At 37.5% G+C, this 58498-nt stretch overlaps 2 protein-coding genes across 3 annotated transcripts; both read right to left on the bottom strand.

The window, feature by feature from the left end:
* Nucleotides 1–31103: 31103 nt before the first annotated feature.
* LOC111912104 (uncharacterized) lies at nucleotides 31104–34062 on the bottom strand. Of its 2 annotated transcripts, XM_042897821.2 has the most exons (3): nucleotides 33663–34062; nucleotides 33194–33406; nucleotides 31104–31492 (listed from the first exon to the last, which is right to left on the bottom strand). In XM_042897821.2, exons 1-3 carry the CDS (start codon nucleotides 33975–33977, stop codon nucleotides 31457–31459), a joined length of 564 nt encoding a protein of 187 aa, XP_042753755.1. In that variant the 5' UTR covers nucleotides 33978–34062; the 3' UTR covers nucleotides 31104–31456. The 2 variants fall into 2 exon arrangements, with proteins under 2 accessions (XP_042753755.1, XP_023763613.1); XM_023907845.3 differs by lacking the exon at nucleotides 31104–31492 and having other exon boundaries at nucleotides 33071–33406; nucleotides 33663–34061.
* A 3363-nt stretch (nucleotides 34063–37425) lies between these two features.
* LOC111912103 (RING-H2 finger protein ATL74) lies at nucleotides 37426–38354 on the bottom strand. The gene has a single exon (XM_023907844.3). The coding sequence runs from the start codon at nucleotides 38300–38302 to the stop codon at nucleotides 37769–37771; it is 534 nt and encodes a 177-aa protein (XP_023763612.1). The 5' UTR covers nucleotides 38303–38354; the 3' UTR covers nucleotides 37426–37768.
* Nucleotides 38355–58498: the final 20144 nt, after the last annotated feature.

Here is a 58498-nt window from a genome sequence, read left to right as displayed (position 1 = left end):
ATTGATTGTGTAAATCATTCATTCTTATATATGTGGGCTTATGATCAAAGATTCCTTATGTTAGGTTTAACCCATGTGGTGACCCATGGATACTCCATGGAGGTTAAAACTCATGGAGCATAAGGAATGGGTAAAGTCATGAGTTACATGGTGTAACCCTAATAGCCACACTATATAAAGACCCCATTGGTTGGTGAAATTGGCACTAGTATATACACTAGAGGGCAAGCTAATTTCTAGAGTTCATGTGTTTTCTTTTCATGGTTATTCCAAATGTTCATGGTGTTGTGTGAACCATTTGAGGTGTCACACTTGGGGCACCAGGCTCTCGAGTTACATGGAGTCAAGTTACATCAACAAGGTATGTATTTCTATCTAGTTTATTACCCAAATATCAATGTTTTTGTATGCTAGTTAGGGTAATACCTTGGATATTCATATTTGCATGTTTAATAGAGAAAACATAGATCCATGATATTTAGGGCTGCATGTACACCATAGGAGTGTTAGAATGCTCAAAAACCCAACAGTGTTTTAACCTCCATGGAGTATCCATGGTTCAGCACTTGGGTTAAACCCAACATAAGGAATCTTGGATCATAAGCCCACATATATAAGAATGAATGATTTACACAATCAATCCTCATATATTTAATTAATCTCCTTTTGATCACTAAATTAAGTCCAAATTAATTCTTGATCAATACTAATTAAATAACATGATTTCATATCAATATATTAGAACTTATAATATATTAATATGTCACAAATGTCCTCTTCTCACAAACGGTTTATCCAAATGTTCCGATGTCAAGCAACCCAAATGGACCATGCCGAGTCGGGTCAAGTACATACCAATTATAGTTATGGACTTAGACACTAATCCAACAAACATTTGGGTAGACCTTTTGTGAGAAGAGGATATTTGTGACATATTAATATATTATAAGTTCTAATATATTAATACGAAATCATATTATTAAACTAGTATTGATCAAGATTTAATTTGGAATTAATTTAGTGATCAAAAGAGACTAATTAATTATATGGGGATTTATTGTGTAAATCATTCATTCTTATATATGTGGACTTATGATCCATGATTCCTTATGTTGGGTTTAACCCATATGGTGACCCATGGATACTCCGTGGAGGTTAAAACCTATGGAGCATAAGGAATAGGTAAAGTTATGAGTTACATGGTGTAACGCTAATAGCCACACTATATAAAGACCCTATTGGTTGGTGAAATTGGCACTAGTGTACACACAAGAGGGCAAGCCGATTTCTAGAGTCCATGTATCTCTTCTCATGGTTATTCCAAATGTTGGTCATGTTGTGTGAACCATTTGAGGTGTTACACTTGGGGAACTAGGCTCTTGAGCTCCATGGAATCAAGCTACATTAAAAAGGTATGTATTATATCTATTTTTGTTATGCAAGTACACAAGATTGTATGCTAGTTAGGATAAAACCTTGGAAAGTTGATATTTGCATGTATAATAGAGAAAACATAGATCCAAGATATTTAGGGTTGCATGTACACCTTAGGAGTGTTAGAATGCTCAAAACCCTTCAATGGTATCAGAGCCTAGGCTTGTTTTCAATTATACTTGATGCAAATTGCTGAAAAAAAACTGAAAAAAATCGATTTTCGGGCTGTCTGGGCACTGGACTCGTCGAGTCCACTAATGGACTCGCCGGGTCCATGAAGAAACTCATCCTACTCATCGAGTAGGTTCATACACTCGATGAGTAGGACCCCATGACAACATATTTTCGACTTTTAAGGCTGTAATTGGACTAGAATCATTACCCTAAGCTGTTTTTGAACCTATAAACCTATTTTTGATGTGGTAATGATCATTCTAATCCAATTTCAAAGATAATTGTCAATAGATTCACGTTTTGTATTAGTTTAATGGTTAGGCTAATTACATGAAAAAGTGTTCGATTTGAATTATCTTGTTCTTATGAGTTGATTTAGATTAATTGAAAAGTTATGTGATAATATGTTTTCAATCCAAATTAATCTAAAAGTTGCTCATAATATTTGTTTTTGTTACTTGTCCTCAAGTTATATGAAAAGTCACATTTATGATTATTGAACCCCATAAGATTTCCATAAGTTATAAAAAATGGAGAGCTTCATTTTAAAATGTTTTAAAGTCTTCCAACTTGTCCTCAAGTTATGAAACTTGAAGAGTTTTTTTCATTAAAACTACTTTAAACACATAAGTTGTGGAATTGAATTTTTTTGAATAGTTCAAAACTTGCCCTCAATTTTTGGAATTTGTAAAGTTTCCCCTCATGAATACTATAATTCCAAGTTAAGCCCTTAGAATTTTAAAAGTTAAAATTCAACCCTTATACTTTATACTATTATAAGTTAATTAAATATATATATATATATATATATATATATATATATATATATATATATATATATATGTATGTATATATATGTATGTATGTATATATATATATATATATATATATATATATATATATATATATATATATATATATATATATGTTGTAACAACGTAAATGTCAAACCAAAAATTTCATTTTTTTCACAACCATTTTCACATAAAATGTTTCATAAAGTATCCAGTAATAGTTATCAAAACATATCGTATCCCAAGATAACAAAAAAAATCAAATCCTCTCTCTAGTGTGTACGAGTCACGCTGGCGCCTTTCCACGGCCCACGCTAGTACCTAAAACACATAACACAACAACGGTAAGCATATTGCCTATTGAGTTCCCCAAAATACCCTACTCACATACGTCTTTCCAGGCCATACTCAACACGACCTTCCGGTCCATGTGTCTCAGGGGACTTCCGTCCCAGTCCCAGTAGACCTTCCGGTCTATGACTCCCTGACCTTCCGGTCCATGTCATAATGCCTTTCGGCCCATATCATACATAGCATACATATCACATACATCACGCATACAGAACATGCAATGCATAGGATACAAAACATGCAACTCATAGCATACAAGACCTTCCGGTCACACATAGGTACCTTTCCAGGTATAGTATAGTGAGAAGACTCACCTCAGATATCTCAGTAAGTCTCTGTCTCGGTAGAAATGTGATCTAGCCTCTGCCTAATCACATAAAGCAAATACTCCCATAAATACAACTGAACTCAACCCTAAAGGTCAACAAGGTTAACGGTCAAACTTTGACCCGACTCGGCGAGTGCACTAGGGCGACTCGGCGAGTCTACACGTGTCCACTGACTCTCTCTTAGACCCTCTCTTGGCACGTCGAGTACTCCCCTGACTCGACGAGTTCCACCTGGCAAGAATCGCGGGGCCATCCCGACTCAACTCGCCGAGTCCCAAGAACAACTCGGCGAGTTCCAACTCGAACTCAGACCCCTGACTCACCGAGTCATTCCCCCAACTCGACAAGTCCACTCACTGAGTGATTAACGGGAAACCTTCAAACTACTCGCCGAGTCTGTTCTTCGGACTCAGCGAGTTCATGCCATGCACAAACTCAAAATGACTTCTGAGGTTAGATCTGTTCCATACAATCATAGATCTAGCCTCGCCAAGCATGATATCACGTAAAGTTCGGACCTTGACACACATATAACATAGAAATGGTCCAAAATGGTGATTTAGCCACAAAAATGATATTCTAAGCTCATGACTTCCAAAATGGCTCATAAAGCTCCAAGGGTTAAGGTCTCTGGACCTCTTTGAGTCCAGATCCAAAGCACAACTCAAAAAGGGGACTAAGTACTCTACATACTCTTCTTCTAAAGGGTTTAAAAACCCTAACTCTATGAATCAACACCCAAAATTGGAGAAGGTCCGAAGGAATACCTTAATATGAAGCTTTTGATCTCTGAAGACACTAGATTTGCACTTCCTTCAGCCTTCTTTTGCCTTGGTTACCTTCTCCTTCAAATTCCACCAATAAAAGATCAACAATAGCCTTTCTTCACCTCACAAACGATCTAAGACTCTCTCTCTCTGGGGTGTGGTAGCCGCAATGGACGGCCATAAGGGCCTTTATATAGGTCTCAAACCCTGGAAATTAGGGTTTCATTAAATAGCATGGACTCGCCGAGTCAATTCATGAACTCGCCGAGTCCAGCTACGAACCCGCATCCGAAACCGCGACCATACTCGGCGAGTCTAGACGCCAACTCGCCGAGTTCCCCCACAAAACCCAAAAATAAAAGGACAAAATCTCATACCTGGAAATTCGGGTGTTACATATGTATAAGAGCAAGTCAGTCTTACCGTTAGTAGGCCTCATTCACGAAGCCGGTCTATAAGGGGGTATAAGGTTAATGCCTATAAAATGGCAGTTTAATAGGTGTCCACTCTCACCCACCGCTTCCTTGACAGGTGGAGGGTCGTTAGCCGAACGGGTTTGACAGGACTATAATTCTCCCTTCATTAAAAGTATTAATGATAAATACTAAGTAACTAAACACTTATAAATCCCCAATCTTAGTTACTTAGGAAAATGTGAACTTGGTGCTAACCTATGAAATTCACACTTTGTACCTTACCAAGTCGTTGGTGGAGCGTGTGTGGGTAACCGACACACTAACTTGGACTAGTAAGGATGGAAAGGGGTGAATTAATGTTTATCATAGATCGGTGGAGCATGTGTGGGTAACTGGCACATCGATTAGGTGATAAATATTAAGGGTACCAAGTCAATTTGCATGGTTATTCACACCTTGTTTGTGATCCTCGACATCCCAGTCACAAACTTGAAAGGGCACAATCAAGATTGAATCATGCCATTGAAAAGTTCAATGAATCTCAAAACATCTAGGAGTTTCAAATCAAATTAAAACCTAATAAATTATTTCGTTTTTTGATGGTGGAAATTGGTGAATTGTCATTTGCCTACCTTCAAATATTATATAGCTTGGATTACGACATCCCTCTTCCAAGCTATAAAATATTATGTTGGGTCCTAGCCTTAATATTCATATTGGGTGTTATATTAAGGACTTTAAATCAACTAACTTGAATATCTCCCATATTAGATGTCTGGTTTACACATCTATGATCATCCCAAATCCCTTGGAACAAGCTTTCCTAATGAAGATGATATCTCGTAAATCATTCTTCACTCCCTCTACATCCTCTAATTATTCTCTGTAACCCACAAGTTCTTGAAAAGTTTAAGGTCACTCAAGCCCTATTGGCAAGAAAAGTCTATGTGTGCTCACATCTTGGAGATAAAGTCACATACTGAAAATCCGGGAGAGTTAGGTGTCAAAGTCTTGAGAAAGTTGGGTGTTCAATCACTTTCTAAGTCACATAGGGAGTTCGTTTGGGACTACTATGAAACAGACTATGACATGACCCTTAATGATCTTATCTACTTGCTTGGTCTTGCTGAATCAGCAATGATTTGAGGACTAGTAAAGCAAATTTGATTAGAAGATCAATTTCCCAAACCTTTAATGTTCATTGACAATGGTAACATTGAATATCCAAAAAAGCTTTCTCTTTCCAATGGAAAGGGATTAGCCATAGTCAACTCGGTTAACTAAACGGTAAAGAGAAAGGCTAAGTCTGAGATAGTCACATGTACCATCACCAAAGAGTCCATATGTTTCTATTGCCAAAAGGAAGGGGCATTGGTTGCAAAGCTGCCCTAACTACCTAAAAGATCTGAGAGAAGGTCTAGTCAAAATTTTGACTCTTCTTCAGGTAAGTCCACTATCTAACTCTTTTGAGTTCCTATTTGAAGATTCTTAATGCATTTTGATGTATGGCAGGATCAAGCAAAGGGAAGGGAACTTAAATAAAGAGTATATTGAATCTGATCGCGGAGATGGATTTCAATCACATGGTTCGAAGATGGGATTCTTGAGCTACTACTTAGAGAGTTATGATAGATTGCTAGGAAATATGTAATAGCATAGTTTCCATTTAAAGTTGCATTGTAAGGAAAGTTTTTCCACATTTGATAATAAATAAAAAAAAAAATTATTCTATATGTCCTTGCAATGGCAATTATGGAAAATTGATGTTTGTATATTTCTAGAAATAATGGAAATATGAATTTGATTCTTTCATTTGTGGTAGTGTCTAAATTTACCAAATAAGGAAATATTCTCATCACCCAAGTTTCAATTGGACCAAAACTTGGAATCATGCATGTTGTATAGTATGATGAGTGATAATTTTCATCTTTGGAAAATTAAGACTGATTCCTTGTTCACATGTATATGTGAGTCAAGTGAAGGACTAAAGGGATCGAGTACACATTCTTATGCACTGGTCAAGTCCACCACAAAAGATCAATAAGACTATTGATCATGATTTACTAAAGCTTAGTAAATCTGGTTATACTTACGTTGGAAAAGTTTTGATGTATGGTAGAATGAATGAGAAGAATCGAATTAGGAAAAAAGATAAAAGTTTCTCACATCTGAAAAGATGGGAAAGTACTTTATTATCATGTTTAATGATCATCTTAATGTTTATGAGACCGTATCCCAATTAATCCTCTAGGGACACCTTAGTGCATTCTTATGGCTAAGAAGAGGAGTCGTGAATTGTTGAAATGGTTAAATCAAGAAGATGATCCATACTTCATTCCAAAACAAGTCTTAGAGTCATACTCGAAGATTGTAACTTGAGTGACACATCTTAAAGAAGGTTTATTAACACTAGTCAAATGTAAGAATTGTAACAACGTAAATTTTCAAAACAAATTTTCATTTAAACATCGCATACTTTTCATAACATATTGTATAAAAATCTCATTTATTCAAATTACAAAACACAACTTCACTAATAATCCAGGATCCTCATAACTCTTTCTCTGGTGTGTACAATCAAGTCGGTGCCATCCCGCGATCCTGAGAAACCTGAAACACATAACACATAACACGGTAAGCACAAAGCTTAGTGAGTTCCCTAAATTACCAAGTACAACAATTCACCACTCGAGGCGATACTCTGTAAGACCCTCCGGTCAATATGTGTCAGCGGGATCCTCCAGTCCCGTAGCTCGTTGGACCTTCCGGTCCGGTCTAGCTCGTTGGACCCTCCGGTCCGGTCTGGTTGTGAGCCTTCCAGCCTCACAGATCATTGGACCCTCCGTTCCAATCTATAAACTCCGCATAGCATAAATCACAAAGACATAATCTATAGCATACCACATACAACAGGATAACATAATACTCAATGTAAGCACATAAGACCTTCTGGTCACAAATAACTACCACTCAAGGTAAAGTATAGTGAGAAGACTCACCTGACAAGCACCAAGTAAAGACCTCGCTCCTGAATCTCGAACTAGCCTCTACCTAACACAAGGAATGAATATCTCTAAGTGATACTCTAATCACAACTTTAATGACCAAAGGCTATTCTTTCTCTCATTAACTCTTTTGAAGTGGATAAAAGACCATTTTACCCCTCCATGGTCTCTATTACTCATCCTGACCAAAACCCCAAAGTCAACAAAAGTCAAACTCGAGTCAACAGTCCATGTTTGACCTGACTCGCCGAGTGCACCCCTACGACTCGTTGAGTCCACTTATTTTCCTCAGAAGTCTCGTGACAGACCAGCTCAACTCGTCGAGTTGACCCCTAACTTGTCGAGCTATTGCATGATTCAGCTCTTCGGGACAAACACTAACCAACTCGTCGAGTCTGCTCATTGACTCGGCGAGTTCATTCATACAAAATGTTCATTCAGATGATTTCAGTCAGATCTATCACTCCAAACACTAGATCTATCATACCAAGGCTCAAAAATCATGTAAAGCTTCGATCATTACGTTCATACATGAGGTTATTGCTCCAAAATGCTAATACATGCCTTTCATGAATGATTAAGCCCAAAAACCCTCTTAAAGATGAATAAAGCTGGGACATATATACTCTAAGGACCTCACAAGGTCCAGATCTGAGGTCTAGACTTCTTGATAACACATGCTACTCAAGAACCCAACCAAAATGAGAAAAAGCCCTAAATCTCCATAGATATGAGATCCAACTAAATAGATGAGAAAGGTGTGGGCTTTTTACCTTCCAGAGAAGCTCTTAGAGAAAAAATGCTAGATCCCACAGCCTCATCCCACTCCTTGCTTGAAGCTCACTCCTCTTATTCCAAAAATATGCAACAAAACACTTGATACAAGCTCAAGGACTCTCTCTTAGCTTCCATGGCCGCCTAGGGTTTCACACAGGAGAGTTGAACAGAAGATGAGCCGCAAATGAGGCTATAAATGCCTTTAAATAGGTTGCATTCCCGAAAGTTTAGGGTTTCCTTCGCCAGCGCTGACTCGGCGAGTCGGAACACAGACTCGTCGAGCTAGCTCATTAATCCTCGTCACCCAACGCGACCCTACTCGACGAGTTGAGGCATCAACTCGTCAAGTCGCCCATGAAACTCATTATAACTATAGAAATGATATACCCAGGAACCAGGATGTTACAATTCTCCCCCACTTAATTTGATTTCGCCCTCGAAATCGCTCTTCATCCACACATAGCGCGAACCTATAACTTGGAAAGCACCACTGAAGAAGGCTTCATACCCCACCGATATCTCTTCAATGGACACGTGAAACCAAACAGGAACTCCCAAATCCGGAATAAAACCAACCCCTCTGATTCTCTCCAGACATAAGCCAACAATCGGCTACCGATCACCCATACCAACATAGTAACGTTCTGAATCGCGCCCCGAGAAACGGAAAGGTTCACATCCTACCACGGCTCATCCAATGAATCTGCTATCAGAACCCATCCGAACAATGAATTCTCAACACTCTGCCCTCAGACACAAGAGAATAATCATGCTCGCTCAGAAGTGTCCTCAGACATCTAAATATCATAAGTCTCAGCTCCATTTCTCATATCCCTTTTTAACACTGTGCACCAGGTCTGATATCGACCCAACAGATGAACCTCCAAGGTTATCCATTGCATTATCCCAACCGTCTTAATGGTTTGCTTCACACAATAACTACATCGGCTCATTGTGACACACAAGTCACGAAGTTCTCCTTACCCCAAGCGAATGTTACACTCCCAACTAACGACCAACTCAACCCCGACCTTTATCGTCTACTGCTTATAGTTCCATGCATCTCGTGGTACCTCCCGTACCCGAGTACTGACCTACACCGGTCTACGACATCAGATGATAAAAAAACTTCCTCCATCATGGAATCCATCTCGGAATCCAGAATCTCATCTCGCTTACCGAACGCACTAGCGGAGACCAACTCGAACTCGAGAGTTTGGTCCGACCCAGAGTTGGAACCACTCGTCCCCATAAAGCACTCAACTCATGACCCATGATTCGCGACCCGTGCATATACCACTTCTCCAATTCCCTTGGGTTGGGACAACCACAACTCCAATCCAAGTATAACAATTCTCGACAAACATGGAGACCCCAGTCTCGCCCCTGGTTTGACCACTAGGCCCCCAAAAACTCAATTACTAGTGCTTCCCAAGCCTAAAACTCATATGCGTCTTACTCTGACCAGAGAGTACTCGTCACAACACCCTTTTCGCTGGCTATTGCGCACTACGGTTCCCCGCGGCATCACAACAACCTCTCACTGACTAGTGAGTACTACGGCTCCCCACAACATCACAACAACCTCTTGCTGACTAGTGAGTACTACGGCTCCCCGCAACATCACAACAATCTCTCACTAACTAGTGAGTACTACGGCTCCCCACAACATCACAACAACCTCTCACTGACTACTGAGTACTACGGCTCCCCGCAGCATCACAACAACCTCTCACTGAGTAGTTAGTACTACGGCTCCCCGCAGCATCACAACAACCTATCATTGAGTAGTGAGTACTATGGCTCCCCGCAGCATCACAACAACCTCTCACTGACTAGTGAGTACTACGGCTCCCCGCAGTATCACAACAACCTCCCACTGACTAGTGAGTACTATGACTCCCCGCAGTATCACAACACCTTCTCGCTGACTAGTGAGTACTACGGCTCCCCGCAGTATCACAACACCTTCTCCCAAGATAAGCCCAACATAGCTAGGTGTGCACATACCCATCCAAAAGTAAGTGTCACTACTCCTGACAACAATTGACATGACAAACTCCTTTTCTCATTGCAATCCTCTTCCTTAAATAATCTCGTTTAATCACCATTTATCCGAAGTTCTCCCATAGGAACCATAAATACTTGCTACACCATTTGCCAACTCTCAACTCAGAACTCAGAATAATCTAGAAATAAGGACATCATACCCAGATACCTTGGTGCACCAACATCGAATCTCCCGATGTTTTGCCCAATTTACTGATCTCATACTCGAGACCCCATGCTTGGATACCACATTGCTCTTTCAAAATATCTCAACCGATCTTTCTATCGCACCCCTTGAAACCTCCGAGTATTCCATCTCCCAATTTGAAACATCGAGGCATCATTAATGGCTCAGAACATGCTGTCAACAACCTGAAACTCCCCCTCTATTGGTCACTACTCATATGGAATTACTCACATCGACCCTGAGATTGGTTGACGAATCAATTGTTTCCTTCCCAAGGGTATAGATTACAATCTATACCTTCACTTGCAAATCTCAGATAATGCATCTGTAATCTAACGAACCGGTCGCACTCGAACTCAACATATGATAACCCCGAAAAGCACAGGCCACGAGAATCTTCCAATTCACTCAACCTTCATCCAACATATACCACATGCATTATCTCGCTCTGCACTTAGCCTCGATCACCGATAATCCCTGGACTCATGAATCCGCACTGCAGGTCTCTATATCCAAATCTTTAACCGTTCTCGAACAAATCTTTGATCCCCTCAAAAAAAATACTTGGTTCTCCCCCACTCAGGGTTCGAACCTTCACCAATTGGCGCACCAACAATCTTTCCCATAAACTGTTTCCACTAGTAGCATCACGCTGGAAGGTCCTACGCAATGCTCTATAATCTCCCCGACAGAGATCAAACAACTCCCAATACCCCAAATCTCATATGAATTCCTCAGAACTTCTCATCATGACTGCCTCTAGTCATTCAGAATCTTGCACCATCCCACTACCGGACATCTCAACTGTCAAGTAGTAACCCTGACTCTCAGTCTGAAAATAATGAACTAACATACTCCTCATTCTCGACTCCTCAACCAACGTCCCATCATGTGAATTATCATAAGAGCAGAGACCTCATTACCACACTCGATACTCATCAAAGACAATAAGAGCCACCGCCCCAATAACCTCTTCTTGATCGTCCGCCTCTGCAGCTAATACATGCCCTACTATGCTCAAATAGGGTGTATCCTTGTCCTTAACCATCTCAGTCCCCACTGACAATCTGCTCATGCTCTATCATTACCTCTCGGCAGATATACTGCCCAAATACTCTGATGGAAGGTCGCCATCAATGCTAACCCGTAGGGTTTTACCCCCAAGCTCAAAAACCAAAATCTCGACACCTCTTATGTTTCCCCCAGGAAACGGAAATAACACCACCCCGGTCACAGAAGGTGACATCTCCACTATCGGCTGATTACTCAACTCATGCCGCAATCCTCCATAAACTCAATCTCTACTCATCCTTGAGTCTTGCGACTTCATCTGACATCTCACCAAAAATACCTTGGAGTCATCTCGACTCCCCTCACAAGGGATGCTTCGCTGGAACTTGTTCCACATGGCCCTCTGACCTCAGACTCTATCGCATCCGATCTCTGTCTAACTAATCACAACAGAAAGAACTGGTAGAACCAATAACACTAACCGCCACGGGCCATGGTACTCGAACCATGACATCACCTCTCGATCTACTACTAATCATGGTACTCAAACCATGACATCACCTCTCAATCTGCTACCAATCATGGTACTCGAACCATGCCATCACCTCTTAATCTGCTACCAATCATGATACTCGAACCATGACATCACCTCTCAATCTGCTACAATCATGGTACTCGAACCATGACATCACCTCTCAATCTGCTACCAATCATAGTACTCGAACCATGACATCACCTCTCAATCTGCTACTTATGTTCTCCTGAATACTCCCTGCATCGAGTATAGGTCCTCTGCTTTCAGTAGTACGGGCCCATAGTACCTGCCGCATTACCCATACTCTCTACACGGACCATCCCAAAGTCCCTAAGTAGCTGCTCAACCTTCTCAATCACCAATCCCGACACGCGTGCTCGCTTCCCCGTCAAATGCTCTATTCTGTTAGCATACTCATCTGACTAAGGTCACTTCCTAGGCTCTTCCTAGGTTCTCACACTTCTCCGCCATCAGCTGTTGAGAAACTCCTTATGGTGCCAGTTATTTACCTCCTGAATATCGTCACATTCACTTGGTAGCTGGCTCCCATCATCGGGAGTTCCATAAAGCACAAAGCAAGCAACATTTGGGCATCAAATAAACACGTAAAACCCACTCTAGGTGATAACTCTACTTGTTCTACTCATACTCAAAAGATATCACCGAACTCAACAACTCTACCCCTCGCGGGTAGCTAACTACTCTCTCAGTAGGCTCCACAAATGCTTATCTCGGTATCTCTCCTAGATTACTCCTCTACTCAAATCCCTCTCTAAAAGGATTCCTGTTGGATACTCTGACTCAACACATACTCGAAAGCATATCACAGAATACAACAACTCCTAGGCCAAGGCATCACAAATCAGGCTACTCTAGTCCTAAATATGAATACCTAGCCTACTCTAGCATGAATAATATCTCATAATATCTCATACACGTAACGTAAGGGTATTTTGGGATATCACTAAATCAAAAGGTCGTCTTATTCAAAACCCCAATTATGACATCCCCTCTCTCTCACTTCACACCTCGGAACGCGCCGTTCTTATAGAGATAAAGGCGCTTTGACATCTTCTTAACCCGAAATGGCTGGGGAGAGCAAAGGTTCCTTTTTTTTAGGGTACTCCCGGGAACAGATCCAGTGGAGACGGAGTGGGGCCTGTAGCTCATAGGATTAGAGCACGTGGCTATGAACCACGGTGTCGGGGGTTCGAATCCCTCCTCGCCCACAACCGGCCCAAAAGGGAAGGGCCTTTCCCTCCCCCCGGGCGCTGGCTGATTATACACACTGCTCTTTTCCGCTTTCTCTTGAAATCTTTTACTCGTTTTGGAAAGAAAAATCATTTCTTTTGAAAACTTTTCTCAAATCCTCAGTTTGAGTCCAGATATGCCCGAAGGTGTATCTGAATCCCTCAAACCAAGGCTCTGATACCAACTTGTGACAACGTAATTTTTCAAACCAATTTTTCATTTAAACATCGCATACTTTTCATAACATATTCTATAAAAATCTCATTTATTCAAATTACAAAACACAACTCCATTAATAATCCAGGATCCTCATAACTCTTTCTCTGGTGTGTACAATCAAGCCGGTGCCGTCCCGCGATCCTGATAAACCTGAAACACATAACACGGTAAGCACAAAGCTTAGTGAGTTCCCCAAATTACCACGTACAACAATTCGCCACTTGAGGCGATACTCTGTAAGACCCTCCGGTCAATGTGTATTTGCGGGACCCTACAGTCCCGTAGCTCGTTGGACCTTCCGGTCCGGTCTAGCTCGATGGACCCTTCGGTCCGGCCTGGTTGTGAGCCTTCCGGCCTCACAGATCGTTGGACCCTCCAGTCCGGTCTATAAACTCTGCATAGCATAAATCACAAAGACATAATGCATAGCATACCACATACAACAAGATAACATAATACTCAATGTAAGCACATAAGACCTTCCGGTCACACATAACTACCACTCAAGGTAAAGTATCGTGATAAGACTCACCTGACAAGCACCAAGTAAAGACCTCGCTCCCGAATCTCGAACTAGCCTCCGCCTAACACAAGGAATGAATATCTCTAAGTGATACTCTAATCACAACTCTAATAACCGAAGGCTATTCTTTCTCTCGTTAACTCTTTTGAAGTGGATAAAATACCATTTTACCCCTCCATGGTCTCTACTACTCATGCTGACCAAAACCCAAAAGTCAACAAAAGTCAAACTCGAGTCAACAGTCCATGTTTGACCTGACTCGCCGAGTGCACCCCTGCGACTCGTCGTGTCCACTTATTTTCCTCAGAATTCTCGTGACAGTCGAGCTCAACTCATCGAACTATCGCATGATTCAACTCTTCGGGACAAATACTAACCAACTCGTCAAGTCTGCTCATTGACTCGACGAGTTCATTCATACCAAATGTTCATTCAGACGATTTCAGTCAGATCTATCACTCCAAACACTAGATCTATCATACAAAGGCTCAAAAATCACGTAAAGCTTCGATCTTTACGTTCATACATGAGGTTATTGCTTCAAAATGCTAATACATGCCTTTGATGAAGGATTAAGCCCAAAAACCCTCTTAAAGATGAATAAAGCTGGGACATCTATACTCTAAGGACCTCACAAGGTCCAGATCTGAGGTCTAGACTTCTTGATAACACATGCTACTCAAGAACCCAACCAAAATGAGAAAAAGCCCTAAATCTCCATAGATATGAAATCCAACTAAATAGATGAGAAAGGTGTAGGCTTTTTACCTTCCAGAGAAGCTCTTAGAGAAGAAATGCTAGATCCCACAGCCTCATCCCACTCCTTGCTTGAAGCTCACTCCTCTTCTTCCAAAAAGATCCAAAAAAAACACTTGATACAAGCTCAAGGACTCTCTCTTAGCTTCCATGGCCGCCTAGGGTTTCACACAGGAGAGTTGAATAGAAGATGAGCCGCAAATGAGGCTATAAATGCCTTTTAATAGGTCGCATGCCCGAAAGTTTAGGGTTTCCTTCACCAGTGCTGACTCGGCGATTCGGAACACAGACTCGTCGAGCCAGCTCATTAATCCTCATCACCCAACGCGACCCTACTCGACGAGTTGAGGCATCAACTCGTCGTGTCGCCCATGAAACTCATTATAATTATAGAAATGATATACCCAAGAACCAGGATGTTACAAGAATAAATTATGTTTCTACTCTTGTACATTTGAAATTGGTAAGTTGTGATGTTTGGGATAAAACAGAGACCAACTTAGGCTAATTCTATGAAGTGTTTGTCTTGATAAAAAAATCCACACTATCTCTTGAATATTTAGCAAGTGAGTCTTATATGTCAATAGGACAGTGGGAGTCTTAAAGATCTTGGAAAAGTTTCAAGATCTAATCAAGAATAAAAACTTGTAGTTTATCACTAGCAAACGACTTGAGGTTTGTAACTTATCGTGTTGACATATTTCTATTTTTGTGCCCATTCCAGTTAAATTTGGCTTTGCATATGAGTTCTGAAAAGTTCTCCATTGTTTGCATAACTACTTGAAAGCAATGGCATGCCCTTGTGCTGCCAAGTGGCAAGAAGTTGAGATTACACAAGTTCAGTTCATATGAGTTTGAATTTGTCACTAACCTTGTCTTGTGATTATGGTTTTGATGAATTCATATGGATAGGAACACATACACCATAAAATCTAAGTGTCATAAGTTTTCTCTCCGATTCATGAAAATGATGGTGAGAAAACGCTTTCACTAAGTAGATTTTAGGTACATAGAAATTGTGATATTTGCATTCTCAAAGTCATTAATGGAGCTTGTGTGGTTAACCGGCACACTAACATGGACTTGTGAGGAATGGCAAAGGTCTAAACAATTGAGACTATGATTACGTCATCCATTTTCATTGTTCTGAAATTTTTTAGACATAGATGTATGCTATCTAAGGAAAGGTGTATGATTTTGATAAAGTTTTATCAAAGCATTTCGTATCAGAATTCTAAACTTTGGTAAGAAAGTCAATAAAGTATTGATTTCTAGAAGTCCAACTGATTTATGAGTACATGTCAAAGCTAGTGGAAACATAAGTGTTATGCTAATAATCATCATGTTAGTGGGAGCATGATAATTATGATAAGTGTTGCAAGTTAGCAATGTTAATTATTGAAAACAAAAGTTTCAATTAGGAAAAAGTTGTTTTGTTATAATTAAGGGAGAGGAAATTATACTTCAGTTCAATTCTAAAAGCTTAGATTGAGTTTTTAGTCATATTAGTCAAGGATATATATATATATATATATATATATATATATATATATATATGAATTTTATGTTGGAATGGCTCAACATAAGGAAATTTTATATATGGGACCATTATTTGCGTTCTAAAAATTTGATTATGATTACGACATCCCTTTTCATAATCTGAATTATGGGAACTTGGCAAATAGAAATAGAAATATTATAGCAGAAAGGCTGGTCTAGTATCATGTCTTAATGTGAGACATCATGAATCGTGTCCCATATGCACCAGATATAGGTCGATTGCATGTGCTATAATATTCATCCTTCCTAAATTTTCCAAATGCTTAGGGCATTAAGAAGGGAAAAGTCTAGAATTGGATATGACTAAAATGATTAAGCAATTGTCGAGGACAATTTAAGGTTTACCAAAGATTGGTTGCTCAGGGACAGTTGGAAGTATAGTGTTAATTTTGGAAGGACCATATTGACATACTCTGAAAAGAGGCAACTCTTGTTCTGGAGTAATACTCCAAATGGGAATATGGAAATGTTCCCATAGGTGGAAGTTATTCATTAAATCTGTGTAAGATTAGGAAACTTAATCCAAGAAGGATGTTCAAAGCAATGTACTTTGAATTTGAGACTTCGTTTCCATGGAATGATCTCAATTGGAATACCCTATAATGTCTGTTGACAAGTCTTTGTAACTTTGTGCATAATCATTATAGAGGAACAGTGCATATAAGTTTAAAATCTACAAGATTTCAGTAAATGGCAGGAATTTGGAATTCTTGCATTTGCGGTAAGGATTTGGGATTGTGAAATGAGAATCATTGGAATTATGTTCAATCGATCTATTTCACAAAGTAAAGACCACAGATAAACTTAGTGTGCATACTTGGTGTATGGCATAACTAATGTTTGGAAAAACATAGTGTGCATACTTGGTGTATAGCATGACTAGTGTTTAGAAAACATAGTGTACATGCTTGGAGCATGGGACAACTATTTTTTTAATTCAAGTATACAGTTGATAGTTTGAAACAATACGCAATGAATAATAGGAAATCAATATGGTGATAAATAAAAGGTGTTCTATTTATATTCATAAGTTCTGAGACCATATTGGATTCGATTATTCTTGTGTTTCACTTTGCATGTTTTGACTTCCAGAACAACTAGGTCATTCTTCCCGAATGACTAAGTTATTCAAACCATCAACAGTTGGTCATATGTTGGAAGTAGATATGAATCAAGACTGTCATGATGTTGGATTTTAGATGTCCAAGGTATGGGACATAGCAAGAGTTGCTACAACATTCATGATTGCTCATAAGTTCTGAGTATTGGATTAAAACCCACGCTCATTTGACTCACTTCATGGATTTTATCACGAGTGATCATGAGACGATAATATCTTATATTCTTCAAACTTAGAGATATGAGTTGTTGCCTATGAGTTGGTTATACATTGATTGTACGAAAACGTATTGGTAACTCGATGTTATAAAACGTGCCTTTGTGTATAATTCAACAAGTAGTAGAACAAGCATATGAGTCGAAGTTTATCCATTCCTTTTACCCTTAAAGGGATAAAAGTGATATTTGTGGGACCCTCGATGATTTAGTGATGACACCCCGAAGTGCTTGGCCATGCCTGGACTGATTTGATTTGTTCAATTAGTCGGTCCTCATAAATCGGAAATCGGGAAACAACAGATGGACAGAGAGAATGATTATAATCCATGTCTCAGTCCATATGATATCTAGAATGAAGGAATATATGATCCCTTATCTAATGGACGCATCATTGATTTGTTAAGAGTTCGGCATCAGCTTTTAAGAGCTACATTTGCTAGTCAGGTTGGAGTTGTACTTGCAATGATAGTTATTAGACTTATCCAAGTGGCAGACTGTTGGATTACTGTCTAATTCCATAACTATAATTGGTATATACTTGACCCGACCCGTCATGGTCCATTTGGGTTGCATGGCATCGGGTAGACCTTTTGTGAGAAGAGGATATTTGTGACATATTAATATATTATAAGTTCTAATATATTAATATCAAATAATATTATTTAATTAGTATTGATCAAGAATTAATTTAGTGATCAAAAGTGACTAATTAAATATATGGGATTGATTGTGAAAATCATTCATTCTTATATATGTGGGCTTATGGTCCATGATTCCTTATGTTGGGTATAACCCATATGGTGACCCATGGATACTCCATGGAGGTTAAAACCCATGGAGCATAAGGAACGGGTAAAGTCATGAGTTACATGGTGTAACCCTAATAGCCATACTATATAAAGACCCCATTGGTTGGTGAAATTGACACTAGTGTACACACAAGAGGGCAAACCGATTTCTAGAGTCCATGTATCTCTTCTCATGGTTATTCCAAATGTTGGTGATGTTGTGTGAACCATTTGAGGTATCACACTTGGGGCACTAGGCTCTTGAGCTCCATGGAATCAAGCTACATTAAAAAGGTATGTATTCTATCTATTTTTGTTATGCAAGTACACAAGATTGTATGCTAGTTAAGATAATACCTTGGAAAGTTGATATTTGCATGTATAATAGAGAAAACATAGATCCAAGGTATTTAGGGTTGCATGTACACCTTAGGAGTGTTAGAATGCTCAAAACCCTTCACGACCAACCCTGCTGAGCATACCTGGGTGCTCAACCTACCCATTTCAGGCATACCAAGGTGCCCGACCTACCCCTGTCAGGCATATCTAGGTGCCCGACCTACCCACCAGTTTATCTTAACCATGTAACATCCCGACTCCTAGGTATTGCATGTTATTTATTTAATTATTCAATTTTGGATTTAATGAGTGACTCAACAAGTTGTGTGTCCGACCCGTCAAGTAGAGTTGGATTAGTCACGTGGGTTTAATAACCGACTCCACAAGTCAGAGAGTCGACTCGTCGAGTTGGCATTGTGTGAGGAAACCCTAAATCCCTAGGTTTCGGGCCTATTTAATGAAACTTATGTCCTCATTTCCGCCTTACCTGCTATCTAACTCCCCTATGTGAAACCCTAATCGTCGATTGAGTTAAGAGAGAGTGTTTAAGCTAATATTTGAGTGTTTTGGTGAATATTTTGGAAGGGAAGAAGTGAAATTCAAGTAAGGAACAAGGAGAGGCTGTGGGATCCAGTATTCTTTCACTTGGAGCTTCTGTTGGAAGGTAAAAGCCATCACCTTGCTCATCATGTTGTTTAGATCTTGCTAATGAGGAACTTTTGGGGCTTTTTCCATATTTCTTTGAGATTTGGTATGGCTTGTGCTTGTCAAGCATCGATACATCAGATATGGACCTTGTGAGGTCCATAGAGTCGAAAGGTCCCAACTTTATTCAGCCATGAAAGAGTTATTGTGCTTAAACACCTTTGTTAGAGCTTATAGTGGCATTATGGAGCAAATATGCCATGCATGAACGTAAAGATCGAAGCTTTACATGACATTCGAACCTTAGGAGGCTAGATCTAGAGTTTGGAGTGGTAGATCTGCCTTAAGAACGTCTGAATAAGATTTTGACTTAAGGGAATCGGCGAGTCAATGAGCTGACTCGACGAGTCAGCTAGGGTTTTCCCCGCTGAGTCTGGACAAGAGTGAATCGGCGAGTTGATGAGACAACTCGACGAGTTAAGTTGGCTTTTCGCGACATTCTGAGGAATAGTGGGGACTCGGCGAGTCACATAGGTGCACTCGACGAGTTGAGTGAAACATGGACTGTTGACTCGAGTTTGACTTTTGTTGACTTTAGGGTTTGGTCAATCGTGGGTCATGGTGACCATGGAGGGGTAAAATGATCTTTTCTGCAATCCAAGAGTTAGAGAGGGAAAAATAAGTTAGGTTGTTAGAAATTGTGATTTAAGTGTTAACTAGAGTTAATCATCAAATGTGATTAGGCAGAGGCTAGGTTCGGTGATTCGTGTTCGAGGAATACACATTTCCTTAGCTTTCGTACGAGGTGAGTCTTCTCACTATACTTACCATGAGTGTACTTATGTGTGACCGGAGGTTCTTTTGTGTTTATTTGAGTTATGTGATGTTATGCATTTTGTATGTGTGATAAATATGTTATATTCTGTGTTTATCGAGATAGGACTGGAGGGTCTTCATTGAGATACTGGACTAGAGGGTCCAAACCGAGCTGTGGGACCGAAGGGTTCTCACTGATACACATGACTGGAGGGTCCATGCCGAGTTATAACCATGAGAGGCTTATGATTTGTGTATGAGGTATTTTGGGGAACTCACTAAGTTTCGTGCTTACCATGTTATGTGTATGTATTTCAGGTACCTCTCAGGACCGCGGGAAGGCACCGACATGATTGTATACACTTGCCCGAGACTATGTTGAGGATTCTGGGATTTGACTTTTATTGTGGATTATGTTGATAATTGAGACATTTGTGTTTTTATGAAATATTATAATAGTTTATGTGTTTTAAAAAATGAAAATTTTGGTTTTAAAATTTTGGTGTTACAATTTGGTATCAGAGCCTTGGTTTGAGGGATTCAGATGCACCTTCGGGTATGTCTGAACTCAAACTGAGGATTTGATGAAAATTTTCAAAAGAAATGATTTTTCTAAAACTGAGTAAGAGTTTTTAAGAGAAAACGAGAAGGAGTAGTGTGTACAATCAGCCAGAGCCCAAACGGTGGTTTCCCAAAATACCCTTAGTTGTTTACTTTATGAGATATTTATGAGATGTTTATGAGATATTAGAAATGCATGCTAGAGCATAGGCTAGGTATTTCATATTCTAGGGCTAGAGTTGCCTGATTTGTGATGCCTTAGCCTAGGAGATGCTATTGATCAGTGTTATCTGTTATTTTCCCTGAGTATGTGTTGAGTTTTGAGTGGATGGGTAATCTAGGAGAGATACCTAGATGCGCATACGAGTAGCCTACTAAGAGAGTAGTCTGATATCGTGAGAGATAGACTACTTGTGAATTAGAATCCTAGGAGGAGGACTTGGGATGACTACAGGTTAGGTGTGGAAGGTAGTATTGGGCCCGTACTACTGAAAGCACCAAATATGTATGCAATCCAAGTAAGAATCCTTAGGGTGCTGAGGAGCATGTAGGGGTGGAAATTGAGTGTGGGTACGCTTGAGCGAGTCTCTGATGATTTTTGTGTTGTGTTTCAAAGACATCATAGTGGGTACGCGCCACAACCCCGAGAGCAATAGGACCAGTGATGAGGAGATCCGCAGGATTATCCATGAGGAGGTGGCCGTAGCCATTCGAGAGGCGATGCCGGAGATATTTGGGTCTATTAAGACCACACTGATTAAGACACTAGACAAGCGATACGTTGGTATTATTGAGGTTGTTGTTGCTGTATCCACTGCGGCTATTGCTGATGCTAGGCCACAAGGAGGTGACTCGATGTTGTTTAGGTAGTTCAGCAATACGAAGCCACCAGAGTTTGATGGGACGCAGGATCCAATTGTTGCCATGAGATGGATTGCTGATATTGAGGGATGATTTTATACTTGTTCATGCCTAGAGCATCTGAGAGTCCGGTTCACCCTAAACTAGCTTCGCTTGGGAGTGAAGGACTGGTGGAAGTTTGTGACGATTGATTTTACCCCTGCAGATCATGCTGCAGTGACTAGGGAGAGGTTCACCAAATTGTTTAGAGATGAGTATGTTCCCGAGGTGGAGAGGGAGCGTTTGGCACAGGAGTTTCTGTCTCTTATGCAGAAGACAAAGTCGGTGACTGAGATTACGGGGATGTTCCATGAGAGGGTGTTGTTCTACCCTGATCACGTGTCCACTAATTAGGCACATGTGAGTTGGTATTTGAGAATCTTGAGGAGAGACATTCGAGAGTTTATGGAGAACATGTCTTATCGGACATTGGCTGAGTTGCAGACCAATGTCGGGAGGAGGGAGATTGAGTTGGAGATTTAGTCGAGAGAGGAGGCAGAGCAGCACGGGAGAGATAGGAGACCGACACAGTCTCAGCCGACGGCTAAGCGGGCAACACCACTGATTCGAGGACTAGAGGCCAGAAGCTCCGCACTTGTAGCAAGTGCGGCAAGGTTCACGAGAGATCTTGCCGATCGGGGATTTGCTACAAATATGGTAAGGAGGGGCATATGGCGAGGGAGTGCCCCATGGGATTTTCTATTTGTCTCCATTGCAACCAGACATACCATCGGAAGGTCGAGTGCCCTTAGCTCATTCAGGGATCAGCCCAGGGTTCTGCTCCTGCTGTTATTCATGTAATTCAGAGACAACATCATTCCACTCGAAATATTCATGCGCCAGCCCAAAACCGAAAAATGACATTTTGAGCCCCTAAACAATCTCGAATGACCGAAATAATATCGTTGATGATCATGAAGTGATTTATAATTTTAGCATATACAAACAATGTGCGAATTTTGTCCAATTCGGAGACTGCCTCATTCCACTCGAAAACTTCGCGCGCCAGCCAAAAACCGAAAAACAACATTTTGAGCCCCTAAACAGTCTCAAGTGGCCGAGATGACATCGTCGGTGCTCACGACGTGATTTATAGTTTTAGCATATACATATATTGTGCGAATTTCATCCAATTCGGAGACTGCATCATTCCACTCGAAAAGTTCATGCGCCAGCCCAAAACCGAAAAACGACAATTTGGACCCCTTAACAGTGTCGCATGGTCGACATAACATCGCCATTGATGACAAATGGATTTATAGTTTTAGCATATACACACAATGTGCAAATTTCGTCCAATTCAGAGACTATATCATTCCACCCGAAAAGTTTGCGCGCCAGCCCAAAAAACCGAAAAACGATATTTTGAGCCCCTAAATAGTCACGAATGGCAAAAATAACATTTTCGATGATCACAAAGTGATTTATAGTTTTAAAATATACATACAATGTGCAAATTTCGTCAAATTTCGAGACTGCATCATTCCACTTGAAAAGTTCGCGTGCAAGCCAGAAACCGAAAAACGATATTTTGAAGCCCCTAAACAATGTCGAATAGCCGAAATAACATCGTCGGTGATCACGAAGTGATTTATTGTTTTAGAATATAAATAAGATATGTGAATTTCATCCAATTCAGAGAATGCATCATTCGACTCTAAAAGTTCGTGTGCCAGCCCAAAAGCGAAAAACAACATTTTGAGCCCCTATACAGTCCCGAATGGCCAAAATAACATCGTCGGTGTGATCGACAGTTTTAGCATATACATAAAATGTGCAAATTTCGTCCAATTTGGAGATTGCAGCATTCCACTCAAAAAGTTCGTGCGCCAACCCAAAACCAAAAAACGACATTTTAAGCCCCTAAACAGTCCCGAATGGCCGAAATAACATCGTCGGTGATCACGTAGTGATTTATAGTTTTGGAATATAAATACAACGTGCGAATTTCTTCCAATTCGGAGACTGCATCATTCCACTCGAAAAGTTCGCGCGTCAGCCTAAAACCAAAAAACGAAATTTTAATCCCTTAAACAGTCTCGAATGGCCGAAATAACATCGTCGGTGATCACGAAGTGATATATAGTTTTAGCATATACATAAGATGTGTGAATTTCGTCCAATTTGGAGACTGCATCATTCCACTATAAAAATTTGTGCGCTAGCCCAAAAACCAAAAAGCGACATTTTACACCCCTAAACAGTCCTGAATGGCCGAAATAAGATCGTCGGTGATCACAAAGTGATTAATTGTTTTAGCATATACATACAATGTGCAAATTTTGTCCAATTTGAAGACTGCATTATTCCACTAGAAAAGTTCGCGCGCCAGCCTAAAACCGAAAAACGACATTTTGAGCCCATAAACAGTCCCGAATGGCCGAAATAACATCTTCGGTGATCACACGGTGTTTTATAGTTTTAGCATATACATACAATATGTGAATTTCATATAATTCGGAGACTACATCATTCTACTCGAAAAGTTCGCGCGCCAACCCTAAATCGAAAAACGACATTTTGAACCCTTAAACAGTCCCAAATGGCCGAAATAACATCTTTGGTGATCACAAAGTGAGTTATAGTTATAGCATATACATAAGATGTGTGAATTTCGTACAATTCGGAGAGCGCATCATTCCACCCGAAGAGTTCGCATGCCAACCCAAAACCGAAAAACAACATTTGGATCCCCAAAACAGTCTCGAATGGCCGAAATAAAATCGTCGGTGATCACAAAGTGATTTATAGTTTTAACATATACACATAAGATGTGCGAATTTCGTCCAATTCAGAGACTACTTCATTCCAATCGAAATGCTCGTGCGCTAGTCCAAAAACGAAAAATGACATTTTGAGCCCCTAAACAGTCCCGAATAGCCGAAATAACATCGTCGGTGATAACAAAGTGATTTTTAGTTTTAGCATATACAAACGTTGTGTGAATTTCGTCAAATTTGGAGACTGCATCATTCCACTCAAAAAGTTTGTGTGCTAGGCCAAAAACGAAAAACTACATTTTGAGCCCCTAAACAGTCCCGAATGGCCGAAATAACATCGTCAGTGATCACAAATTGATTTATAGTTTTAGCATATACATAAGATGTAAGAATTTAATCCAATTTGAACACTGCATCATTCCACTCGAAAAGTTCGTGCGCTAGCCCAAAACCGAAAAACGACATTTTGAGCCCCTAAACAGTCCCGAATGGCCGGAATAACATCGCCGGTGATCACAAAGTGATATATAGGTTTAGCATATACATAAGATGTGCGAAATTCATCCAATTCGGAGACTACATCATTCCACTCGAAAAGTTCGTGCGCCAGCCCAAAACCGAAAAACGATATTTTGAGACCCTAAACAGTCTCGAATGGCCGAAATAACATCGTCGGCGATCATGAAGTGATTTATAATTTTAACATATATATTCAATGTGCGAATTTTGTCCAATTTGGGCACTACCTCATTCCACTCGAAAAGTTTGCACGCCAACCCAAAACCGAAAAACAACATTTTGAGCCCCTAAACAATCCCGTGTGGCCGAAATAATATCGTAGGTGATCACAAAGTGATTTATAATTTTAGCATATACATACATTGTGCGAATTTCATCTAATTCGGAGACTGCATCGTTCCACTCGAAAAGTTCGCACGTTAGCCTATAACCGAAAAATGACCTTTTGATCCCCTTAACAGTGTCGCATGGTCGAAATAACATTGTCGTTAATGACAAAGTGATTTATAGTTTTAGCATATACATACAATGTGCGAATTTCGTCTAATTCGGAGACTGTATCATTTCACTCGAAAAGTTTGCGCGCCAGCCCAAAACTGAAAAACGACATTTTGAGCCCCTAAACAGTCACGAATGGCGAAAATAACATTGTCGGTGATCATGAAGTGATTTATAGTTTTAGAATATACATAAAATGTGCAAATTTCGACCAATTTCTAGATTGCATCATTCCACTCGAAAAGTTCACGCGCCAGCCCAAAACCGAAAAAACGATATTTTGAGCCGCTAAACAGTCCCAGATGGCCGAAATAACATCTTCGGTGATCACAAAGTGATTTATAGTTTTAGCTTATACATACAATGTGCAAATTTCATCCAATTTGGAGATTGCATCATTTCACTCGAAAAGTTCGCGCGCCAGCCGAAACCAAAAATCAACATTTTGTGCCCCTAAACAGTCCCGAATGGCTGAAATAACATCGCCAGTGATCACAAAGTGATTTATAGTTTTAGAATATACATACAATGTGCGAATTTCATCCAATTCAGAGAATGCATCATTCCACACGAAAAGTTCGTGTGCCAGCGCATAACCGAAAAACAAGGTTTTGAACTCCTAAATAGTCATGAATGGCCGAAATAACATCTTAGGTGATCAAAAATTGATTTATAGTTTTAGCATATACATAAGATTTACAAATTTCGTCCAATTCGGAGAGCGCATCATTCCACCCGAAGAGTTCGCGTGCCTACCCGAAACCGAAAAACGACATTTTGATCCCCAAAACAGTCTCGAATGGCATAAATAACGTCGTTGATCACAAAGTGAATCATGGTTTTAACATGTACATAATATATGCAAATTTCGTCCAATTCAGAGACTGCATCATTGCACTCAAAAAGTTTGCGCGCCAGCCCAAAACTAAAAAATGACATTTTGAGCCCCTAAACAGTCCCGAATGGCCAAAATAACATCATTGATGATCACAAAAGTGATTAATAGTTTTAGCGTATACATAAGATGTGCGAATTTCGTCAAATTCGGAGACTGCATCCTTCCACTCAAAAAGTTTGTGCGTCAGCCCAAAATCGAAAACGACATTTTGAGCCCTTAAAAAGTCCCGAATGGCTGAAATAATCTCGTCGGTGATCACAAAGTGATTTAAAATTTTAGCATATACTTACAATATTTAAATTTCGTCCAATTCGGAGACTACCTCATTCGAATCGAAAAGTTTGTGCGCCAGCCCAAAACCGAAAAACGACATTTTGAGCCCTAAACAGTCCCGAGTGGCAAAAATAACATCGTCGGTAATGACAAAGTGAATTATAGTTTTGGCATATTCATACTATCTGCGGATTTCATCCAATTCGGAGATAGCATCATTCCACTAGAGAAGTTCGTGCGCCTGCCCAAAACCAAAAAACAACATTTTGATCCCCTTAACAATCTCGAATGGTCGAAATAACATTGTCGGTGATCACGAAGTGATTTATAGTTTTAGCATATGCATACACTGTACGAATTTCGTCCAATTCGGAGACTGCATCATTGCACCCGAAAAGTTTGTGCGTCAGCCCAAAACCAAAAAACGACATTTTGAGCCCCTAAACAGTGATGAATGGCCGAAATAACACCGTCGGTGATCACGAAGTGTTTTATAGTTTTAACATATACATACAATGTGTAAATTTCGTCAAATTTCGAGACTGCATCATTCCAATCGAAAAGTCCGTGCGCAAGCCCAAAACTAAAAAACGATATTTTGAGCCCCTAACAGTTTCGAATGGCCGAATAACACCGTCGATGATCTCATAGTGATTTATAGTTATAGCAAATACATACAATGTGCAAATTTCATCCAATTCGTAGACTGCATCATTCCACTCGAAAAGTTCGTGCGCCAGCCCAAAACCGAAAAAGGGCATTTTGAGCCCTTAAACAGTCCTGAATGGCCGAAATAACATCGTCGGTGATCCCAATGTGATTTATAGTTTTAGCATTTACATATAATGTGCGGATTTCATCAAATTTGGAGACTGTATCAATCCACTCGAAACGTTTGTGCGCCAGCCGAAAACAACATTTTGAGTCCCTAAACAGTCCCGAATGGTCGAAATCACATCATCGGCAATCACGAAGTGATTTATAGTTTTAGCATATAAATCAGATGTTTAAATTTTGTCCAATTCAGAGACTGCATCATTCCACTCGAAAAGTTCGTGCGCGAGCCCAAAACCGAAAAACGACATTTTGAGCCACTAAACAGTCCCGAATTGCCGAAATAATATCGTCGGTGATCACTAAGTGATTTATAGTTTTAGCATATAAATAAGATCTGCAAATTTCATCCAATTAGGAGACTGCATCATTCCACTCGAAAAGTTCGCGCGCCAGCACGAAAACGAAAAACGACATTTTGAGCCCCTAAACAGTCCCGAATGGCCTAAATAACATCGTCGGTGATCACAAAGTGATTCATAGATTGAGCATATAAATTACATGTGTGAATTTCGTCCAATTCGGAGACTGCATCATGCCACTCGAAAAGTTCGCCAGCCCAAAACCGCAAAACAACATTTTGAGCCCCTAAACAGTCCCGAATGGCCGAAATAACATCGTCGGTGATCACGAAGTGAATTATACTTTTAGCATAGAAATAAGATGTTCGAATTTCGTCCAATTCGGAGACTGCATCATTCCACTCGAAAAGTTCGCGCACCAGCCCAAAATCGAAAAACGACATTTTAAGCCCCTAAACAGTCCCGAATGGCCGAAATAACATCGTCAGTGATCACCAAGTGATTTATAGTTTTAGCATATACATAAGATATGTGAATTTCGTCCAATTCGGAGACTGCATCATTCAACTCGAAAAGTTCGCGCGCCAGCCCAAAACCGAAAAACGACATTTTGAGCCCATAAACAGTCCTGAATGGTCGAAATAACATCGTCCATGATCACAAAGTGATTTATATTTTTATCATATATACAAGATGCGCAAATTTCGTCCAATTCGGAGACTGCATCATTCCACTCGAAAAGTTCTCGCGCCAGCCCAAAACTGAAAAACGACATTTTAAGCCCCTAAACAGTCCCGAATGGTCGAAATAACATTGTCGGTGAGCACAAAGTGATTTATAGTTTTATCATATACACAAGATGTGCGAATTTCGTACAATTCAGAGATTGCATCATTCCACTCGAAAAGTTCGCGCGCTAGCCCAAAAAACTGAAAACAACATTTTGTGCCCCTAAACAGTCCCGAACGGCCGAAATCACATCGTCGACGATCACGAAGTGATTTATAGTTTCAGCATATAAATAAGATGTTTAAATTTCATTCGATTCGAAGACTGCATCATTCCACTCGAAAAGTTCGCACGCCAGCTAAAAACCGAAAAACGACATTTTGAGTCCCTAAATAGTCCCGAATGGCCGAAATAATATCGTCGGTGATCACAAAGTAATTTATAGTTTTAGCATATAAATAAGATGTGTGAATTTCGTCCAATTAGGAGACTACATCATTCCACTCGAAAAGATCGCTCGACAGCACAAAACCGAAAAACGACACTTTGAGCCCGTAAATAGTCCTGAATGGCCGAAATAACATCGTCGGTGATCACAAAGTGATTTATTGTTTTATCATTTTCGTTCATTCATATACATACATTACTTGTAAACTATAGTAGGTATATTTTAGAGGTATAGTACTTACTATTACTAGTGCAAGGTAATACATAAGAGTCGGTTCATTCGTGAGTCTATACAAATATAACACACACTATATGAAGAGACACTAATACACACTATATGAAGAGACACTCTTACACACTATATACTATACTAGAGGACTTACTATGATGAGAATCAGGGAAGACATACACTACACTAGTACATACACTACACACTATGGGACTGACCATCCTACACCTGGCTACTAGCTACAACAGGACTTGTTCATCTACGGATGTTCTCGGTTCTACTGTTCGGCAATTTACCGCGCCGTGTTTATCCTAGACAAATGGATACGATTTCAAGGATTATACAATTTTCCTTATTACCTTTATTTTGTGACACATTCACATGAACGATGAGGTAGACTATATTTTGATAATAATAGTTGTACATGGGAAAAACCTTCATTCTTATAGAGAAGCAAACCTTCTAAACATTCGGGTCTTGGTAGAAGACTATATTTTATACTAGTATGAAATATGGGATTTTCTAGGGTTTTCATACTTATACAAACTTTTTCATTGAACATTTACAAGTCTTTTCTTTAAAACTTTACAAATCAATGACACTAAAATACTTATGAACTCACCAGCTTTATGCTGATCTACGCTTTCAAAATAATTTGTATTCTCAGGTCACCAGTAGACAGGTACAATGACCAGGTTTTGAGAAGACGAAGCAGTCAAGATTCGTCTTTTATTTTGATTATTTAATATGGTGTTTTATTCTATGAAAGAACACACATGTATTAAAATTTTACTATTAATGCAATGGATGATGTTGTTGCTTGTTTACTACTTTGTACTGTTATGATACTTTACATGACGTCCTCCGCCCCAGAACGTTTCCGCCGTTCTTGGTTTTGGGGTGTGACATATATTAACAAATCATATTTATATATAATTATTCATAACAATAAATATGTCTCTCTCCTCAACAGTCATCCTGTCTAGTCACCAGTGTGAAGTCAACCTAAAAGGATCATGCAACAACCGGGTTAAGTACATACCGAATATAGTTATAGACTTAGATACTAATCCAACAGGAAAATCATGTGTCTCACCGCGTTTTCCCAAACCTGGCCTACTCAAACTATATGCATCAAAGATTGGTCTTTACGCTATAACTTATGATATGTATTGATTATGACATCCTTAGGGTTTTTGTATGTTGAAAAAACATTTATGCTAATAATATTTTAATAGAATGGGACATTTTCCACAAAATGTTTTAATATACTAGGATTTTCCGCAAACAAATATAACATGGTTTTGAAAGCGTAAAGAAATGGTTTTTTTTTTTGGTTCTGAAAAATAAGGGATGCCACAGGTAGTAAGTTCCTACATAGTATTTTAGCACATATTTGAAGTTTCATGTGATCAAATTTTTTTCTTTGTTACTGTCTGAAATTTAAATATGTGAGTTGTAATTTTTGTACTATTGTTTTTAAATATTAGGAAAGTTATTGAGTGTCATGGGAAATTTTTAGATCCCTGTTGTATTAAGTGATGGTATTGCTAACAATCTAAATACTTATTAATTATACTCTATGTTAGTAGTTGTTAGCTTGTAGGTCTTGATTTTTTATAGTATTTGAAAATTTTAGGAAACTAATGAATATGACACTTGAATATTGATTGATTTTTTTTTTGGACCGTTGTTTAATGTTTCTAGTTGCATAGGACTCGTTTGTGAACTATGTATTAATGTATAATGTGTATTATTTTGGTTAATTTTACAATCATGGGAGGATCGAGTAATAGGACATGCAGTAGTTGAGCGTCATTGATGCAGGTCTAAGATGAGCGACATCACTATGTGAGATATCAACTTTAGAGGACATAACATCGTGGAGAGTCCTAGATTTCGACCCCACACATATTGAGTAGATGAAGACACTCTGAAAAGTCAAGTCATATGGTAGTATTGATGTTACAATGTTGGATTACTGACGGTACCAACACTCCATGGGATTCTAAAATATTGTTGTGTCACTGTGTATATTTCCTACCATTTAAAGTTCACAAACTCAAATTTTGATCACATGAAACTTCAGATTTGTACTAAACAACTATACTTCAAGATTTCATGCTCTCTTTTTATGTATTTCTGCCATTTTCTACTTACTAAAGAGCACAAAAATCAAGCTTTAATCCTACAAAGCGGGGTTTAAGCAACATATACATATGTGAGACAGATGTAAAAAGGAAGAAGAATGGTGGTTTTGATGTCCAAAATCACAAAAATGGTGGACGGGTGGCTGCCTTTTCGTCAACAAACGAATATAACACCTTCACACAAAGCATAAACAGATTGAACATTAGTTCAAGGTTTTTGTTTATATCGAATTACCCTAGTTGTAAGTTTTTTTGCATTTAGGAGAGAATTTCAATCGACACTTGCTTTCCTCAACCACCGCAGTATTGAACATAATGAGCAGAATTGTCGTTCATTGACATCTTGTATATTGGGTGGATCGTCCCGACTTGCGAATGTGCATACAAAAATGTGAGAAATTATAATGAAAACACAAAGAAACGAGTAAAAGAGAACTAAATGCAACAAAACAAAACAAAAACAAAAACAAACAAAATGATTTTTAGTCTTGAGAGTTAAAAAGAAAGAAATAGACTCAACTAATGAAAAAAAACTAAGAGCTAAGGGCAATAGCTCCCCGACAACGGTGCCAAAATTTGATTACAGCCATTGATGTAATAAAAAAAATAAACCTTAAACGCATTAAATAGATAAGGCAAGTAAGGGTGAATCCACAAGGAGATTATGGTTAACAACTAGTTCCTATGAAAACTAAAAAAAAAATTGTAAAAAAGTGATTGCAAAGAGGTTTGATTTAATATTATTAGTGAAACGTAATTGTTTGCGATTTTAGTATCTTGATACAAATCGGCCACTTTCAAGGCTCTTTCTAACTCACCACATGTATACTCATGACCTCCTTAGTTGGATCTTGATACATGATGCTAGTAGTTCCATTTCTCATACGTCTGGGTATCTACAAATACTTGAGCATTCTTGGTACGATCCTTCTAGGCATCAGTTTCATTATAAACAAGTTGGCTCAATACAAACTTCCCCGCTCATTACAATGTTCATATCTCTATAAATACTTCCATGTTGACCAGGTTGGAGTAATGTGACTCAACATTTACTTATGTGGTCTTTATTGGTGAAAACCGTCTTCGTTAGAACAATTGTTGAACTGGCTTGGTAACTTACTTCGGGAACTCCACAACGTCCCACATTAAGCACTAACAATTTAATCTGACAACGTTACGCTACATGTGTAGCCAATCCTATCTTCCATTCAAGAAGGAACCATGTTGTCATTGACTACTATTTTGTCTGTGACCACGTCGCAAAGGGGTCCTAATTACAATAAACTACCAAGGCTCTCACTCATTGCCTATTTCTCTCTCAATGGTCTAAGCTTCACTCCTTCATAAACGCCTTTGCTTTCGGGGGCATGAGTCACATGGAATGTGGACATTTTTTTCAAGCATTATTTGAGATTAGAGTTGTGTAAATGAATGACCATGATGGTCTTGGCCATGTTTACAAAGTTACATAGTTATTGTACTTCATCTTTAAGCCAAGTATTCCCCCATGGAACAAGTATGATAGATAGCAATACTTAATAGACTCGTTACTTTATTTGCCAAATTGTTTGATGGAAATAAGGTTGCAACGTATAAGAGGAACATATTTAACATTATTGAGAGTCGGGGGGAGAAATAACCAATGATCAAGTATGAGAGAATAGAGATAGCAATACTTAAAGATTGTTGAGATTAAAAGTCATATGATGAGTAACATTTGTGTCAAAAAGTTATTTTAAAGAAGATTTGAAGTCTCATAGGAGCTTAAATTACACTGACATATGGTGGTCTTGGTTTAGTCATTCTAAAGAAGACAACTACCGACTCAAGTCGTTATATGAAATTTATGAACTGAAATTTTAATCATGTTGATCAACAAGCGAGACCTAAATCAAGAAAGATGGATCTGCTCACTAAATTCTTAAATTTTGCATGTATATCATTCATTATAAGTTAATATTGGAATTATATATTATAAGGAAAACAGTAGCAGCATGTTGAGTTTACAATTATAGGAATTATAATCCAAGATAAAAATAAATTACTTGTGTGATAGCCCAATTCCATACCTTCCTAAAGTATCTTGAAGCAAAGGTTCTTTCATGATAACTCAAATGGTTCTTCATACGCAACCAAAGAAGGTATCCCATCATTGCTAGAATTGAAAGTAACAGCAACTTATTGGCTTTTGTTTCCATAAATATCTTTATTTGTGTAAGGAGGTATTTAAATACGCTCAAACCATGGATGATGATCCCTTTTCTATCCTTCTGATAGATTGACTGAATCAAAAGCACAAGATTCCAAATCAGCTCAATGATAGTATAAAGTGACTCCTAAGATGCAATTGTCGTTTCTCTTTTACATGGTAATTCCTTTGATTTTAGATAGATTAGGTTATTATATTGAGGTCGTGTATAATGAAGGAAATTTTCTTGATTTATAGATATACAAAGCTAAATGCTTCATCCGATTCTGTGTGTAATTTCTTCAAACACCTAATATGCAATGCAATTTAGTTAATTAGAAACAGCATACCTCACAAGAACCCAATTTCAACCATTTGATTTTCGAGGGCTTCTGAGCAGGAAAAGCAGTTCTCTTTGTGATTCTTCTCCGAAATTTCTGAATGGGTTCGGAAATTCTTGATTTTAATGATTTTCGTTTGGTCGTCGGGTTATTATCAGAGCTCAATCGGATGAGGAGATGCGAAATCTTGAAGAAAAGTGAGAATCGAAAGAAATTGTAGCAAGTTGGTAAGTATTTAGATGCTTTGAGTTTGAAATGGAAGTTTTTTGCCTTTGCTTGAAGGTTGATTCTCCATAGTTGCTGCTCTGCCATCATTCCGAGCATTGAGATGGCAGAGCTTTTGAGAAGGTTGAATTGAAGTATTAAACAGCTTCGTTATCCCGATGATGCTTCTTCCATAGCCGTTAGAAATTTTGAACACAAAATATTGAAAGGAAAGTAGGCCCATTATAACTCGGGATTCAACAGTTTCTATAGTCAAATCGGCCCATATGTCTTAAGGTAAGTTCGGTATTGGATGATTTTTGAAGTTTAATCAATGTTATATGGCCAACAAATATGTAACCAATTCAAATTAAAGTAATAATAATAGTAGAATGGTAGGTAATATTTTTGGTATTCTATTTAGCTATTGTATTGATTTTACCAAACCCTAGTTTGCAATAGATTAAAAAAAATTGATAAATAAATAAATAAACTTACACGCGAGAAACACAATTATTAGCGGTTTATAAAAGTATTAGTAATACAAATTTATCTCTCGTCTACTCTAATAAATGAAAATCTTTTTGTCATATGTCACACTCACATTGATTTGGCCACATGTTATTCAGTGGTTAATTTTAATTAAATTTTTTCCATATGGCATTTTGTGGTTTTTTCCATTTTATTAAATTTCTAATAATATTTAAATGTAATAATTGCAATAAATATAATAATAAATGCATATCAATTTCAATAATTGACTTCCTTCTAATTTCAATATTTCTAAATGAAAACTTCATTAGTTTCTTTTGTTTATTTATCTAAATTATTTGTTTAAATTTAAAAGATAAAAGATCATTTTAATTTTAATAATTTTGTATTTTTTTTTAATTTTTTTATAAATTCAAACTTTTTCAAATGTTTAGAATTTTTCATATTTATTTTTCTTTTAAATAAACCTATGTATTACATGCGTCTTACAATAATGAAACTTTGACTTCAAGATTTATACAAGAGAAAACATTTCATTAAAAGTAAAATTTGGTTGTTTTCTTCAGCGTTTTAAAGATTTTTACAAGTCATGGCCTTGAAACATAGAACGAAAAAATACAAAGGAATAGAGGCCTAGAAGTTGGAATTGGAAATTTTAGCCCAATAACTTCCAGAAGCAGCCCATTTGTTTACTTTGGTTATAAATACATTATTATAAATAACCAATAGAAAATACTTTACTATAACTTTATTTTGAGTTTTAACAACATTTGTATTTATAATTCAAACTTTTAGAAATAAAACTTCATGTAATTAAATAATACATAAAATAGAATAAAAGTTATAAATTTGAATTTATATATAATTTATAATGTGTATTTCATTTCAACATCCGAGTTAAATATTACCATAAAAATTTGTGCTTCTTGCAAGCATGTTAAGGACGTGACAGGTTAGGTTTTTCAGCTTTACTTTTACTTTTAATTGTTTTAATATTTAAATACATGAAAACGATAAATATAAGTGAAAGCAAGATGCTCTAAAATTATACTTGACTTACGAAAATAAAAATCTCGAACAATGTTGGGCATTTAGACCCGAAGGAAGCCCAAACAAAACACGCCAACCTTAACAGGCTGGTTTTAAGAGGCTCAGGTATGGACGGGCCTTTACAGGATTCTACTGACCAATATTTAATTGTGTGACATGCGGGCCAAGCCATACATGCTTTTGTGCACCTCTACACTATTGGATAATAGTGCTTTGTTATTTCATGTAATTTATCTTTAAACAAAATAAATCAACGATATCACATAGAAAACACAAATGATTTCTTTATTAGATATGCGGTTTCTTTTATTAGATGTGCCGCGTAAACATACCCCTTCAAAACATGGGGAAATGACTTATTAGGGTAATTAACTGTTGTCTTTGTACTCACTTTCCTTTTTTTTTTGTATTTCATTTACCATTGAACTTGTTGTAGGTGTTCACAGAAACCATTGAAACCGGCTATTGAAGGTTTCCGACAATTTCTTATCTCCGGCGACTCTCCGGTCGTCTTCTCCGGCGAGCCTCCGACAAAAATGAGATTTTCGACGGATCTTTGGGTCTCGGTTTGATGACTTATAGCAGGAGGTGGTAATGGTGGTTTACCGGCGGCAAAAGGGAGGTCGCATGTGGGTTCTGGTGATGACAGGAGGAGGTGGCAGGTGGCTTGCTGTCTGCGTCCCTTCTACTTTTTTCTGGCATCAAATCGACAGGAGGGGGAGAGGGGAGGGTGGAGAAAGCTAAGCGGCAACACCGGCGGTGGATGCCGCTTGAATGGCATTCGAGAAAAGTCCACCGGAAAAACTCATGTTTGTCGGCGGCTCGCCGGAGAAGACGACCGAAGAGTTGTCGGATATAAGAATTTGCCGGAAACCTTCAATAGCCGGTTTCAATGGTTTCTGAGAACACATACAATAAGTTCAATGGTAAATAAGATACAAAAAAAAATGAAAGTGACCAATTGAGTATAAGGGCAATAGTTAATTACCTAATAAGTCATTTCCCCTCAAAACACATTGATAAAACCAATTAACCAACCATTAATAGAATTAAGTCGTCGGTTTTTATTCGTGTTGTAACTAGGGGTGTTCAAAACCAGATATCCGAAAATTCGGATAGTTGATTTTTGATATCTGAATCTGTATCCGAAATTTCGGATACGGATTCGGATATTAAACCGGATATCCGAATTTCATTAATTTTAAATACACATCCAATCCGTAAAATCACGCAACTCTTAAAATTAATAATAGCAACTATGTTAAATCTTGCGACATAGATGGATATCGATAGCAACAAATAAATATATGTTGCATTTACTTAATAGTTTTTTATTATAAGCCAACGAACCAGGATTATAACAAACAAATATATAACGATTGTAAATGGAAAGGTTTGCAATAAAAGTTTGGAAAGAATGGTCATGAAAAAGTTGAAAATGGTGAGAAACATTCGTCCATTAAGTATGTCAATGTTTCTAATTTCTCATTTTAAAATATTAAAAAATAAAGAAAAATTATTTTTTTCGGATATTGGATATCCGAAATATCCGAAACTTTGTAAATTCACTATCCGTATCCGAATCCAAAAAATCGGATATCCGAAATTCGGATATCCGAAAATCCGGATATCCGAAATTTCGGATAATTTCAGATCGGGTTTTCGGATCGGATATTTCCGATGCGGATATTTTTGAACACCCCTAGTTGTAACCTCGTTGTTAGTATAATAATATTGCCACTAAATCAGATTTTTTCAAAAGTAAGGTTTTCACTTTAGATAATGAGAATATATAATTGAAGTGTGCACGTCTTCACGCCAAAATGCATACAAACCAACATGTGATATTAACTCAATAAAACTTCTAACTAATTTGTTAGGGATGGAAATTTTTACCGAGTTAATCAATCAAACTCAATGAAATACACAACTACTAATCAGTGATTTATATATATAGGTTATCATATAGTATAGCATGATGATGTATGAAATAGTTTTCTGTGAACTCCGTATATGCAGTGCCGATTTAATTAAATCTAGTTTCAAATACGACAATATACGTCCATGATGTCTAAGTTATTATATCATTGTTGTGTTGAACCCTTTTTTATGACGTCTAATAGTATATTATTGAACTTTATCGACTGATAGGTTCTTTTTGTACATTTGGGTTGGAAAAGATATTTCTATTCATTCTTTCTTTTTTACTTTTCTACACTTCAACCAAAAAGGCAATGTAACGCTCACCCTAACAACCGATCCTAGAGCCACCATGTCCCCAAAGCAAAAACGGTGATATTTATACTTTAACCTGAGCGACACTTCAACTAGAAAATACGAGTAGTAGCGATTTAAGATCATTTGAAAACTCAAACCATGTTTTCACTAGGTGTGGTGACCATCAACTGGGGCATTACAACTTCATGACTATCAACAGGACATTCAAGCAAACAGTTGCGACAGTTTGGACACGAAGAATGAGACTCAAACCACTTGTCTATGCATCCAACATGAAACTCATGGCTACAGTTTGGCAACACACGAACATTTTGTCCATCCACAAAATCTTCGAGACATATGGTGCACTCTGTAACTGAAATCTTGAATATTGATCCAAGAACCCGTGTTGAAATCTGAGAAACAACGGATTTCTTAAGACCAGCACAAGGTTCAGATTCATGTTGTGATGTTCGTGTTGTCATTGTAGATGTACGTCTCTGTTGCATAACGTAACGTATCACTTGAAACACTCCAAAAGAGGTTATGAATCCACAGAGCAACACGATCCACATAATATTGACTATAAGATTCATCTCGTTTGAGTTTGTAGTATCTGTATCGTTGTGGTGTGGAGAAGAAACAAACGACCCATCGAGAAGACTACGAGGGTGGAAAGGTGTCATAAGTTTTTCTTTGTGGGATTGTATTATGCTAAAGGAAGAGAGTATAGAAAGATAGCTTCATGTGGAGAAGAGTTCCCAGAAGAGTTCCCAAGTATATATAATGTTGGAGACTTGGGAGTTGTGACAAAGATGCATAAATATCAATAATACTTTGAATGTCTTTTATTGGTTACGAATCTTAGAAGCATATCTATTGCTAATGTCACTTTTCCAACTGGATTGCAAGTTTTACTTTCGATCTCATAGAATCTACCTACTTTATTTCTTGAGCACCTATTGAAACCTTTAATTATATTAAGGAAGTTTTTGTATTTTACTGAGACTTTTTGGTATTCGAATAAAACCGAATTGTTCAATTCGACAATTTGAATTGAAATATTCTGTTCAGATTTTTGGATTGTTGGATGGGTTTCCAGTAAAATCGAATTATTATTTTAAATTTCGAATTGGTTACGGTTTATAAAATTAAAACCGAATAGTCCAAAAAAACCGAATAAGAGTTTATTTATTTATTTATTTATTTATATTTGTTTCAAATATACATATTTTAGTTATTTATTAATTTGGTAAATTGTATTTTTAAATAGATTAAAAAGTATTATCCAATAAAATATTTCAATGTATATTTTTTAATAGCACTTTATATATAAAATATTGAATTATAATACAATTTTTAATAGTTGTTCAGTATTTTAATTATTAATTTTAATTCTCACCAAACAATTTATTTTAAAGTTGATTAATATTATTATTATTATTATTATTATTATTATTATTATTATTATTATATATATATATATATATATATATATATATATATTGCTTCTTGAAAATCGAATTGTAAAAACCGATCTAACCGAATTTTAATTTGATTGGTTTGGATCGGATTTGAATTTAGTTTGGACTATTCGGATTCACGTTTTGAAAAACAAAATTAATTTAGATTCATCTGATTGGATCGGATCAAACTGATCCATCCAAACAAAAACATCTCTAATTTTACCTAATTTATGTAATAAAAGTGGTTTCTTAATTGACATTATATGCAACTATATTTTGTTTTATGATGCACAATATACAATATTGTAACTAATTACCCATTTATTTAGATTTACAAGTTAGTATATGCTTGAGATTGAACCCAAGATTTATCAGTTGCCTCGTGAAATGATATCATTTAAAGTGTAGATATGCAACAAAGTTATATTTTTTCTTAACAATTTGTTAAACAATGGTTTAATTTTTTTAAACATTTTATGGAATAATATATTACTAATTTATTCAATTACATGACTAATACAATAAAAATGCACCCGGTTAAATAATCTACAAGTAAGATATTATTATATTATGTATTTAGATCTCAAAATTGTCTAATAAATAAAAATTATTTTTGTCACTTGTCATATTATCATGCATTTTGATACATGTAATATTGTGGTTAATTTCTAGAAAATAATTTTCACTTGTCATTTTATGCTAATTTTCAATTTTTTTAATTAAGTATTCTAATTTACAGATCAAAGAGAGTATATATATATATATATATATATATATATATATATATATATATATATATATATATATATATATATATTTAATATGTTTTCTTCTATATACATAATTTAAAATTGACACATTACTTTCAATGTCCTTTTGTCATCTTAGGCTATCCGGAGTGGAGCTCCCTCCATGCGTGAGATGCTTACGTGGAGTCTCTCTCCATGCGTGAACACCGCCCCCACCCCGGTGGATTGGGCTTTGCGTCTTCATGGAGACGAGAGAAGACAAAGGAAGTGATTGGTTGAATGTTTTTTTGACCGTTAAGCACATTGGTTTTTCCTTTTAATCCATCAAATTAGAAAAAAAAAAAAAAAAAAAAAAAAAAAAAAGAGGAAGAAAGGGATGAACCCGTTTTACAGTAATCGGGTGAAGAAGATGAAGAAGACAACCGGGTGGAAAATTTATATGATTTAATTAACTTACATATTTGGTTCCTAAGATTCTGTACTTTAATCCTATTATAGTCTTTAACTTTTATTTGAATTATGTTAAACCCTTAACTATATATAATTAATTATGTTTATTTAATTTTAAAAATTAACGATATGTTTATTTGATTTTTTAATTAGTAAAATGATTACTTAAGTTTATAATAGTGTTTTTTAGTTAATTTAATATTTTAAAATTAAAAAAATAAAAAAAAAAAATGAATATTGTTAGTGGTGACCATTTTCTATGTGGAGTAGGTTGGTGGTGAAGGTGACGTGGCGCAGAGGTGACACCACTTTTCCGGTGGGTTGGTGGTGACCACTCCCCATAACCTTAGTTAAGTAAGACCCCGTTTGATAGTTTATGTCTGGGAAAGTGTTGTCCGGTAAAGTGTTGTCTGGGAAAGTTTTCTGATTAGGAAAGAAACCATACTGTTTGATTGTATATCTGATTGACTGTGCTGAATGATGAAAAAAAGTAATAATTCAATAAATAATAAATTTAAAAAATTAATAATCCAATAAAGAAAGAAAGAGACGGGGTTTGGTGCATAATTGTCTTTCCAGCCCATTCAGCCAGAAAGATATGATTTTGGGGCTTTCTGGGAAAGACATATCTTACTGAGAAAGATCCCTTCTTTTGTGCAAATCAAACAGTCTTTCCAGTCCATTCAGCCAGAAATATTTGTTTGGACTTGGAAAGATGTGTATCAAACGGGGCCTAAATTAAGAATAAAAACTATAATTGTAAGGCATACGTCATGTTTGATCGGACACTACGCACATGATAATAAATTATTTAAGATGATTACTTTTTACCAAGAAAAATTCAATTCAATATGGTTTAAAAATATTTATCTCAGAATCCATGATAAAAATAATCTCTACCCATACATTGTATGTAAAAAATTTTGTATCGTGTTTATTTTATGTTACTTTATTAGTATAGTTAATTTAACTTAAAAACTAAGGATTTTTTCTTTTTCTAGTATTGGCCACAATGAATTTTTTAAATTTTTTAAAGATAACATTATATATATATATATATATATATATATATATATATATATATATATATATATATATATATATATATATATATATATATATATATATATATATATGAGTAAGATCAAATGAGAACACCAAAAAGATTGAGAATGTGAGAACAAATTTGAACCATATAAATATTTAAATCTAAAACTATTATTAAACGGGTTATTTATGTCAATTTTAAAATTATTGGTATTTAAATGTATCTTTCAAATGGTTAGAAGGACATTTTAGTAATTACAACTTTAGAAGATCCTACAATTTCTCACTTTCTCATCCATTTACTTCCACTTTCCTGTATTTCTCTTTCTCTCTCTACATACCTAGGGTTTCTTCAATAAAATCGTCTCCGTCATCTGCACAGCAACATTTTCGTCCACCATAGAAAAAACAGAAACATTTTTGTTTGGCCAAGCAAAAACACAGATATGCGTTGTTATTGAAGAAGACGATGACAACAGGGTTGTTGGCAATAAAGGCAATTGCTCAGTGCATATACATGTATATTTCCGATTCCAAAAATGAAGACTTTATCGTGCGAAACAGGTTGCTGTAGATTCTTTCAAAATCGATTGTTGTTTTTTTTTTATTACTTGTCAATCTTTATGTGCCTTTGTGCCTAATTGATTTTTACATTTGATTTACATGAGTTAAAATAAATGATGAAGAATTTTGAGAAATAAGAACTCGTGGAGCTTAAATCATTATAACACATTGTGGGCTTTATTACTAATTATTCTCTTATTAATTTGAGTTTATTGGTATTGTTGCTAGTTTGGTTTTGTGGGAGTCATTGATTATTCTTAAATCTTTTATTGTTATAAAAGAGTGGAATTTAAACTTAAAAGATTATGAAGAGCATTATCCCTCAATTTCAAGTAAATAGGCTACAAAATTTTGTTATAGTTGGGTTTGAATTTTGATTAGAAGCCATTTATAATGGCGTATTTTGTATGATCATTTAAGAATGTTTTGTTGCACTGCTCTTCTATACATTAATCATTTACGAATATACAGTTTTTTTATGCATTAATCATTTATGAAGATGTATTTTTTTTAATGTGCAAGTCTTTTGTTTATGTATTAATCATTTGTGAATATGTGGTTTTTTGTGATTTAAGTCTTTTATTTATGCAATAATCATTTATGAATATACTACATTTTATATATAATTTTTGTATAATAAATATTTTTATACATTAATCATTATGAATATGTCGTTATTATTGTTTAAATTTATTATTCATTAGTGAATAGAACAAAGACTACAATAAACAAACATTGAGTTTTTCATTTTGAGAGAGAACGTATGAAAATGGAATACAAATTGTGAAGTGTATGAATGAAGTGATATATTAATGTGATACTTGAAAAATAATTCAGGAAAAAGTTGACAAAATTGATATTTACGTTCCATTACTATTAAATTAATTATTTTTTAAAGAAACTTTACTAGGAATCCTAAATTTAAGGAAATATAGATTTAATTTTAATTTCTCATTAATTAATGAAAATACATGATTACAAATATACCCTTACATATTGATTGGTTCAGAATTGTTCTCGCGTTCTCAATCTTTTTGGTGTTCTCAATTGATCATCTCCCTATATATATATATATATATATATATATATATATATATATATATATATATATATATATATATCTTTATACCTTAATAAGCATTTACAAGATTTTGCTGAATTTTAAGAGATACAAGCTTTTAAGCATCATATACAATAATTTTATGCATCGGAGAATAATAAATCTTATCCGGTCAAAGACAGATTTTGAATAGGTATTCTAAGCTTATCTTCAAATTAAATGGATTAAATATGAAAAAGTCAAATAAGATGATGATGATGATAAGATTTTGAATGGGTCAAAGTTTGACCAAGTGTTCCTCATATCCAACTGAATCGGTAAATACTAAATCTTATCCGGACAACATTTATGAAAAAGTCAAATAAGATGATGATGATAAGATTTTAAATTGGTCAAAGTTTGACCAAGTGTTCCTCATATCCAATTGAATCGGTAAATACTAAATCTTATCCGGTCAACATTTATGAAAAAGTCAAATATGATGATGATGATAAGATTTTGAATGGGTCAAACTTTGACCAAGTGTTCCTTATATCCAATTGAATCGCTAAATACTGAATCTGTCAATAATAATGAAAAAGTCAAATAAGATGATGATAAGATTTTGAATGGGTTAAAGTTTGACGAAGTGTTCTTCATATCCATTTGAATCGGTCTAATATGATGTACACGTTATAAAACATTTCATATAAACTGGAAGAGGCGCATTGATCTAGCATTCGTCTATCATGAATGTCTTGCCATTGACCGCAAAACCTTGGTTCTCTCTCATGCTCGCTACCTCCTCCTTTGTTGATCCGCACTCGTCGCTTTGCACGGGTAAACGGCTAGCATATATATATACTAGTCGTTTACCCGCACTAAGCGACGGGTGCGAATAATCTATTTCAAAAATTATTTTCTAGAGACGATTTTTTTTGGACAAATGAAAGTGGGGTGTGGTGGTGAGAGCTAGAGTTCTCTTTCATCGACTGCGATGTGATAAAAGAAAGTGAGAGTAGAAAACAAGAGAGGAATGAGTTCGGCTAGCTTCACATCTGATATTTAAAGGACAATAATCACATGCAATATTTAAGGGATAAGAATCACATTCAATATTTAAGAGATAAGAATAAACAAATTTGAATTTCGAAATGAGATAAACATAGTCAATCTTATGTAAAATTTTAAAAATTCAAAATATGATCCTTTACTTTTTGACTTGTTGACCGGATAAGAATCACATTCGATATTTAAGGGATAAGAATAAGCAAATTTGAATTTCGAAATAAGATAAACATAGTCAATCTTATCTTAAATTTTAAAAATTCAAAATCTGATCTTTGAATTTTTGACTTGTTGACCGGATAAGATTTACATTTTCTAGATGCATAAATTGATTGTACATATTGCATTATGGTTTGTACGACTTAATTTTAAGCGTTTGACCAAATATGCTTTATAAGGTATAATATATATATATATATATATATATATATATATATATATATATATATATATATATATATATATATATATATATATATAAATGGGAAGTGATTCGTACATAACAGTTTTTTGCCATACACAACAATTCATACATTATATAGTTGTACAATACAACATTTTAAAACACCACTTGTTGTGTATGGAGAAAAATTATTATGTACGGATCAGCTCACTATATATATATATATATATATATATATATATATATATTTGTAGTTTTAGTTCAATGTATAAAATTTGAATTCTATAGAAAAACGTTTAACTTATCAAAAATAGACCAAAGGGGTTATATTAAAATATGTCATATTGATGGAAGACCAAGCACTAAAAGTTTTGACTAAATGATAGAAAGTGGGGCATAGACTTGAAAAAAGGCGTGTGAGAAAGGAGGGAGGGTCGAGGAGGATGAAAAATGTCACCCTTTTGAATTTGTTGTCCGAACGAAGGGTTCTTAGTTCCCGCATACAACGATTCAAATCTAAAACACGACCAAGAATTTGTAACGACTACTTGATATCCTTTGTACGAGTACTTAAGTTTCTACACATATTCACAAAAGCTCACTCTTGATTCAATCAGGTAAATTAGATAAGGTAAACTTACTTCATTTTGATCGTATAATTGATTTGATTTGATGTACATATTTTGATCATTGTATTCTTCAAATTTTCATATAAATTACTAAATTTGATCTCAATGACAAGTTTTATAAAAAGAAAACATTTTGGATTTTGAGATTAAAGGCCAATATTTAACTTTAACGAGCACTTAACACAAAAACATGTTGGCTCTACATTTCTTCGATTTTTTGTGCAGTAATGATGAGTTATAGTGGTAGATATGTAAAGAAACAGGGGAAAATATGAGAAGATGATGGAACCATGAGAGATTCATAAATCCGATTACAACTTCTACTTGAAAATATCATGGAAAACAATAAGGTACGTTTAATTGTTGTCCCATGTTCTCAATCTAAATTTTATGTCTATTCAAGTGATTTGAGTTTTCATGAATTTATAGAGTTTTGTTGTCATAAGTTATTTCTCTATGTGTTTATGTGTAATTGTTGTCCCCTGTTATCATGGTTAACATTGATGATTGATAATTCATAATCCATTACCCTTTATCGACATAAGAGGTTCGTTGGATGAAAGTTGCCTCTTTGAATTAATGATACTCTCTTTATCATTTAAATGGTTTGAGGGTTTGTACTACTTTTACCACTTTAAGAGTTTATTGATTTTTGCTAATTTGGGTGTTAATTTTATAAATTCTTTTGGAGTTTTTGTATCTTTGGTCAAATCCCCTTATATCTCTATTTAAATCATTCAATCTTGGTTGTTGGTTTGTTACTTAAGTCTACTATAAATGATTTGAAGATATAGCCTCAAAGGTAGAACTTTATTGTTATTTTTATGGTATATTGATTTTTGGTTGATTTTATATTAATTTTACAAGTTAGTAACTTTAAGTTGTCACTTCCTGGACCACTCAACACTCTTTGAATAAACTATACCAATCTACTACGAATTACATCAGACCCTTTATATGTGGGAAACTACACATTCATATCTAATGGTAGGCTTTGGAATTTTGGCATTTGGATTTTTGATGAATTTATTATGATTTTTTGAAGACAATGCATGAAATCTGTGACAACATGGACCAACCTGAGAAGATTGTCAATTTTACCCCTTAAGGATTTGGAATTTCGAAATATGATTCAAAGTTTGAAGAAACTAGACACACTAATATTTCTAGAAAACTAAGTCTCATGATTTTTAGGTGTTCTTATTGACTTGCACGAATTTTAGAAGTTCGAGGATAGATTTGGTAAAAATTGATTATAATAGCTTTTAAATCATTTTTGGTATTCTATTAAGGACTTAGTGATTAACCCCAATACACCTCTCTGTTCAGATATGTAGTCTTTAAGTGCTTGCAAATAAGCTAAATTGACAAAATGGTGTTGAAATATTAAGATTCATACCTACAGTCTATATTATACTTGCATTGTGGAAGTGGTTGTACATTGAAATCCATTTGTAACAAGTTCAATATGCGTACAACTATGAGTATTGTTGCAAGAAGTTAAAGTAAAGTTAGTTTGACACAGGGAATCGACTCTCCCAAAGCATCCAAAACCTGTAAACCATTAACAGCTTAATTTCCACCATATCATAATTAATTTAAAAGTTGTTAGAAATCGCAGGATTACCTTTTACTAAACAAGACAGATATTGTAGATGACTAAGGCACAACTGCTGTGGTGGAATTCTTTTAAGATAAAAAGGTCGTAGAGATCAGGTATCACTTTGTCATCATTTACACTAGGTGATGTCAGAGGGTTTGAATTAGGCAAAACTGCTCTTTCAAGCATTTAGTCGAACACCTGGTGTGCAAGGCTCATTTCCCCCTTTTGCTATCATATTTAGAGTATCATAGTTGACCAAATAACTTCACAACAGGAGCAGGTAAGAATCATTTGACCCATTGCATTTTCCACTCTGGATATATTAAACCCGAAACATGCAAAATGCATTTAAATTGAGCTTCGACGGGTAAACCATGTACCAGAGGTGAGTATGAGAAGAGACCACCAATGAACTGATTTCTAGTTGCAATAGCTATGACTAAAAACCACATTTGTAGATCGGTGACATGATTTCCAACTTCCGATGCTTAAAAAATTGCTCAAGATCAAAACTAACATAAACATATAGAGAACTTATGATGCATCGTAATAATTTTATAAGATACTTTTTGAAAGAAAATAATGCGCAACTGATATAATGGATTGTGAATTGTAAGGTTCATAATGGATACTCTGCATCGTAGCCCTCCTTTTTGTGAATCGCTTCTTAAAACAAACATCACCTGATAGCAAGCATTTTCTTAGAGCCGAACAAAACGAGATCTGAGAGTAAAGTTTGGAAATGATAGCCTTTATCTCTCGGTAAGCTGTTGTCGGAAGTCGGAGACTCTGATTCGAGATCGAGAAACCAAACAGATCCAAAGACAATGAAGAAGCAGTTATCCGATGATCCAGGTGTCGTAATGGTGATTTCGGCGACGTTATGTGGTTCCGGCGTCATTACGATGGTTACGGTGGAGGTCCATTTGATGGTGATGGTGGTTGAGATTACCTCATGAGATATGTAGAGAGAGAAATAATGTTTAAAAATGTTTTCAAATGTTCTCATTTGAATCTCTCTCTCTCTCTCTCTCTCCCTCTCTCTCTCTCTCTCTATATATATATATATATATATATATATATATATATATATATATATATATAGGCTTAGGTTATTTAGTTTTTACTAACTATTGTGTGCCAGAAAATGCACAGATCTGGACCACCGGATGGAATAGAATCAAAGATCATGATCTGATGATCTATGATATTACAGTAGGATAACACGTATCATATAATCACACAAATTTTAACATAAGGGCATTTTAGTCAATTAACTTATATTAAAAAAGGAAAATTTCATATATTTAAGGATAATTAATTCCTTTATTTTTAAAAATCTAAAAATTTTAAATTAATTCAAATTTAAAAATCCGATTTTATTCTGTCAGAATGGCAGAATGCCAACCATAAACTAGTAAATATATTTTCGATTTTATTCTTGCAGAATATATTCCCAATGCAGATATTTGATTTGAGAATTCTAGATATTATTCATATACATCTAAGCTGGGTCTATGATTTTATTCTTAATGCACATCCGAAATAAAAAACAAATTCATTCATATTCTTACAGACTAATATCCTTATACATTTTAATATAGTTATATATATTCTACAAGAATATCATCAAAAATGAATAAAATTCTTAAAAAATAGCATTCTTGAATATACAATTATTGAACAAATACACTTGATCTTCTTCAGTGGTCCGTATAATCCACTTGATCTTCGCATATATACTTATTGTTGAACTCGATTCCAAATATTTTTCTTGTATAATCAATATTGAATTCTTTCTCTATGCAATTATGAAAGAATAAGATACATTACTCGTTTGTATTACCCGTTAAACAAATATACTAGTTAACAAACATTTTTAAAGACATTCTAACAGAATACATTTATATAAATAAATTCTGACAAAAAACATTACAAAATGCACTAAAATAACATTCTTTCAAAAAAATTTTTGCGAATAATAGGCATCAAATTGATGATTGTTACTAACATCATTCTAAAAGACATTCTGCAAGAATGATTCATTTAAGCTGTAACTAAAAAAAACATAGTATAAATTGTTAAGTACACAATACAACCATATGTCGCAAACATTGAAATTTTATCAAAATACATATAAACAATTAACCAAAATTCTATCAGAATGTTTATAAACAATTAACCATTCTAATAGAATGTGGCAGACATTGAAATTCATTTACACAAGTATCTGAATTCCAATTGAAATTCTTACTAACAATTAACAAATGTTTTATTTTTACACCAAATAACATGACCAGAAACAGTAAAAACATACCGAAGACCAAACTTAATTCAATGTTTCATACTTTCAAACCAATTAAACATAAAACTTGTTGAAATATAACTCAAATGAAGCTGAAATCCAATTAACTTCAATCTAAGACAAAAGAGAAATCAACCCAAGGGAGAATCGAACCTGATATATTGAATACAACTTTGACAAACGACTTGTGAGAGAATCGAACCAATTCTGGGAAGAATGTGTTGAACTCATCTTGAAATCAAAGCAATCGATCTCGTTCTTGCCTTCTTTAAAGCTGATAAATCAACTAAATTAAACTTAACAACATACAAAAGAAATATTAACCTTGAAATTTTAGTTTTTGATAACAACTTTAGTGGAAATTACAACAATAAACACTAAATGTCTATCTAAATAAGAAAATAATTGCAGCAAAGTATAGGAAGATTACCAAAGTGAAAACTTAAAAATATACACAGATGTTAACACCAAACACACAAGTTAAAACATAATGATGCTTACTTAAATTGAAATTTATCGAGGCTTGAGCGATTAATCCCTACATTAATGATATAGACTTGAAATCAATGGAGGCTTGAGAACAAAATGACCTAATTTTGACGGCGGTGGTGGGGCGTTTAATGATAACGGTGGAGGCCAGCAGCCTCCTGCTGCCGGACAAATTCAATGGAGGTGGAGGATGTAACGTCCAAAATTTCAAAACAATATAAACTTTTCAAAATCACTCATTTTATTAACATTGCTGCAAAAAGGTTTCCAATACATTATTAAGCAGAGTAATTTCCCAGGTTCATATCATAAAACACCAACGCGGGGAACGGTACGATCACGCCTTTGCCTTGCCACAGACTCTTGAGAACCTGAAACATAAAACCACAACTGTAAGCCCGAAAGCTTAGTGAGATACCCCCAATATTCCAACCACATATACGCCCTTCCAGGCCATGACCTTCCGGTCCATACATATCGCCTTCCGGACCATAACACATTGCCTTCCGGCCCATAGCATAAAATGCATACATAACATAACAAATCATAGAACGACCCTGCATACCGGGTCACACCCCATATCTAGCAATCATACGCATAACACATAATCATATAATAGTTCACAGTTTAGCAATTGATCAACAGATCACATAACATAGCATTACTCTAATCAAGATACCGGACTAACCAGTCACTAGCATAACATAATCATAGGAATCAGTCAACATACTAATTACAAACATACGCCTTTCCAGGCCATGACCTTTCGGTCCACATAGTAATGCCTTCCGGCCCAAAACATGTATTGCCTTCCGGCCCATAACATATCAACTGGCAATTACCCGAATTTCCATCCGATAAAAAGGTTGGCCTTGGTGCCATAAACCCTATCAATATAGTGAGGATAACTCACCTCGAAACTGCCGACTGAACAGATAGCTCAAGCTGCTCCGATCACTGATACGATCTCCACCTCTGGATAGCCACCAATGCACTGAACTCAAACGATAAACAACAATTACCAAAATATCCCTGGAACCACTGGTAAATCCTTGGTCAAAGACAAGGTCAAAGTCAACCCCTGACTGACCCTACTCGTCGAGTCAACCCTGTGACTTGCCGAGTCCCCATACTCAGAACTTCACTTAACCCGCGACCTAACTCGCCGAGTTCAACGACTCTGAGTCCACTCGCCCTTGACTCACCGATTCCTTAAGATTCCCTTTCTACACGTCGAGTATCCCCTTTTTACTCGACGAGTTCTTCCTGGAAGAATCGCGGGGCCACCCCGACTCAACTCGCCGAGTCTGAAGAACAACTCGACGAGTCCCCGTCAATCTCCAAGCTACTCGCCGAGTCTGTTCATCAGACTCGTCGAGTCCATGCCATGCAGTCGATCAAACTGCTTCCTGAGATAAGTATTGTCCCGAAATACACAAGCATGGGACCTTCTGGACCTCTAAGGTCCTAATGCAGGGTTATATTCGTTTGGGTAACAAGGCAATAATCCATCTAATCACCAAATGGGTTCCATAAACCCTAGATCCATACGCACATCAATATAATAGAAATGATCCGAAATATTACCTGAATAACGCACTCTCTGTGTCCCCAAACCTCAGAACTCGAATCCCTTGCAGTTCCTTTAGCCAAGACTCCCCTCCTCCTTGCACCACAATCTCTTCAAATCACCAATGGCCTTTAATCTTGCTCTAGATGCCCACAGCCGCTTAGGGTTCTTCTCAGTCGACTAAAGACGGACAATGACGGCCTATAAGTGCCTTATATACGTTCCAAAACCAAACGGCTAGGGTTTCCGCTGAACAGCGTCGACTCGCCGAGTCCATATCTGGACTCGTCGAGTCCAGTCGCGATCCTGCGACCAAGTCTGCGATCCTACTCGGCGAGTCTAGGCTCCTACTCGCCGAGTCCCCTCTTAAAACACCCCCAATCATAATTATATTAATATTTGAAATTCCGGGCTGTTACAACTCTTCCCCACTAGAACTAAACTTCTCCCTCGAAGTTTCACTCTGAAAAATAGCCCCAGATGTTGCTCCCACATATCACGTTCCAGATCATAGGTCATTTCCGGCCCATCCGGTGCTGCCACCGAACTAATACTAGAGGCATCTCCTTATACCTCATAGCCTCGATCTTCCGATTTCTGATGACCACTGGTCTCTCAGCATAATTCAGGCCCGCATCCACCTGAATGTCTTCTAATGGGACCACTGCCGACTCATCAGCTAAGCACTTCCTCAATTGCGACACATGAAAGGTGTCGTGGATCTGTCCCCACTCCGCTGGCAACTCCAATCGATAGGCTACCCGGCCTATCCTTGCAATCACCCGAAATGGCCCAATGTACCGGGGCCCAACTTGCCCTTCTTCTTGAATCGAATCACTCCTCTCCAAAGAGAGGCCTTCGGGAGTACGAAGTCACCGACCTGAAACTCAAGCTCGGACTGGCGTCTGTCTGCATAACTTTCCTGTCGGCTCTAGGCGGTCAATAGCCTCTGTCTCATCTGCTGAATATGCTCTATCGACTGAAGCCCGATCTCTGTACTGTCCATCGCTCTCTGTAACCGAGAATTACCCAAGATGCAACTCTGCTCTAAATCTCGACAATCACTCGACCCATAAGGGTTAAGAAACCATGAACCACCAGATCCCCGATCCAAAGCCCACTTTGCCCATTCCGTACCGACTGAGAGATCCATTCTCACTCTCAGAGCAACTCTCACAAGTTCCCCTCTTGCAATCACGTACACCTGATGAACGAGCCCCAACGCCCGCAGGTTGGAAGACCCGATACACTGATGATATCCTGAACATCTCCCAAGATGAACCACTACATCCATCCTACACTCTGATCAGAATCACACTGAGAATTTAAGATTCTCTCTCCCCCTGCATCCCTTCTGAGCCTCAACAGACATCTCCAAACTGGATGGGTTCCTACTTCGCTGCCGCGAACACGATGCTCGAAGCCATACTTGAAAGACTCTAATCATAACTCTGCTCTGCAGCTTTCATTCTCGCGAACTTGTACTCCCCTTCGGAGTTACACACCTTTCTCTTTTCCTTCCAAGGGACCCTCTTGGCCATAATGCCACTCCAACTGGTGCCACGGTGCTTGCCCCAAGCAACACCACCCTTTTTGCGTAACCGCTATTCACATACTTTGGTTCTCATTGCAGGGGCTCTCCATCCCATGCACTCTCTCCACTCATCAAAACCACTGCCTCAGCTAAACAAGATTACTAACCCGGGGCCAGACCTCCCAATGCAATCACATTGCAACATACACAATCCGCAACCTCAAACTGATCCAGCAATACCAACGGAGTCTCCAGCATGACTGGACCGACTCTCATAACACATACTAGCCACTCGAGGCTATATCTCTGTGGGTCCGTACACCCAAACTCTGCAAACCCTCAGGTTCTAACTCTGGGAACCTTCCGGTTCCAGCTCTAGAAACATGCACAACATAATCCCGTGGGATTAATGCAGTACAACCCATCACGTACCTCAAACATACAAATACTCTGATCGCATAACCCCGGTTACTTACTCAAGCTTGATCCCGGCCTTCTCTCAGGCCTCCACAATCCAATACCCTAGGTCTGTATCCCGCCCTGCATACCCGACACTCTCTCTCGTCGGCCTATACTCCGAGCTGGCAAACACTGCTGAATCCCAACAGCTAAGCACCCTTACATACTCATCGATCTCCTGGAGAATTCTCCAATTCTCCCCCACTAAAGCACTGACTAACTGCCACCGATCGTCATTAATGACCTTTCAGAACAACCCTGCACAGAGAGAACATTTACACACTGACTGTTTCCCACCAGCATAAGCAACCCTCAACAAAACACATCTCTTCCCTGATCGGTCCACTCAAAAGAATCCGATCTTTCAATTATCCACTCTACGACTGCAGATGTTACCCGACATTCAACCCAGTGCCGCATTTCCACTAACAATCCTCACGAACGATAACCAATGAAATTCCCAAACAATAGCCCGTAACCAACCCACAACCTGCCAAAGGATGAATACCACATCGAAAACCGCACAGGACTACCGGCACCAAAACACCAAACTATAACCATACCAAACCATCAGGGAACAACAATGCCAAAGCGAAAACTTGAAGTACCAATCCATAACCATGCCCAACCCGCGAAACAACGAATACCGCATCAAAATCTACACAAGATACCAGCATGAACAATACGTCACAATCAACACAAGCCAATCAAGACATCAAGAAAGCCTCATACCCGCAGCTGCCTCCGGCACTGCTCCGTCTCCCTCCGCCGCAAGCCGATAAGCACGACCCTGAGCCCTTGGGCTCCGCTCCATCCTGTCCTCCTCCTGAACTCCTCGAGGTGGCCAGTGCTAAAGCCTGCACCGGTCCTGCAGAAAGCTATGGACAGTTGACCCTCAAATGTCCAACCTGCCGACACTGATAACAAATCCTCAAATCCCGAATTGGCACTGACTGCCGACAATCCCATGCACCGTGCTCCTCCTTTCCGCACTTGCGGCATGCACCACCGGACCAGCAAGCTCCGGTGTAACCCCTCCCACACTTCCCACAAGTGTGGTCACTCCGATCCCCCATTCTAACATCTACGGTCCTGGACCGTTTCGGCGCCGACTGCGACTGCATCGGGGCCTGCCTCAGCTCACGCAACTACAACTTCAACCTCTAACTCACGCCACATGGCGGCCTCCTGCAACTCCAACAAGGTCTTACACCTCTGCGCAGACACGAACTGTCTGATATCCCTCTTGAGCATACTCAGATATCGGGACATCTGAGCCTGCTCCGAAGCGAACTCAGGGCAAAACATCGCCCTCTCAATAAACATCCTGGTGACCTCAGTCACCGACTCCAAATCCTGCTTCAGCTCAAGGAACTCCCGAGCCAATCTCTCCTTTTCATCCTGCGGAACATAGCGAGTACTGAACATCTCTCTGAATCGATCCCATGAAACCGCAGCCCTCCGCGCATCGGAAAATGACCTCGTAGTCAATCTCCATCAATAGGTCCAGAGCACACCTCGCCCGCTGATCAGCAGGGCATAAACTCGTGGAGAAACACCCCTCCACGTCTGATAATCATCTCCTAGCAACAATCGGGTCCTGAACCCTATCGAATGTGGGAGGCTTCGTATAATAGTAGTCCCGACATTGAAAACCCCGACTAGCTCCTCCCCTTGCCGCTGCTACAGCCGTTGTAGTCGCCGCGGCAACCGTCTCTGCGAGAGCCGCATATCGCTCATCGAAATACTCAATCATGGCGGTCTTGATCGACCCAAACAACTCCGGCAACTCAGCCCGAAACAAGGCAGCAACCCCATCACGCAGGATCTCACGAATCCTCTCATCCCGTTCGCTCGTGCTCGTCCGATCGATAACCTTTGACGACACTGATCCACCCGGAACTCGCTTTCCAGCTCCCGATCCTGATCCGGATCCACTATCATCATGCCTCGAGATCTCCATAATGAAGACACCCTACCAATCTCAGACACTTCCCAAAATCCTGGGATCCAACTCTCGCAACCCTACCCTAGAGACCATGGTTTCCCTGATACGCGTATGGGTCCTGTGCTTTCAGTAGTACGGGCCCATACTACCTTCCACACCTACCCATATTTGTATGAAGTACTACCACAATACCCTAGGGAACATGCATAACAACTATCAACCCTCACCACTAGAGGAACACTGAGAACATCCCATAAGGGACCCTAGGCTACAAGCATCACATATCAGACAACATTATCATGAATTCCTGAAGATCCCTAGCCTAACTCTAGCATGCTGTTCTATCAAGCTCAAATAAACAAATATCATGTATGGTATCTTGGGTTTACTTACTGGCTCCGGCTGATCGTACCTCCGCGTCCTCCTTTTACCAAATTTGAAAACCATTTTAATTTCTCATTTTAAAATCCTCCTCGATTTGAGACTGGAGTCACACGAATGTTTCCCCAATTCACTCAAACCAAGGCTCTAATACCAACTTGTAACGTCCAAAATTTCAAAACAATATAAACTTTTCAAAATCACTCATTTTATTAACATTGCTGCAAAAAGGTTTCCAATACATTATTAAGCAGAGTAATTTCCCAGGTTCATATCATAAAACACCAACGCGGGGAACGGTACGATCACGCCTTTGCCTTGCCACAGACTCTTGAGAACCTGAAACATAAAACCACAACTGTAAGCCCGAAAGCTTAGTGAGATACCCCCAATATACCAACCACATATACGCCCTTCCAGGCCACGACCTTCCGGTCCATACATATCGCCTTCCGGCCCATAACACATTGCCTTCCGGCCCATAACATATTGCCTTCCGGCCCATAGCATAAAATGCATACATAACATAACAAATCATAGAACGACCCTGCATACCGGGTCACACCCCATATCTAGCAATCATACGCATAACACATAATCATATAACAGTTCACAGTTTAGCAATTGATCAATAGATCACATAACATAGCATTACTCTAATCAAGATACCAGACTAACCAGTCACTAGCATAACATAATCATAGGAATCAGTCAACATACTAATTACAAACATACGCCTTTCCAGGCCATGACCTTTCGGTCCACATAGTAATGCCTTCCGGCCCAAAACATGTATTGCCTTCCGGCCCATAACGTATCAACTGGCAATTACCCGAATTTCCATCCGATAAAAAGGTTGGCCTTGGTGCCATAAACCCTATCGATATAGTGAGGATAACTCACCTCGAAACTGCCAACTGAACAGATAGCTCAAGCTGCTCCGATCACTGATACGATCTCCACCTCTGGATAGCCACCAATGCACTGAACTTAAACGATAAACAACAATTACCAAAATATCCCTGGAACCATTGGTAAATCCTTGGTCAAAGACAAGGTCAAAGTCAACCCCTGACTGACCCTACTCGTCGAGTCAACCCTGTGACTCGCCGAGTCCCCATACTCAGAACTTCACTTAACCCGCGACCTAACTCGCCGAGTCACCCCAAGACTCGCCGAGTTCAACGACTCTGAGTCCACTCGCCCTTGACTCACCGATTCCTTAAGATTCCCTTTCTACACGTCGAGTATCCCCTTTTTACTCGACGAGTTCTTCCTGGAAGAATCGCGGGGCCACCCCGACTCAACTCGCCGAGTCTGAAGAACAACTCGACGAGTCCCCGTCAATCTCCAAGCTACTCGTCGAGTCTGTTCATCAGACTCGTCGAGTCCATGCCATGCAGTCGATCAAACTGCTTCCTGAGATAAGTATTGTCCCGAAATACACAAGCATGGGACCTTCTGGACCTCTAAGGTCCTAATACAGGGTTATATTCGTTTGGGTAACAAGGCAATAATCCATCTAATCACCAAATGGGTTCCATAAACCCTAGATCCATACGCACATCAATATAATAGAAATGATCCGAAATATTACCTGAATAACGCACTCTCTGTGTCCCCAAACCTCAGAACTCGAATCCCTTGCAGTTCCTTTAGCCAAGACTCCCCTCCTCCTTGCACCACAATCTCTTCAAATCACCAATGGCCTTTAATCTTGCTCTAGATGCCCACAGCCGCTTAGGGTTCTTCTCAGTCGACGAAAGACGGACAATGACGGCCTATAAGTGCCTTATATACGTTCCAAAACCAAACAGCTAGGGTTTCCGCTGAACAGCGTCGACTCGCCGAGTCCATATCTGGACTCGTCGAGTCCAGTCGCGATCCCGCGACCAAGTCTGCGATCCTACTCGGCGAGTCTAGGCTCCTACTCGCCGAGTCCCCTCTTAAAACACCCCCAATCATAATTATATTAATATTTGAAATTCCGGGCTGTTACAGAGGACTTCTCAAAGCGGCATCACAGTAGTAATGGAGGGTGTTGGCGGTGATTTTCCATTGAAATAGAGGGGTGGCAGTGGAGTGCTCGGTGGTGGACGAATGCGATGCAGTGGATCCGGAGGGAGACGACGACACGAGATGGTGGTAGGGCAGTGGTTGACAGAATTTCAATTAAATGATTAGGTCAAATATATTTATTTTATTTCCTTAATTGTAGGATTTCAATTAAATGATTTCCTTAATTAAAATTACAAAAGGTGCAAAAATACCTTTAAATGATTTATTTAATTATTTATTATTTATTGAATTCTCATTGGTGTATTTAGACACACAATAGTTGCTAAAAACATTTAAACCTATATATATATATATATATATATGGTTGGCATTAAATGTGAATTACAAATATTGTGTGAGTGTGTGACTAGTTCTTGTCCATTTGATTAAATAGAATAAAAGTTTATGATCTTAAGGCGCATGCTAATAATATAGAATAACACATACAATATAACTACATTAATTTACTACAATAATAAATGAGTCAAATTAGTTACCAATATGTTATGGAACGTGAGAATATTAAGGGATAAAAAATTAAATTAGATTTAAAAAAATGAATTATATATTTTACATTTTACATTAATAACCGTATCCTATAATCTGATTAGTAAAACCAAATGGACATTTAGAAAAAGTTGGTTATTCTTAATGCATTCTTTAAGAATATGGTATATTAGAATATGCATATTGAAAATTTTGTTAAAATACATTTTGTTGATTATTATATTTATATTCTTTTAGAATTAAATATGCTTCAAGAATACATTAGACTTAAACACGTTTAAAGAATAAGAATAGAACAGTATATAATCTATATAAGAAGACATATTCTTTAGAGAATCAAATCAAATTTATACAAATTAAATTATAATTTTTGATGTATTCTGTAAGAATGAAGTTATTTTGCAACATGCATTCTGCAAGAATGGAGGAAGAACATAATCACAACTATTGTTTATCTTTTTTTAATCGCTTAAGCATAATTGTAAAACAATTGAAAACATTCTGAAAGAATGAGTTTTTAGTGAATAATGCACTGTGCATTCATAAAAAAATATCGATGACAACCATTCCTTTTGATTTTCAAATTGCACGTCCTCTGTTTCAACAACCAGAA

Source organism: Lactuca sativa, chromosome 8 (assembly GCF_002870075.4).
Source record: "Lactuca sativa cultivar Salinas chromosome 8, Lsat_Salinas_v11, whole genome shotgun sequence".
NCBI classification, from domain to species: domain Eukaryota; kingdom Viridiplantae; phylum Streptophyta; class Magnoliopsida; order Asterales; family Asteraceae; genus Lactuca; species Lactuca sativa.
This window is presented reverse-complemented; position numbering and strand designations above follow the sequence as displayed.

Excerpts from the sequence above, each read along its gene's own strand:
- LOC111912103 (XM_023907844.3), bottom strand. The coding sequence starts at position 38,302 with ATGACACCTTTCCACCCTCGTAGTCTTCTCGATGGGTCGTTTGTTTCT.
- LOC111912104 (XM_023907845.3), bottom strand. The coding sequence starts at position 33,977 with ATGCTCGGAATGATGGCAGAGCAGCAACTATGGAGAATCAACCTTCAA. Across the intron at positions 33,407-33,662 it reads TGAAATTGGGTTCTTGTGAG|TCAATCTATCAGAAGGATAG; the intron begins GTATGCTGTTTC and ends CTTTTGATTCAG.